This window comes from Astatotilapia calliptera, chromosome 7, assembly GCF_900246225.1.
Source record: "Astatotilapia calliptera chromosome 7, fAstCal1.2, whole genome shotgun sequence".
Lineage (NCBI taxonomy): Eukaryota > Metazoa > Chordata > Actinopteri > Cichliformes > Cichlidae > Astatotilapia > Astatotilapia calliptera.
Window position 1 is genome coordinate 68315303 of NC_039308.1, and position 72089 is coordinate 68387391.

The 72089-nt window shown below is 42.1% G+C and overlaps 1 protein-coding gene across 2 annotated transcripts; it reads right to left on the reverse strand.

Moving 5' to 3' along the window:
* Window positions 1-12676: 12676 nt before the first annotated feature.
* Window positions 12677-51978, reverse strand: siah1 (siah E3 ubiquitin protein ligase 1). 2 transcript variants are annotated; one of them, XM_026176824.1, is made up of 6 exons: window positions 51814-51978; window positions 31169-31225; window positions 31055-31067; window positions 15333-15514; window positions 14861-15157; window positions 12677-13503 (listed from the first exon to the last, which is right to left on the reverse strand). In XM_026176824.1, exons 4-6 carry the CDS (start codon window positions 15510-15512, stop codon window positions 13132-13134), a joined length of 849 nt encoding a protein of 282 aa, XP_026032609.1. In that variant the 5' UTR covers window positions 15513-15514; window positions 31055-31067; window positions 31169-31225; window positions 51814-51978; the 3' UTR covers window positions 12677-13131. The 2 variants fall into 2 exon arrangements, with proteins under 2 accessions (XP_026032609.1, XP_026032608.1); XM_026176823.1 differs by lacking the exon at window positions 31055-31067.
* Between the last annotated feature and the right edge of the window lie 20111 nt (window positions 51979-72089).

Below are 72089 nucleotides of genomic sequence, written 5' to 3' on the forward strand. Positions count from 1 at the left end.
TTTTGCTCTGGTTTACATCCCAAAATCCTCTAGTCTTATAGTATACGACAGCGGATCACTTGTAAACATCGGTGCCAAGGTTGCACATCTAATCTTGGACACTTTTAAACCTGACCCTTCCTGGCCGCCAGAGATTCTACGCGGCGCGGAGAACAACAAAGGACGGGCCGCTCATCCGAGGCACAGAACAAAGAAGCGCCGGGGAAAACGCGCTGGTATTAGGAACAGACTGAGACAGCAGGCGCATCGCGCACCACTGCCCAGTATCCTACTGGCCAATGTACAATCCATGGAGAACAAGCTCGATGACCTAAGAGCAAGGGTCACCTTCAAAGTCAAGTCAAAGTCAAAGTCAACTTTATTTGTCGATTCTGCCACATGTACAGGACATACAGAGAATAGAAATTGCGTTGCTCTCAATCCCTAGATAAATAGCAAATGAACATTTAAATATATTTAAATATAAAAGTGATTAAAAATGCAAGTAAAATAATTAAAAAGTAAAAATTTTAATAAATACAATTTTACATATAACAAGAAAGCTATACAATATACAATATAATGGGTAAGTGACATTGAGTGTGAACCAGGCAGAGTAGTGCAAATAGGCAAATAGTGCAAATGGAGATTTAGTAGTGTACGGTAAGAGAAAGTGTAACAACAAAGTCTTATGAGGTAATGGCAGTCCAATGCTCCACAAAGTGACTGGTAACTGGTGCAGGCCAGTGAGTGAGTCAGAGAGTGTGTGTGTTTGTGTGTGTGTGACAGAGTTCAGTGAGACCGTGGAGGAGAGAGGGGAGAGGGGGCAGAATCGGGAGGGAGTTAAGCTTCCTGACAGCCTGATGGATGAAGCTGTCCTTCAGCCTGCTGGTCCTGGCCTGGAGACTCCGCAGTCTCCTCCCCGACGGCAGCAGCTTGAAGAAGCTTTGCATTGGGTGCGTGGGATCAGCCGCTATGCAAAGGGCTTTTTTAGTGAGACGGGTGCTGTAAATGTCCTGGAGGGAGGGGAGAGAGACACCAATGATCCTCTCTGCAGCTCTCACCTTCCAACGTGACATGAGGGACTGCAACATTCTGTGCTTCACGGAGACATGGCTGACCCCCACCGTGCCGGACCAGGCCGTAACTCCGTCGGATTCATTCTTTGTGCTCCGCGCGGACAGAACGGCAGAGTCGAACAAAACCAAAGGTGGGGGAGTGTGTTTCATGATAAACAAAGTGGTGTGATGCCAGGAGCATTTCTACTCTCTCCAGCGGCTGCTCGCCACATCTGGAGTTCCTGAGCATTAAGTGCCGCCCTTTCTATCTGCCCCGTGAGTTCACCTCAGTCATCGCCACGGCGGTCTACATCCCACCCCAAGCGGACACAGGTATGGCTTTGTCCGAATTACATGATGTGCTGAGCTCGCTTCAAAACAAGGACCCGGGAGCAGCCCTCATTGTAGCAGGAGACTTTAACAAAGCGAACCTCAGACAAGTCATGCCAAACTTTTACCAGCATGTCTCGTGTCCAACGAGAGGGGATCGGATTTTGGATCACTGCTACACGCCATACAAGCAGGGCTACAAAGCTGTCTCACACCCGGCTTTTGGGAAGTCTGACCACAACGCCATCTTCCTCATTCCCCAGTATAAACAAAGCATACGGAGGGAAGACGTGACCAAGAGGGAGGTAAAACGGTGGACTGCCCAATCAGAAGCTACGCTACAGGACGCACTCAACGACGTGGACTGGGACATGTTCAGAGCATGCGCAGTCGACATCAACGAGTTTACGGAAGTAGCAGTATGCTTTGTCAATGTCACTACCCGATCCGTACCGGAAACCCGATCGGTACCCCGCATGCGCAAATCTTACGTCACTTCCTCTCTTTGCGACATGCAATATATTTGAATGATGCGGTTAGCGCCCAGTTAGCTCCTAGCATTTCTCAACAGCTCTGCCTTCTGAGGGGGAGAGAAAGATGGCGGAATAAGCGGTTGTACAATCTGCGGGTCTGATTAAGAAACGTGATTTTGATGTCCTGTAAAATACTTTACTGACAAACTGTTACTCCAAAGGAAGTAGAACGCAAGCGAAACCCCCTGGAAGTTACTTTGACAGACCTTCAGGCAGACACAAAGATAAACTTAGAGCGATAAAAATGGCTAACCCCAAGCTAACAGGTAGCCTCTCCGACCATGATTACAACCTTGCTGCTATGCGAGAAGCATGTGAGGATGAAGATATAGAAGAGATGGAACTTCAGAAAGAGATCGGAAGACCCATAGGTGACCACACTCCGTTACCAAGTCCCAATCCCAAAAAAATGAAAAGCAAAATAACTGAGAAGCAGGTGAGCATCAAGAATGTATATGAAGTTTTACTTGGCTTCACAAAGAGATGCGAGGAAAGGTTTGATTCGCTTGAAAAGAAGTTGGAAGCCTTCGAACAACGCATTGAAGTAAATACACAGGCGACCCAAAAAAACAGAGAGGAAATTGACAAGCTGACGACGAAGGTGGAGTCGCTGGTGAAGGAAAACAAAGAATTAAAGGAGAGCTGTCGGGAGAGTGCACGTTACCGCAGAAGATGGGACCTCAGAATTTTGGGTCTGACAGAGAAGGACAACGAGAATACACGTGAAACAGTGATCGGCATTCTAACAAGAATGGTTCCTGTATCAGTGGAAAAACTGCAGCTCATGGTTGATACAGTACACCGACTGGGGAAGAAAGACAATGCAGTGAGCAACAAGGTGCCAAGACCAATCATCATACAGTTCAGCATGAGGACAGCAAGGGATGAAGTATGGAGGAAATCCAAAGAGGCCAGGGTCTGCAAAGAACTGAACATAAAATTTAAAGAAGACTTCTCCAAAGAAGACCGTGAAGCTCGGATCAAGCTGTGGCCCAAGGTGCAGGAAGCTCGAAACAACGGCAAAAGAGCATTCCTAAAGGAGGGTTATGCAATAATAGACGGTAAAAGGATCGATCTGTGAGATGCACTTGAAGAAGTCACTACAAGTTAACCATAAAATGTGGGTATGTATGTGTGTATATATATGTTTATATATACATATCTGTTAAAAATACACAAATAAAAAATAGGAGAGGGTCAAAAAGCAAAGCCGTAGTTAAACGTGGGCTATCCAGAGCTAAAATTGCCGCATATATAAAGAGGTAGTACTGTGATAGGGTCGGAGTACTGTTATGATTACATAGGTAGGACACTAGGCTTATTCCTGCTTCAAGCACTTTTTTTTTTTTCTTCTAGTAAGTGCCAAGGAAGCCGTTACTGTTCTTGTTTTGTATTTTGTTCTTGCGTTTTGTTTTTGTTTTTTCTTTATCTTATAGATGGCTGTTTTATTAAGTTCCTTAAATGTTCGAGGCTTAAAAAAACAATGTCAAACGTAAGGCCATGTTCTTATTCTGCAAGGAACTTAAGGCAAACATTTTGTTTTTACAAGAAACACATTCTGGTAAGGAAGAGGAAACATTTTGGAAACATCAATGGGGAGATAGTATTCTTTATTCACATGGTACTACTCACTCAGCAGGAGTTATGATCTTATTCAACAAATTTGCAGGGAGAGTTATTGATCATAAAAGCGACGGAATGGGGCATTGGATCATGGTGTTGGTAGAAGTCTGTGAACAGAAAATTATTCTTATTAACGTGTATGGATACAATAACAGGTCGCTAAATAGAAATATGATGTCTAACTTAAGTAAATTAATTGCAAAGTGGAGTACTACATATGGTTCTACCCAGGTGATAACTGGAGGCGATTTTAACCTGGCTCCTAACTCATGGCTTGACAGACAACCACAAAGAGGAAATCAACCAGAACACGATAGCATTATTTGTGACTTTTGTACGACAACCAATATGATCGATTATTGGAGGATGACAAACCCAAATACGAAGAAATATACTTGGTTTAGTCCATCAAATAAAAACGTATGTTCAAGATTAGATTATTGGCTTGTCTCCCAAACAGTATCATCATATGTTACGAAATGTGAGACCCAGTCAACCCCACTTACTGATCATTGTCTGATAAGTCTCTTATTATCTCTACGTAAACAACAAAGATCTGACAACATATGGAAATTTAACAATAGTTTATTACAAAACGAAGACTTCTGTAAACAAGTTAAAGAACTTAAATCAGAAATTAACAATATGAGCATGACTAATGTCAGTAAATGGGAATGGTTTAAATATAGTGTGAAACAATTAGCTATAGAAACGGGAAAGAAAGTGTCTGCCCTACGCGTATGTGAACAGAAAAATCTAATTGAACAAATTCATTTATTATGTGGTAAACCCTGTATGACTGCGGAAGAGTCAGAACGCTTACAAACTTTACAAAATAAGCTAGATGAGGTGTACTTGATTAAAGCTAAAGGAGCATATGTAAGGTCTAGAGCCAAGTGGATTGAGCATGGAGAAAAAAATTCATCTTATTTCTATAGTCTAGTTGGGGCGATCGTGGCTCAAGAGTTGGGAGTTTGCCTTGTAATCGGAAGGTTGCCGGTTCGAGCCCCGGCTTGGACAGTCTCGGTCGTTGTGTCCTTGGGCAAGACACTTCACCCGTTGCCTACTGGTGGTGGTCAGAGGGCCCGGTGGCGCCAGTGTCCGGCAGCCTCGCCTCTGTCAGTGCGCCCCAGGGTGGCTGTGGCTACAATGTAGCTGCCATCACCAGTGTGTGAATGTGTGCGTGAATGGGTGGATGACTGGATATGTAAAGCGCTTTGGGGTCCTTAGGGACTAGTAAAGCGCTATATAAATACAGGCCATTTACCATTTACCATAGAGAAGTGTAGACAAACAAAGAAAAAAAATAACTAAATTGAGTAAGGATGGTACTATAATTGAGGAACCAAACAAAATAAGTGAGGAAATTAACATGTTCTATAGTAATCTGTATAAATCAAGAACTGAAAAAGAAAATGCAGATATGTTTTTGATATGATTAAAGATCAGGTTAAAAAATTGGAAGAGGATGATAAAACATGGTTAGAAGAAGATTTGAATATATCCGAATTAGATACAGCTCTAAAACAAATGAAAAATGGAAAATCGCCTGGAATTGATGGTTTAACGATTGAATTTTATAAAACCTTTTGGCAAGACATTAAAGATTTGTTATTTAATGGCTTTTTGGATTGTTTAAAAAATGAAGAACTATCCCCAACAATGAAAACAGGATTAATAACCTTATTACCCAAACCAAACAAAGATTTACAAATGCTAGACAATTGGAGACCCATAACACTTTTATGTAACGACTACAAATTATTAGCCTTAGTATATGCGAATAGGCTTAAAAGCGTCTTAACCAAATTGATTGATGAGTGCCAATCAGCGTTTATTAAAGGAAGGCAGATTCATAATAACATAAGATTAATATTAGATATGATTGACTATCGATCCTTTATTAATTCAGAAAGTTTAATACTATTTATTGACTTTTTTAAGGCATTTGATTCAATAGACCATAATTTTTTATTTAGATCTTTAGAACTTTTTGGATTTGGAAACAAATTTTGCAAAGTGATCAAACTGTTCTACAAGCAAATTTATAGTTATGTTTCACTCAATCCAGGCATAACATCTAGGATAGACATATTCTGTGGAATTCGACAGGGTTGCCCAATTTCTCCAAAATTATTTATTCTTTGCACTCAATTAATGGCTTACCTCATTGTGAACCATTCAGACATCGAAGGAATAAACATTTTTGATATTGAACTGAAAATAAGTCAGTTTGCAGACGACACAGTAATATTTTTAAAGGATAAATCAATACTCGAGAAAGCATTGAATGTCATTTCAATTTTTTCTAAAGCTTCAGGCTTGTGTCTGAACCTAAATGGTAAATGGACTAGTTCTTATATAGCGCTTTTCCACTCTTCTGAGCACTCAAAGCACTTTACACAACTTGTGCATTCACCCATTCGCACAAGCACAACTGACATTCACACACATTCATACTCCAATGGATGCATCGGAGAGCAATTTCGGGTTAGTATCTTGCCCAAGGATATTTGGCATGCAGACTAGGGGAAGCCGGGAATCGAACCACCAACCTTCCGATCAGTAGATGACCTGCTCTACCACCTGAGCTACAGCCTCCCAGAAGTGTGAACTTTTGCCACTTTATGATTGTTTGGAAAATAGCATGAGGACGATTCCAGTGAAAAATGAAGTTAAGTATCTAGGCATCTATTTAGACAAAGACATCAACACTAGAGAATCAAAAAACCTAAAAGACAAAATTGATGGCATGTCCAAAACACTAAATCATTGGTTGACGAGAGATATTACAATTTTTGGACGCAATCTATTATCCAAATCAGAGGGCGTCTCAAAGATGGTTTATCCAGCATACTCACTATACATTACCCCGAAAAGCATTAAAAAGATTAACTCTATAATCTATCAATTCATTTGGCGCAATAAAACACATTACATTAAAAAAATCACAACTTGTCAAAGATTACGCTAAAGGTGGTATAAAGTCAATTGATTTTCAATCAATGGTTGGAGTATTTAAAAGCCTTCCTCTTGAAACCTGACTCCATATGGTTCCATATCCCAAAAAATATTTTCAAAAAGGTGGGAGGGTTGGATTTTCTCCTGAAATGTGATTTTGATATATTGAAGTTGCCTGTGAAACTGTCAGAATATCATAAGCAGGTCTTGTCTTATTGGAAGATAGTGTTTGCCCATAACTTTTCACCACATTGCTCCACCTTGTGGAATAACAGAACAATTACAATTAATAAGAAGTCATTGTTTATTAAAGAGTGGTTTGAAAAAAAACATAATCTTTATAACAGACTTACTTGATGAAAGGGGTCAGTTTCTCTCAGTGGGTGTTTTTAATGCGAAGTTTAACATTCAGTGTTCCCTTAGAGAATATGACAAGGTTTGTAAGGCAATCCCCTTACCTCTGTTGAGTTTGATTCAAGGTTATTTGTATTACTCTAAGGCACAAATTAGTCTACCTTCTTTACATCTAAACCAGATTCCTTTGACGGATAAAAACTGTAATAATAAAACCATGAACAAGATATTTAAAAACAAATTATTTCACGACTTTAACAGTAACACAAAACTAAAAGGGAGTAATGTTAAAATAACGCACTTTTTAAAATGGCCTATCCCCCCCAAAGTCAAAGAAATGCAATTTAAAATAATTAATGGATATTACCCAGCAGCTGAAATGCTTAAAAAAAGGTTTGGGTTTGAGGTAGAGCCATGTGGATTTTGTTCACAAAATGCGGAAAGTATTGATCATTTGTTTTTTTCCTGCTCAGTAACAACTGACTTTTGGCAAGATCTAGTAGACTGGTTGAGTATAAGAATAGATGGGATGACCCCACTGACTCTAACACAAGTTTTATATAATAATGGTGATCCATCTAAGGAACTGTCCATGCTACACAAGGTGGTGATAATTATGGGCAAATACCACATACACAAATGCAAATGGAAAAGTAAAAGACCTTCCCTAACTGTATTGAAAATTGAATTAAAATCTTTCTTGTCATCTTTAGAATTACTGAGGGATTCATGTAAAGAGGCTGCTTTGATATGCGACAATGGGACTCAATCTCTATCCTTTTAATGATTGTGTTTTTGGTGTACTAAGTAAGCCACATGTATGTTAAAGTGTTCGCAGAAAGGAAACTGTTATATGTCATAAAAATGGCCTTCATATATTTATGTATATGTATATATGTGTTTTTTTTTTTGTTTTGTTTTGTTTTGTTTGTTTTGTTTTTTTCCGTTTGATTTCTTATTCAACCTTTTCAAGATGTTGTTGCACAAATGTTGTCTCCCAACGAGAGATTGTAATATGTGCATAAAAAAAAAAAAAAAAAAAACAGCTCTGCCTTCTTTTCGACTGCCCGGGACATTTAAACAATGGATAATCCGTATACAAAGAAATTCATGCTTTTCTCCTCAACAGAGAGCGTCCCCCGATTGAGCAACAGCGCCGTAAAATAAGAAGAATGGCGCCTAATTACAGAGTTAATAATGCAGACTTTGTAATATCTCACGTGTAGATTCATCAGCCAGATGAAGTGTTTACTGACAATTGACAGTGATGGCGCACATCATCATCACTATTCCAACAATCCTCTCCTCACAGACAAGCATAAACACACTCGACTATCGCTAAATCAGATTTAACACACGTTTGTAATGACGATAAATCAGTTTATAATAGGGTTTATTCGCTCGGTCAGCAGGTGGCGGTATCCTCGTACACTGGGGAGTAAACTGCCATTAAACGAACAGAAGAAGAAGAAAACATCTGCACATGCGCGGTACGGATCGGGTAGACCCGATTTGTACGGTCAGACTTTACACATGCGCAGTAAGGATCGGAGAGTCCTGATCCGTAACTTTCTTTTTATTTTTCGTTTTTGTCTACATTGTACTGAAATGCTTCATTATTGCAAACATTTTAAGATATACTTGTTATTCTTAACATCTTAACAGATACTCTGACCCATAACTATCGTAAAACGCTACGACCGGAAGTAGAAACCTTTCGCGCATGCGGGGTACCGATCGGGTTTCCGGTACGGATCGGGTAGTGACAGTTGTCAATATGCTAGCGGAGGAGATTATCCCCACTGCGAGAGTCACCACATTCCCAAACCAGAAACCGTGGATGGACAGATCGATCCGCACTGCAGTAAACGCCAGGACCGCCTCCTACAACGCGGGTCTCGCCACTGGCGATATGAGCGCCTACAAAGCGGCCTCATACGGCGTGCGGTGAGAGATGCCAAACGCAGGTACCGGGAACGTGTGGAGTCCCGCTTCCACCAGGGCGACACACGGAGTATGTGGCACGGACTACGCACCAACGAGCTGAATCGGTTCTACGCCCGTTTCGAGGTTAGCCAGGCGGCTAATGCTATCTACCGCCTGACTACCGAGGACAGTGACGTCATCAGCGAGAGACCGGTGACCAGCATCGCGGAGCATGACGTCCGAGCGGCACTGAGGAGAGTGAACACAAGGAAAGCGGCGGGGCCAGACGGCATCACCGGCCGTCTGCTGCGCTGACCAGCTAGCAGGTGTGTTCACTTACATCTTCAACGAGTCCGTGGCGAAGTCTGTGGTCCCCACATGCTTCAAAAGATCCACCATCATCCCTGTGCCCAAGAACAGCAACCCCTCATCCCTGAACGATTACCGGCCAGTTGCACTGACCTCGGTAGTAATGAAGGTGTTTGAGAGGCTGCTGAAGAACATCATCTCCTCCTCCATCCCAGACACCACAGATCCGCTGCAGTTCGCCTACAGATCCAACAGATCCACAGAGGATGCCATCGCCCACGTCCTACACACCACTCTCAGCCACGTGGACAAGAAACAGGGCAACTATGTGCGAATGCTGTTTGTTGATTACAGTTCAGCGTTTAACACAATAGTGCCCTGCAGACTGTTCACAAAGCTGAGGGATCTGGGACTTAACAGCCGTCTGTGTGCATGGCTGTTGGACTTCCTCACTGGCAGAACTCAGGTGGTGAGGGTGGGCAGGTGCTTCTCCAACAGCATCACCATCAACACAGGAGCACTTCAGGGATGTGTCCTCTCGCCACTGCTCTACTCCCTCTACACTTCAGACTGTGTGGCCACCCATGGCTCCAACACCATTGTGAAGTTTGCTGACGACACAGTGGTGTTGGGTGCCATCTCCAACAACGATGAGGCGGCCTACATGGATGAAGTGAAGAATCTGGCATCGTGGTGCCAGGACAACCACCTCCAGCTGAACGTCAGCAAGACCAAGGAGCTGGTGGTGGACTTCAGAAGGGGTCAGCACAGAGACTACAAGCCCATTATCATCAATGGAGCTCCAGTGGAGAGGGTGCAGTCCTTCAAGTATCTTGGTGTCCACATCTCCTCAGACCTGACATGGGCTGCCCACATTCAGGTCCAGACCAAAAAGGCTAGGCAGCGCCTGTATCACCTACGACAACTGAGGAAGTTCAGGGTCTCTCCAAAGATCCTCAGGATTTTCTATACAGGCGCTGTGGAGAGCATCCTCACACAGAACATGACATCGTGGTTTGGGAACAGCTGTGTGAAGGACCAAAAAGCTCTCCAGAGAGTGATCCGTACAGCAGAACGCTGCTGCAGGATTGCTCTCCCCCCGCTTCAGGACACCTACACCAGGAGATGCTGGACTAGAGCAGCGCAGATACTGAAGGACCCGTCCCATCCTGGCAACAAACTGTTCCAACTTCTGCAATCTGGTAGAAGGTTCCGCATCTTCCGGGCAAGGACAGAGAGACTCAAGAGGAGCTTCTATCCCCAAGCCATCCGTGCCCTAAACACACACACCCACCCTCTCACATCATCTATAATTGACTGAGACAGGACTCTCTTCCAGACACTCTAAACCAAGGCACAATGTACATTTCAATTATACACACACACACACACACACACACACACACACACACACACACACACACACACACACACACTTCTTCCTCTACACCCCCCCCAATTTTTGCACATGTCGAGGAGCGTGTCAGGCTACATTTCACTGTGTGTTATACTTGTATAACTATGCATGTGACAAATAAAGAACCTTGAACTTGAACTAGACATTGTATTTTATGTTGTTCATGTAAAACTGTTCCCTGTAGATCTGAAAAGTTTTTAAATGAACCGACTGTCGGGAAGATCAGCTTTTACTATTACAACGAATTTTATTCCATTTCATGATGGCCACAATCTTTTAAAAAAAAAAAAAAAAAAAAAAAAAAAAGTACTTCACCTACCCCCATCATGTTTTAGTGTTTGATCTTCTCCTAATCATAATTCCAATTTTGTTTTAAATGTTTTAAATCTTTTAAACTTGGCTCATTGCTTCATGCCGATATTGAAATATTTTTACCTGAACACCCTTCACAAATCTTAAGCTCAACAACAACCTGGAAAACTGGGAAAGAAAACAAAAGCTTCCAAAAATGCTGAAATGAAGGTTTACAACAGGAAGACCAATCTAATTTAAAAAATAAATAAATAAATAAAAGTCAAACAGGAGGAGCATCCACTGAACTGGATATGTTAGATGTAGAGTTCCTTACATTAATTTCTTTGCTTGTCAAAAACTGAGGTACTGTCAGTTTTACAGTCATCGTGTTGAATCCAAAAGCCTCAGAGAAAAAAATGGAAAAAAAAGGAAGAAAAAGCACAGAGTATGAAAAAGATAGATTTATTTAATGACAAATTAAAACAGAAGTGGAGGACTTCAGGGAGAGCAGCAACATTACTGAGACTCCACATGAGGAGAAATGGAGAGATGATTGGCTTGAACTCCCTCAATCCTTGAACAAAAAAAAAAAAAAAGGGCTCGAGGGGGAAGACTTACCACACAAATGAGAGGACAGCGGGACAAATAAATGAAGAGAAAATAAAATAAAGCAACCCAACTCTGGAAGAAAAGAAACCTTCAATAGAATGACAACTTGTTTTTTTTTTTTTCTTTAAACTACAAACACTGAAGTTTAGCCACAACTTTTACAATTGCCTTTTAATGTTTGTTTTTAAAATTCAATACAAAAACCGATAATTGTCATAATCTCCATGTAATAATAACAATAGCAACATTGTAACGGTAGAAACTGTCCCTCATTCCTTGTTGGGTGATCAGTCAATCGGTGAGGCAGACACGGGCAGACAGAGAAACGAGGCCGAGCACAAACGAAAGAGACGTGAGAAAATGAGCAGGTTTTCAGCAAAGACAGTGCACACGCGCGCACACAAAAAAACAAAACAAAAAAAAACCCACTAATAGTTCCAAAGAAATAGACTTGAGAAATAATTCTTCCAACTGAAATGCAGTGTTTAGGTTTTTTCCTCCTTGTTCTAAAAAACAAAAAGGACCCCTTTGTTCCTAGGTCAATTTATTACACCTGCACACAGAGCCTGTAATGCAAAGAGCAATGTGCGTTTGGCATGTCAGAAAGCCGTTGATGTGTCCACTTTGAAAATAAAACTCCAGGGCTGACGTAGCTGAGGGCCTTCTTACATCCAACCAGTATGACAGCAAAGTTTAATAATTGATGATGACAGTCAACAATTCAATAACAAGCATCCGGTGCTCAATCTTTAGCTTTGGGGGGAGGAACCGGTGTGGAGCAGAAGAAAGCAAAACGAGCTCGCGCAGCTGTAGTAATCCCGGGACCCTTTACACAGATCCAAGCTTCTTTTCCTGGACGTTACTTGGGGATTGGGGTGCTACAGCCATTCATGTCTGTGAGTGATGATCCCCAGTCACAGGCGAAGATACATTTTAGATAAAGATTTTTAGGGACTCAGGGTTCCAGTTTGAAATAGTCAATAGCAGCCACAGCCATAGCCCTGCGAGGGTGGGGAGCGTGGGAACCGTTCCAGTCCGAGTGAGGGAAAGTGTGGGGGGACTTGAGGGGTACTGAGGTGGATTACAAACAGGAAGTGCTAGCTGTCTTGCAAGCACTCCAGCACTGACCAGGAGTCCGTTTTGAACTATAGCTTGATCCTTCAAGTCAGGGACTGGAGCCCCTTCCACGTTCCGCTCGGGAAGAGCCGTAGTGTCTGAAATGTGTGTGTGTGTGTGTGTGTGTGTGTGTGTGTGTGTGTGTGTGTGTGTGTGTGTGTGTGTGTGTGTGTGTGTGTGTGTGTGAGTGAGTGAGTGAGAGAGAGAGAGAGAGAGTGCGATGAGAATGAGTTGTGAGAAATCACTCTAAGACAGGGACACGTGGCCAGGAAGGGAGTTTGACAGTTTGTGTCCGCGTTTACGACGAACAGAGGGCGAGGCCCCGCGTGGGTCTCACATAATGTGTTTCCAAGTCTATAGCCGTCACTACACAGTTATGCTATTTTGTTTCATTTCCTCCACTCATCCATCCAAACATTCAGCCATCCATTTCCCCCCCCCCCCCAGGCCTCCATGGCTGCCTAATTAGACAGTCCAAATCCATGTCTGAAGGAGTGAGGCAGAGAGGGGTGGGGCACTGTGAGGTCTAATAAAAAAAAGAAAACAAAGAAAAAAAAAAATGCCCCCTAACAATATGTAACTTGTTTGTTTTTTTTTTTAAATCCTCTTCTCTTCAAAGTTTTTAGCACATGGAGATGGTGACGTTGATTCCCAGGTTGCCGTTCTCAGCAAACAGTTGTGCGATGGATGTGTCGAACACCAGGCAGTCGCTGTTCATGATAGCTGTGGCGATGCCCTCGTGGATGGAGCGTGGCGTGGCCTCCCAGGTCAGACGACGCCGGTGCCCGTTGAGCTCCAGTCGGTAGGCGAAGTTCTCGGCCTGCTTGCGAGTCCCAATGAGCTGCACGATGGCAAAGAACTGCTGGTGTCCGTCGTACTTCTCCTGCTTCTCCAGCACAAGCATGAAGTGGAAGCCGAAGCACGACTGCATCATTACCCAGTCCACCGCACCAGGCAGGTTGATATCTGTGGCCAGGAACACGATGTCCTCCCCCTGGACGGAGACACAAACAGGGTTAATCATCTTTAGTTGTCAGCCTGAAGTTAACACCCAACGCTGCTCACATAAAGATCTTTTACATCATCATGATCTCAAAATAAATACATGTTATAAAACAAGCTGCAAAAGGAACAAGCCGTTTGTTGTTCTCATGTTAAACGCAATTTTCTGGAATAATCTGGCCAGTATTTGACAGGGAGTATGCTCTTGATACCAACCACACCGTTATGAGACCTCGACCACTGGAAAGTTCAAAGGTGTGCCAGACCGCGACTTTCGGACTCGGGAGACTGAGAAACACATTAAAGTTGACATAATGACTTATGCACTTGTCTTTTTGAAAGGGGTTGTGATTTGCACTTGTCATCCGGCTGTCTTGTTGCAGGCTGACTTTTAGCATAACAGTAAAGAACAAGCAGAGACAAGTCTCCATGCAACCCCCACCTTTTGCACAATGGACACGTCGACTCATTGTTAACATCAAACCATCTAAAATTCTCAAGACCAAGTAAGATATGAGCCACTGAGTAATCATTAGTGTTGTCTTGCAGTCCAATCTTACAGCTTTAAAAACAAATTTCTAAGACAATTACGCCAAAAGTCATCCCACGAATTAAAAGGCTAAACCACTTTCAACAAAAAAACAAAAAACAAAAGTACTGTAGTACTGCTGGCTGCAGTAGCATGCCAACTTTAATACGTCAGTGTTGCCAGATAAGATAACCACCATCATGGATGTTCTCGTTGTAGGGGCAAAGATCCTCCATGGTTTCAGAACAGATCATACAACTATATGTACAAGCCGCTCAGGCTTTGCATGACATCAGTGAGAGATGATTTCCTTATGTGGTGATCTCAGGCAGCTTCAGCTGTGAGCACAAAAGCTCACCTGTTGCCAGAGAAGCTCCGCCCACCTAGCAGTGGTGTAAACTACTGGAGTGTTCCTTCAATTTAAAAGTAATCATGATATTAAAATGAACAAATTCTGCAGGCTATAACAACTCATTTGTAAATTAACACACATTTACACAGTATGTTGTTTCCTTTGCTGTCCAGCAGAGGGCACACTCAAAATTCCCCATCAGCTTAGTGGGATGGAGTATGAAATGTTTTCCATGTTTCCACTTCATTTGAACAAACTCTACGCTGTTTATTCAGACTTTTATTTCTAGTTTATTTCTAAGAGTTTATTTCTAAGTCACAAACTTAATTGCAAACCCTGTACGATCCGTGTTTAAATAGCATCAATTCAGATAGTCTTCAAAGTGTCTCATCCTCACTTAGTAAAAATGGCACACACTTTTAGGAGCATGTTTTGTGGAAGAAACTGAGGAGCTGAGTAACTTCTAACCTGCAGTGTGGTGATGGACTTGTGCTGGTGCATCAGGTGAGGCATGACTGCATCCAATGATCCCTGCCACTTGCAAGAGGCGCCGGGGCAGGGGCAGGAATACGGCCGAAACTCGCAAAGCTCTTCGTGCTCGGTTTTGTCGGTATGAGGCAAGGTGACTTCGCAGCCTGATGAGGCATACTTGCAGGGGAAAAGGACAGAGTTGGCCACCTTCTCCATGGCCAGGTTCCTGATGGAACCCAGGGGACCTCGGCAGGTGGGGCAACAAGTGAGCTTAGGCCGGCAGTTGGAGCACACCTGGGGATGAAGAAAAATAACTTTTTTTTTTTTTTTTTTTTTATTTATATATACACAAGTATGTTCATGACAAGTTTACTAAAATGTTAATCTTCACAATTATGCTTCTGCAAGAAATTTTCCTAGCAACAACAACAAACAGTTCAGGTTCAGTTACAGGCTGGACTGTACACACCAGGTGTCCGGACTGGCACTGGAGGATTGGGGGGAGGACATAGTCGAAGCAGACAGGACACTCAAACAGGCTCGCCAGGTCACTGTTGGAGGCTGTGGTGCCTGAAAGGGTGGGCACACGCTGAGAAGGAGGGCACTTAGATGTTCCTGTGGGCAGCGCGGTGGCAGTCTGGCGACTCATTTCTGACAAGAGAGGAGGATGGTTATGATAAAGCCATAAGCACATCATATTTTACCATACCATTACCAAGCCTTAGTTAAAAGATAAGTATGACTAATTGTCTAGCCCTCCCTTTGTTGGCAGCTCTTACTCTACATCGGAGTCAAAACAGGTCACTGAGGTGGAAGAAACAGACAAGACAACGGACATGAAGGACAAACATCACTGTGTTGATGCTGGTTGCAGAGCATGCAATTTGTTTAAAAACATGTAAATGAAAATATACCAAAATTATAGGGGTGCAACGATACTCGTATGGATATTGAACCGTTCGATACAGTGCTTTCGGTTCGGTACGCACATGTACCAAACAATACAAAATTTTAAATTTTATCAACTTTCCTTCTGATGATGCTTTCTGTGTTGAGCGCTCAGTGGATCTGCGCTCGACAGTGCAGCCTAGGCGGAGTAGTCGAACGCAGATTCACTGAGCGCAAGGCAAGCTAGCGAGACAGAAGCTAAGCTCGTTGCAACATGGCAAACTGAACCTCCCCCACCCTCATTCAGATCTGGCGTTTGGAACTATTTTGGTTTTCATGTGACGTATAACCCTGAAGGTAAGCGCGTCATGGACTAAATCAATCAATCTTTATTTATAAAGCACTTTTCATACAAAAAATGTAGCACAAAGTTAAAAGCAGCCCACCCCACCCTCCAACTCACTCCCCACACTCTCATTAACATAAATGATGTGAATACACACATATATCTCCCCCCCCCACACACACACACACACACACACACACACACAAAGAGTAAAAATTGGGCTGGGTTCACATGAGCCAAGTGAGGAAACACTATAACAGGGAGCCGTCTGCACCGGGAGCCGGTCACAGACCGCAGCCTCCAGGCTGGGCACACAGCAGGAGGGAGGCAAAGAAGCCCCCCAGCCAGGCTGAGAGGACCCCCAGAGACCCAGCAGCCACGGTCGATCACAGCCCCGGTGCAGAGAGCCCCCTCCGAGGAAACACTGGAGATATGACACAATAGGATATATACAGGGTAAAATGATAAAATAAATAAGAACGGGATACAATATAAATATAAATAGAGTAAGAAGATTAAAAAAATGAATAAGAATAAAATCAATAAATATTAGGTAAAGCCTAAATTAATAATAAAATAACGGGATAGAATAAATAAGCATAAAATAAATAAACGCTAAGTAAAAGCTAAATTAAAAAGGTGGGTCTTGAGCCTGTTCTTGAAAACATGTACGTTCTCTGCGGCCCTGAGCTCCTCCGGCAGGCTGTTCCACAGACGAGGACCATACCACTGAAAAGCTGCCTCTCCGTGAGTATGTGTCCTGACTTTAGGGACAATCAAAAGGCCAGTACCAGAGGACCTCAGGGTCCGCGAGGGTTCATATGGTAAAGGCAGATCTGAGAGATAAGAAGGCCCAAGACCATTAAGACATTTAAAAACCAATAAAAGAACTTTAAAATCGATCCTGAAACACACGGGGAGCCAGTGCAGCGATTCTAAAACCGGTGTAATGTGGGCCCGCCCTCTGGTCTTCATCAGCACACGAGCTGCCGAGTTTTGCAAAAGTTGTAAAGTTGAAATATTCTTCTTAGGAAGACCAGAGAGCAGGGCAGTAATCAATGCGACTGGTAATAAAAGCATGCATCAACATCTCTGTGTTAGCCCGAGAGAGAATAGGGCGGACTCTGGCTATATTTTTTAGATGATAAAATCCAATTTTGGTCACATGTTTAACATGTGGGATAAAACCAAGCTCAGCGTCAAAAATAACACCCAGGTTTTTCACTTGTAGCGAAGGACATAGTGAAAATGCCTCTAATTTAGACAAGAGTTTCTCTCTCTGAGCCTCAGGACCGACGATTAAAACTTCGGTTTTGTCCTGGTTAAGCTGTAAAAAGTTTTCTGCCATCCAAGATCTTATATCTAAGACACAGTTAAAAAGGGCATCCATTGGTCTGGTGTCATCAGGAGACACGGAGATGTACAGCTGCGTGCCATCAGCGTAACTGTGGAAGTTCACTCCATGCCTCCTGATGACACCGTCAGCATATACAAATTAAAAAGTACAGGGCCTAGAACCGACTCTTGAGGCACACCACATGTCATTTTATGGATCTTAGAGGAACATGTATCCATACTCACCATAAAAGATCTGTCAGAGAGACAGGAAGTGAACCAGTTGTGTACAGCACCAGAGAGGCCCACCATGTGTTTCAGTCTGTTTAAAAGAACAGCGTGGTCTACTGTATCAAAGGCTGTGCTTAGATCCAGTAGCACCAGGACTGAGAGCTTTTGGGCGTCCCAGTTACATCGAAGATCATTTAAAACCTTTAGGAGAGCCGTCTCTGTGCTGTGGTTCACCCTAAATCCAGACTGGAATATCTCCAGGATCTGTCTATCATTTAGAAAATCATTAATCTGAGTAAAAACAAGTTTTTCTAAGATTTTACTTAAAAATGGTGAGTTGGATACAGGTCTGTAGTTATTAAAATCATTACAATCCAAATTGCTCTTCTTCAGAAGGGGTCTCACCACCGCCGTTTTAAAGGCAGCAGGGAAGACACCCAACTGAAGAGCGCAATTCATCACGTATAAAAGCTCAGCCTCAAAAAATCCATAAAGTGTTTTAAAGAGTGAAGAAGGGATTGGATCTAAAGGACATGTGGTGGGTCTCACTGTGGAGAAAACTTTCTGAAGGTTCTCAGCATTAACCAGGACAAAGCTGTCCAGTGTCTCCTCAGGTACAATCGAGCCCTCAGATGTCTTTACAAACATATCGCGATTAGATAAAATATCAGATCTGATGGCGCTGATTTTTCCCCTGAAGTGGTCTGCAAACTGCTCACAGAGCGAGTCTGTGGGGTTCTTTGGGAGCTGTTAAAATCAGGGTTAAATAAATGATCTATGGTGGAAAAGAGGACCTTGGGATTATTTTTGTTATTACTGATTATTTTGGCGAAGTATGAGTTTCTTGAATTCCTTAATGTATTATTGTACATTTTAAGTTGCTCGCAAAATATTTGATGGTTGATAGTATTTTTAATTTTTCCTCCATCTCCTTTCTGCTGCCCTGCAATTTCTTTTGAGTGTTTTGACTTCTTCGTTTCTCCAGGGTGATGCATGTTTTACGTTAATCTTTTTGGTGGTGAGTGGAGCAATGGAGTCAAGGCTTTTCTTCAGTTTGCTGTTGAAATGATTAAAAATCAAATTGCAGGGTGCAGGTAGAATCACAGGGGGGCATTCGTCTAAAACCCTGGTAAAATTTGCAGCCACTTCAGAGGTTAGATAGCGCCTCCTCACAGTTCGCACCGAGGTCTCCCGCTGAATAAAACCGGTGATGTTAAAAAAAAAAAAAAACCACACTGAGACAGCCAAGTCAACAACAGAGGACACGCTGGTGGACAGCCCATGGGTGATGACCAGGTCCAGAGTGTGTCCTCTGTTGTGAGTCGGCTGCGTGACATGCTGGGTAAAATCCAAACAGTGAAGAATGTTTAAGAATTCTTTTGATGCAGAGTCAGAAGGATTATCTATGTGCAGGTTAAAATCACCGGTTAAAATTATATTATATTTTGAATGTATGTTTGTTAAAAATTCTGAGAATTCCTTGATAAAAGCAGCGCTGTCTTTAGGTGGTCTATAAATTGTGACAGATAAAACTGGAGGGCTGCTGAAAACAATAACATGGAATTCAAAAGTGGTAAAATGATCAAATAAAATTTGTTTGGAGGTGAGTGTGTTGTTGGCTAAAGATGCAGTCCCACCACCTCTCTTACCACTTCTAATAGAAAAAGAGAAATTAAAATTTGGTGGGGAGGCCTCAGTGAGAACAACTGGTGCATCCGAACCCAGCCATGTTTCAGTTAAAAATAAACAGTCAAGTTTATTATCTAAAATTAAATCATTAATAATAAAAGACTTGTTCAACAGAGAGCGGACATTTAAAAGTGCCATACTGATTGAGACTGGTGGATTTTTGACAATAGAGTTGAATGGATGTTGATATTTAGGTTATTAATGTTTTTGGAGTTACTGGATTTATGATAATTCTGTTGCTCTGTTTGTGATTATGACGGGTATTGTGTTGACTGTGGGAAAGAGAGGTCCGAGTCCAAAGTTTTGTGTATTACTGTTAAAAGTGGAACAAATATAGGAGCTGGGACCAGGGGAACATCAGTCAGTGGCAGACAGATCAGCAGGTAATGTCAATTTGGGGTAGTGACAGGGCGATGTGCGGGAGTGCTGTACGCCAAATGCCAAATTGGTAGACAGCAAACGGCGTCCCCAGGCGTTGAGGTGGAGCCCGTCTGCCCCAAAAAGATGCCTCCTCTCCCAGAAGGCATCAAAATTGTTAAAAAAAAAAACCCACGCCGTGGGAGACACAGGCGGAGGAAAGCCAGGTGTTGAGGCTGAGCAGCCGGCTGAAACGGCCTATCCCTCTGCCACAGGTGGGGGTGGGCCCGGAGATAAAAGCATTCACCTGCAACTGACCAAGGAGGCTGAAGAGTTGGAGGAAGTCCAACTTCAGCAGCTCAGATTGCTGTTTGGGGATGTCATTGGTGCCGATGTGGATGATGAGCCGGTTAACCTGTGGGTGGGATGCCAGAATGTTGGGAATTCTGTCCACTATGTCAACAACAGTGGCTCCCGGGAACGACAGCGTGAGCGCCCCCCTCATCCACACGTTCCTGACGATGGAATCCCCGAGGACCAGTGTGGAGAGAGGAGGTGCCACCGGGGGCTGCTGGCCATCTGAGACGCCTGCGCCGCGGCACCGGGGGTGTTCAGATGGAGATGCGCCAGCCGGACTGCGTGAGTGACTCCCAGGTAGCCGCGCCGTGGGTCCTCTTCTCCGAGGAGCCAGGGTAAAGCACAGCTCTCCGCGGTGAGTTTGCACCACAGCGTCGGGTTGCCCACCGCGGCTCCGGGGGCGTAGTGGTGGAGATGGCGCAGACCTCAGCGACACAGCGGGATGGCGAGGGCTAGCGGTCAGAGGAGGAAAGTCCACAGGATCTAGGACATTAAATTTATTCTCCAGTACTACCGCGCCGGAGGGGTGAGGGTGCGAGAGACTGATCCTCCTGCCCCCTCTGCAGCCACCACGCGTCTCAACCACGGTCCATGGCGCTGGTTGGAGTGGAGTGGAGCTGACCAGAGCCTTGGGTCTGGCCCCTAGCTGAAACCAGGAGTTCTCGTCCTTGGCAGAAGCACCAGCGACTCAAATTGAGAGCCTGTGTTGACTGTTGGCGGGATCTTGGGACACAGCAGCTGGATGGTGCACTGTGTCGGCTAGCTCAGCGCTAGTAGCGGTGGTTTGAGCTTTGCCAAGGAGGATCGTGTCAAGTTCGCATTCAGCCCCCTGGATTTGGTATAGCGTGGATATCCTTTGCTCCAGCTTGATCACTTGTTGACTCAGGTTGATGCAGCTTTCACAGCTGGATGTTGAGGTAAGTGGTGCCATTCCGGAATCTCTTACCGGCGACAGCGTCAAAAACAAAAACAGAAACTACCACTTTAACTTACGTTAGCTAAAAAGTCAGTCGTGACGCAGCAAGAGAAGAGTTTCACTAAAAGTTCACTAAAATGACAGTGAACTTGGATGCCAGTGGATCTAAAAATAAACTCCAGTTTTTGCGCATTCACGCTCAACTAAAACAGTATGTCGGATGTGCCACCAATGCTCAATTACATGAGTGGGAACTACTGCGTTAGCACAGTTTGCTCGTTAACGTGTTGGCCGTCCAGCCCCACACACGGGGCGATCCGCGGTAGCTCGTTAACAGATTTGCCGTGTTGTGGTGTTAACGTCATTTCAGATTAACGCTGACAGCACTAGTGGGAACACAACGAATATGACTGCACATAGGGCTGCTCAATTAATCGAATTTTAATCACAATTACGATCTGGGCTTTCAACGATCATTAAAAATGACTGAGCCGATTATTAGCCCCTCCCTCATTTATCCGCGATACCTTAAAGGCCGGTCCGTGAAAATATTGTCTGGCATAAACCGGTCCGTGGCGCAAAAAAGGTTGGAGACCGCTGATTAAGAGGACCAGAGGGAAGCTCAGAAAGCTAAGCAGAAGTTATTTGGAGAGGAGAGTGACTGCTGTTGGTTGAAAAGAGAGGTTAAAAAAAAAAAAAAAAAAAAAAAAACCTTCAGTGGTGTTGCACACTATTTTATATTATTTTTTAAAGTCATTGTTAACCTTTAAAGCCGGTCAGAGCAGCACGCTCCGTGTTGTGTAACTATTTTTAAATCCCTGTAGAACCTGAACCGTGTAAGCTAGCGCAATAATTTGTTTTGCATATGAAACCGGAGGAGTTGTACTTACATCTGATGCCATCAGCTTGTCCTCGGTCACGGTTTCCTTCCACATAAAGCTTTGCAAAAACTGCATAAAAAGCACTTGCAGGAACAAAAACATAATATTCCAGAAACACGCTTTGCCGATCCGATCAGCTGTTCGTAACACTTCCCACAGTGAAACAGACGTCAGCGCGAACTATCGCATGTCCGCCATTTCCTGGCCGAAACCGGAAGTGACGTCATTTTCGCGGAAATTGTAGTTTTTTACTTGTAGGCCTTAAAAGCCTATACTGGTCATGTTTGACTTTTCTGAATAGTTTCTGGGATGCTTAGAACTCGAATTGCACTGCTGGAAATAGTTTATTTTGATGCACCTGCTGTTTTCTTTGCATCATAGGATTGTTTTTTCGTTTTTCCTGCAATATATGAAAATTGGTGTATCTCCAAAATAAAACTATGAAGACACTCAAAATAAGTTTCCTGTTATTGTAAACTATTTTTTGCAACTTTTTGTATTTAAAGTTTTGAGGGATAAACCTCTTAAATTTCTCCAAATAGAAATATATGTAAAAAAAAAACCCCAAAAACGATTTTCAATTTTTTTTGTAGTTTATTGCACTTTTTTGCAATTAATGTAGTTACTATGGACTTAATGCATACATATTATTAAAATATGGGCTATAACAGTTGTATAGCAACTTGAAATGCTCCCACAAATGGCACTACAACATGTAAAAATATAATATAAGTTCTGGCGGACTTTGTTCTATAGTCCGCCAGTCCAGTGTAGGTCTTAAAGGGTTAAATAAATATCGTCAAATAATCAAGATCTCAATTTCAGTGAAAATAATCGTGATTATCATTTTTGCCATAATCGAGCAGCCCCAACTGCACATTTACTCCAACAGCATCCTAGTGCAAAGACAAGTGGAAGCAGACAAAAACAACAAGCAGGCATGCTACAAACTTTACCCGAGTAATTTAGACAGCCGTTAGCACATGAGTCTCCTTATGGGGACCTGATATGTTTAATATGCTGCTGAGAATACAGCCCAGAAGAAGCGTATAGTAGAGCTTTTATTTTGGAAAGAGCCATTTCTCTGTAATAAACTCCCTTTTCCAAAGATGAGTGATTCCTCAATCAGATAGATTTTTTTTTCTTTTTTATTACTTTGTTTCAGCAACATTAAATTTAAAAACTGTACTTTTGAGGTAAAATATACATTTATAATTTTAATAAATGACAAATTAAAAAAGCATGAACATTTTTTGTATCGAAAAAACATCGAACCGTGACACCAAAGTATCAAACCGAACCGTGAATTTTGTGTATTGCTGCACCCCTACAAAATTAAAGCATTTTTCCCCCCTTTAACACTTTCTTTTACTGTAAAGTTATCAACATGCTATATGACTGTTATATACACCACAGCATATATGTTGACTGTTGAGTCAAGCTGCGAACGTTGTTCCCAAATTAAGACGTTTACTTTACTGTTATTCAAGGTATAGTTTTTGGTTTTGCTTTAGCGCCATAGTGTACAGTTTACACATTCACACATCACCTGAAATATTCATAGACTCAACACTGGGAGGAGTCAAATCTCTGGGAGGGATAAATCAGGAAGGGCATCTGGTTCTTTTTGTGTGTGTGGTGGGCTTCATGACAAACCTAATGACTGGTAAAATATCAAAAAGGGACGTGTGACGTCTAATTGTCACAGAAGACCTGTTAAATACTTCAGCTGATGATGCCCATGCTGTTGTGTCCTAGCAGGACTGATGCAGCTAAAGTGTTAGCTCCAACTGTTCATACACAGGTCAGAGCTATAAGGAAAAACTTAAATGCCGAAGCAAGACCACAAATTGCGCAGGCATTAAGCATTTTCATCAAACAGACAGCCACAGAAATCTCCATGTTCATTTGGCTTCATGTGCTTTAGTGCAGTTCAGCTGTCTCTGTTAGCAATTTATATCAATTTGCTTCACAACTACAGCCAAATTCACAAATCTTTTCTCATGTATGCAATTTCATTTCCTGCTGTCACACAACAGAATGGCAGAACAGCCCATAAACTACACAGGAGAAATGAAATGCATTCCCCAAGCTGCTTCTCTGCACCAACTGAGTCATTGTTTTTGTAGCTTTGCCTAACTCTTCATTCATACGGATTAAAGACAAAAACTGCGCTGAAAGTTCATGTAGTGCATGTAGAAGTAAAGTCATCACTCAGACCGAGCGTCTCCGTTAGGTCTGTATCAGCAGCTGTGGGGTCTTAGACAACATACTAAATATGCTGTGTGCCTTCTAGCCATCACTCAGTCCTCTACACCAGGCAGACCTTTAATGTTAATCAATACTTTATGATATGCATGTTCATAAGAGGATTGATCTAATGTGTATAGTTTGAGAATTGAAATGCATTACTATACAATTTATATAATAAATGAATAATATTTATATGTACAGCGCGTATGAATATCAATCATCTTTTGGCAATAGATTGATTCCCGTTTGTGTCCAGTCCAGCGTTAGACGGTTCTACTTAGGGCTGTTCGATATAACAATATATATCAGATGACGATATAAAAACGTCTGTCGTTTCATTTTACGCTGTCGTTTGTTTCCTGGTGTCGCAAAATAAACTGTTTACAGCAATATTTTTCATCGTTTTGGTGGTCACTGTAGTGGCTATATTAACTTATTAAAGTTCTCTTATATTTTATATAACCACACTACAGACGGACAAGCGCCTGTTTTTATGCGTTGTGCTTAGCAACAACAACAGTAACAGCATCACTTGTCCGCTTGTTTATGTTCCACATAAACCTTTCACAATAAAGCTCAAGATCCTGTTGAGACTTTTCAAAATAAACTGAATCACGTGAAAGAGCAGATTATTTACGGATGAAAAGCAAAAAAGAGCCGCCAGGTGCTAAAAAATAGACCTTAGACTCAAACGTTAGAACAGGCTTTTCCCCGCAGCACGCCGTGTAATAAATACTCAAAGAAAACGGCGCCCTTTACAACTTATGTCTAAAAATGTATCGTTTCATGTATCGGTTAAAACGCTCGACTCCAGCTACATGACGCGCAGCTGGAAACACTTCCCGCAAGACGAGCTGCCCGAGATTCACAGAATTTACAGAAAATGTTACGTTTGATTTATATCATTATCGGGACGATAGAATTCTCATATCGGGATATGAGATTTTGGTCATATCGCACAGCCCTAGTTTTCTACTGACCTGAATCATGTTTGTACGGTCTGGTTGCACAAAAGTAAACAAGCTGTGTGGAAATCAAAAGGATGCTGGAATGCAAACCTCTGGCTATAGCCCGATGGTGATGTAGTTGTTTTATATGGCCACTTCATTTATCAGTGTTTATAAACAAACATCTGTGAACAGGGGTCCGTTCTTCGTACCTCGCTTACTACATCCAAGATCAAATGACACATCCAAGATCAAATCATCGCGCCAACTTTGAGCTCGCTATTCCGGTTCTCCGAACACACCTGTTGTTGACGATTAGTATAGCTGGATGAAGTAATGTGAGATCACTGGGTGGCTTAACAGGGGCTACGCATCAATAGTAGAAACATTGATCTGCAACCCTTTGATTGGTCGGCGAAAATGTCGAAGGAGCGCGCTCAGTATTTTTCGGCAGCAGAGCAAGAACTCTTGATTGAAACTCCTGAAATCCCTCAGAGTTTAATTAAAACGCATGGGAACACTGCAAAGGCTGCAAAAGCAAGGAGAGAGGGCTGGCAGAAAGTTGCTGACAAATTAAACTCGTAAGTAATTTAATAATAATAATAATAATAATAATAATAATAATAATAATAATAATAATAGATTGGATTTCTATAGCGCTTTTCAAGGCACCCAAAGCGCTTTACAATGCCACTATCCAGTCACTCTCACATTCACACACTGGTGGAGGCAGCTACGGTTGTAGCCACAGCTGCCCTGGGGCAGACTGACAGAAGCGAGGCTGCCATATCGCGCCATCGGCCCCTCTGGCCAACACCAGTAGGCGGTAGGGTAAATCTATTATGTTATCATACATTATATCATATTACATTATATCCTCTTTCACATTAGAGCCACAACAGGACCCACTAGAACATGGGAACAAGTAAAAGTGAAATATAAGAATATTCTACAGAATGGTAATATTTATCACTCATATTGCTTTTAGTCTCTTGGAAAGAGACCCTGAAATAATCTGTTTGTTTATAACAGCAACCAAGAAAAGGGCAGAGCAAAAAAAGACAGGTGGTGGTCCTGCACCCCCTCGTCAACAAGTTGGTTAAGTAAATAATACCCTCACGGGAAAATCGATCTCTCTCTGAGCACACTGTCGCGCTGAGCTAAAGGATCCTGTCTATCCCGCAATATACGCTGGATTCTGAACACTCTCCTTATCAATCTTGCACCTTCCGCAATGGGTGGCTCGCGTATACGGACAGGACATGGCTGCGACAGGCTTCCCAAATCCACCTTCACTTTTATAGCCGTGGTCTCTCATCTTGATTACACGAAGTAATTTACTATTACTACTCTGAAATATGAATTACATCTGAAATAATCAAATACATGGAATAGAATGATTAATAGTACATTTCCCTTTTTTTAGGAAATGACCTGTATGTATCTGTATGAAATCAATAACAGAATCAAATACTGCATTAGCTTTAGTTACATTGATAATATTTATTTATGGAAAAACAGTGGTAAAATATCTGAGTGGCCGCGATCTAATCCTGTTTACATAAAGTGAGCCTGCTCCCAAGCAGGTTTACGCTTACTGATCTGTTGCTATGACAGCAAGTCCCAGATGAGCTTCGGAGAACAGAACGATCCAAGATCACGCGAAATCGTCAACAATCAAATCCAGCTAACTTACTTAGCGAGGTACGAAGAACGGACCCCAGAATAGGAAATCTTGTCCGGTTAGCGACACCAAAAATAAATAAATAAATAAAAAATAATAATAATAAAAATCAAGAGGAAACTCTGCTTCTTTCCTCCCGTTGCAGCTTGCATGATGATGTGCGGCTACATGCTGGGCTAATCCTCTCTCTCACAGCTAGGCCCAATCCAGCGCTTATTACACTCGCCATACACTTAATGTTTAATCTCCAGAATTACAAACACTTCATAGTTAAACAGTCTGTAGCACACAAACCGTGCCAATACCAGAGAGCTTCATTTCCTCACTGAAATCACGATAACCCACTTGGAGCAATCTCAGGAGACTCGTCATTCTACCACACTTCCTTATTTGTATGACTAATGCAAGCTTTTTGATTATATTTAGAGTGGATGGAATCTTAAGGGGTAATAAATTCATCTTTCTGTGAAAACCAAATCTTATGGTTTCTACCATGCTTTAAAAAAGCCTACAGTGCAGGAAGAGTATTCTTCAGTATTCTGTCACTGTGGTGTAAAACACTGTCATCACTGCAACGAGTCAGCTATGCAGATTTTCTGTCACTTTAATTAAATAACAACCAGACAGTAAAGTGGAGTGTGGCACTGATGTTTCCAATCGTGCTGTGTAGTTGCCTTGGTAACAGGTTTGTGGATAAGGATGAGATGGCCTGTGAGGCAAAGGAGAGAGGTGGCAGCCAAATGTGACTGGCAGGAAAACAATTGTGTTGAGGAAGAGGAGAATGCACGGAGGCTAATTTACGCAACTGGAAAAGGAAAAAAGAAAAAAGAAAAAAAAAAAGATTGCATCCATAATCCTAAACTTTGAGTTATGCTTCTCAAAACGTCATTGCTTTGTTACTCGGAAGCAGGAGGTGGATGGCATCAGCTGCCAGTGCTACAGCTGGCAGGCATGAATATGCAAAGTGCTGAGTACTTTCAATGTCATGGGAGGCTGTAGCTCAGGTGGTAGAGCAGGTCATCTACTGATCGGAAGGTTGGTGGTTCGATTCCCGGCTTCCCCTAGTCTGCATGCCAAATATCCTTGGGCAAGATACTAACCCGAAATTGCTCTCCGATGCATCCATCGGAGTATGAATGTGTGTGAATGTCAGTTGTGCTTGTGTGAATGGGTGAATGCACAAGTTGTGTAAAGCGCTTTGAGTGATCAGAAGAGTGGAAAAGCGCTATATAAGAACTAGTCCATTTACCATTTACCAATGTGGTTTAAGAAATGATGAAATCCTTGCGTTACTCGCCAACATGAATAGCACTTTGTTCGTGTTTACTATACACTGAAAGCTGACTGATGCTGTCCACTACACGATTTTGAGTGAGCTAGTGTCAGGGATATTTTTCCCCATTGGTGGAAACACGCTTCCATCTGAATGAATCAGACATAACCATTTGAGTAAGGAAGGAGGTGGTTTTAAAAAAAAAAAAAAAAAAAAAAAAAGAAGGTGGCGTGACGATAGACTGATGGGGTGACACCGCAATGAGGATGCAAGAAGAACAAGAGTGTGCAGGGGGGGGGGAAGATGAAAAGAAAAAAAAAAAAAAAAAAAAAAAAAAGGATGAAGAAGAATATTTCTCAGGTCACATTTTTCAGGTCAGTACAGTAATTTGGGTGGACTACATCATCTACTCCGCTCCTTTTTATAGCCCTACCTACCTACCTACCTACCTACAGACAGAGGCAGCACAGGGAGGGCCGGCACACAGGAATAATATGGAGAAGGGACTGTATGTGTGGGAGGTGAAGACAAGACGAGAATCGGCCAATGAGACACCACAGTGATATGTAGACAGACGAAACAGCTGGGAAATTAACACCACCAGAAAACTGCTGCCAAAGCTTAGGTGAATTGAGCAGTCATGATCAAACTTAGCACAAATTTAACAATTTCAAAAAGAGTAGAAGAAAACATACTCAGCTGCTGCTGTAGCTGAGTCAGAGGCCCTCATAGGTAGTCTTCTGAGGTCTTCCCAGGCAACTTACCTCCATTTAGCAAGTAAATTATGATGTTTGATAAAACATTTGGGTCCTTGTTTTTACAGAAGGGAAGCACTTCCTCTTTCCCTTTGATGGTGATTCAAAGAACTAGCAATAACCAGCAATTTTTGAAGACCTTTAGAAAAACCAAATAAATAAGACTGTCACTTTGAGACCATCCTCCACTAAGGCCGCCGCTGTACTGTGCTATTTTAGAGCCACATAAGTTTGAATACGCTCTCTTTGCACAAGCTCCAGCTCTCCAGAAAGTGTCACAAATTTCAGCTTTTTACACAATTTTTCTGAAAAACACGCAAACAGCACTAAAAACCCATGTTTTAGCAATAATAATTACTTCATTTCCTGCTGACATTTGCCAGATAATAGCGTAAACCTGTAGCCACGAGTGTTGAATGTGATGCTTTTATCTACGCCATCATTACTTGTGTAAGCATCCCTCTTATGTCTAGCTTAGTAGCTGGCAGTGCTACCAGTAGGCAGCACTGCCTTACCTGCTAGGGTAAATCTTGTCTGCATGCTCACATGCACACACTCATGCCATGTGCTGAGGTTAAAAAAATAAATAAATAAAAAATAAATACATAAAAACTGGATCTAATCAGACGCTCTATTAGCTAGTGCTCCCTGTGCCTGCCTGCCTGCCTGCCTCTAAACACATCTGCTGCGATGGAGATACTGCCTTAGCAGCTATTAATAGAACGTCTTTGCTAGCTAACATGCTAGCAACAGCACCAGGAACAGCGAGACCAAATTAGCTCAGGACTTTCTGCAAAGGCAAGACTGAAATATCCAGCATGTGTTAGCATCACCAGCTTAGCGCTTATGCTTGAAGACAATAGTTTCTTCATAACTGCAGAGTCATTTGTTGTAGATCTATTGAGACCTTTATAAAACTTGTTTACTTGTCAATAATTGGTGTCCACAAAAACACACCGAAATAAAACAGAGCCATATGAATGTAGTCTTAACATGATCATGACAATGTAGAATCTGTTCTGTTCAATCCAACAACTGTGCCATGCACCTCATGCGCTCATGTGAGAGTGGGGAAAGGGAAAAAAGGACAACCGTGAACTTACTACTTTGGTAAATGTGGAGGTCAGCTACCAGCTGTGTTTCTGTGAAAGGACGTCTGTGCGCTTAAGGCGTGGCTTCTGTGCTTCTGTCACACAAGAGTACACTGCAGCACCATCTTATTGAAGAAAACTGGCTGCATTACTGAACAGAACTAATGTATGGCTCAACATACTTTACTGAAATAGATCATCACTGGACCTCAACCAAGGGGCCATGAAAGGGGGAGAAGGGTTTTGTAGTCTAGCAGCTGAGAAGCAGCGCTGCCACACACACACACACACACACACACACACACACACACACACACACACACTACAAGTGCAGATATTGGGCTATTTTGTGTTGATAGTGGTAATATTATAGAGATTACTATTAACAACAGCTGGAATTTTAGCACAAAATGCCACCAACAAACCAGACTAAAGGATACCGAATTATTCTCCTTTGTAGTTTCCTGGCTTGAACAATACATATGATGAAACAATAAGTAGTTTGCGGCATATAAGGCTATAACAAGCTGCAGAGCTAAATGGAGTGTGGAGGGATAAACATAGCATCACTTGTTTAGCTGACACATGAGAGGCCAAGGGGGTGCTGCTCCCAAGAAAAAGGAAAAGAAAAGACAAGCAGCAAACTTTTGTTGTTAGCAGGTGGCTTAGAAATGACTTCTGCAGCCTGAATTTACTTTATCACCCCTCCAACCACGGAAATAAATAAATAAATAAATAAAAATAAATAAATATCGAAACACACTGTTGAGTAATTCAGGACGACTCTTCTCCTTTATAGCAAAATTATACATTTCCGAGAAGGGTGCAGCAAAAGGTGTGCGAAGAAGGTAAAAATCATGTGCGCAAAGAGACAGGAACAGTGAGTCAGCTAACCAGACAGAGAGAGATACTGCACTGTGTCGAGAGGGTGGACAGGAGGATGACAGAAAGAACAGACAAACAATGACTGTGCACACAGCCTGCTGTGTTCAGGAGAAGCACAAAAAGGGAAAAGCTATTCTGTTTAGAAAATAGGCGATCACACAGTAGTGTATGCACGTTTGACAAAAAGGTGAAATAAAAGTCATCTTGCATACCCCTCCATGTGTTACATTAGACAGTGTGTTAGGTGCTGTCCAAGTGAAGTAAATTAAGAGCACCAAATTCCCAAAACAGGAAACAACTCACCCCGTAGCTAGGACTACAAAAGGAATGAGGACAGATACGGTTAAAAAGCCTGCTGGAAACACTGGTATAAGCACTATAACTGTAGATGAACAGGGGGAAAACTAAAATACACACCTTCGTCCATAAGATTTCCAAATAAGGCTTTCGTCTCCTCTTGAAATGTGGGGACCTCTGGAAAAGAAAAGGGAGCAAAGTAAACAAACACAAGTTAGAAAAGCAAAGCTAGAGGGATACTGGTTCAGACCGATCCCACCGTAACAATGTTCCTACCATATAACAGGAATAATAACCATCAAGTAAAGTACACCAAATTACACACATTTATCACCAGCTAAACATGAAGCCTGGCTTTGTAATTTCTAACAATGTTAAATAACATGCTCAAGTCAGTCTGATAAGCTGGATTTCCATCATGACAGTCTAGTTTTTAAAATGGTGCCAGCTGGCTATAGGAGATCAGGAGGGGCACAGCAGATTTAGTGCACTTCCATGAACTACAACCAGCCTTTCAAGGCATTTAAGCCACTCACTGTGCTGCTAATGCACCATACATTAGCACGAGACTTTATACATTGAAAAAAAAAAAAAAAAAAAAAAAAAAAATTGATTCACACTGTGCCGTCTTGCCTAGGGCTGGGCGATATGACCCAAAATTCATATCTCGATATTTTTTTAGCTGGATGGCGATATAAGATATATATATCTCGATTTTTTTTTTAAAGCCATAAGTTAAGAACAAAAAGAGAGTTCTTAGTCACACTGTGTCCCAGATGTCACACGGGCACTTTTATTTACATACAGCGTAGATGTACATGAAGAAATTACTCAAAAATAAATTATCAGCATTTATTAAATAATCATGGTCCATAAATAAAAGAAAACAATGTTGTTTTTGTGCATAACAAAAAGCTCACAATTATGCAGTCAAAATGTAAACTAATAGACGCTGAGCATAATAACAAAGAGACAGATTTCACAGCTGCACCACGTCTCTGAACAGGTGCCATTTGTGGTCCTTATACACACACAGTACGTATCACTCCGCGAGGCTCCTCCTCGGTAGCCGTAATCCTCTGGCAATCCATCAAGTGGTGCAGCTCCGTAGCTTAGCAAAGTCATATTAAAACATTTTTTGACAGATTGCTGAGCGCTGTGTACCACATAAAATCGGTTCGCGGTCAGTAAGCACAACCAGAATTCATACATAAGGCGCACTGTCGATTTTTGAGAAAATGAAAGGATTTTAGGCCGTGCAGCCCCTCCGGGCTGCATGTCGTTAGCGCGGTTAGCTCGTTAGCGCGGTTAGCTCGCTAACACGTTGACGCTGTCCAGCCCCACGCACGGTAACTCGCTAACGGAGATTTTCCGCTTTCATCTTGTCATTGCCTGCAGGTGAAGCTATGGGGGAGGCGGAGTTGTGTTCAGTGAAGGAGAGGCGAGGCCGAGTAACGTTGCGTAGAGACAAAAGTGGACGAAAGAGAGGCAAACCTGCGGCTCCACAAGTATAATTATAACGTAACATAGACTATATCGATATAAACGATATTGTCACATCTTATATCTCGTATGAAAATATATCGATATTTTTAAAAAAAAACTCGATATATCGCCCAGCCCTAGTCTTGCCCTACTCCACAATGTCCCCAGTATTGTTCAGTCAGTGCCTGTGTTACAACTCTGACATGTAGCCATTGTGTCTGGGTCATAATAATGTGATCCTCTACAGAGGTGACTGCATGCGGGCTAAACTGTGCACATATGTACATTTCAAAACACAGCTGCCATCTGCCAGAGAAAATTTCATTCTGCCCTTAATATAGTGCACATTTGTCATTGTAATTCGGGGTGGGTGATATCGCCTCAAATTATCATGTCGATATGGCCAGAAATATCATGCCCATTTTACTTCAATATAGAATAATCCAGACAAAAAGCTGGTCACAACATTTTATTGATACTTTCAGCTTGCAGGCAGCACCATTTATAATTGCAACTAAATAAAAGATCATTTTCAATCCTTTTTAAATGAGTCAAATGAACACTACGGCATCACTGAGAGTTACAAACTGTCTAAATCCTTTCACCTTTAATAAAATGATCAATGTGGCCGCTTTACCAGGTGTAACAAATAGGTTTAACATCCAGGCATCCATGAAAACAGAGTTTATGAAGGTTAACAGAGTTAGAAGCAAGCAGGAAGTTGGCTTGCTAGTTTCCACCTAAACATGATATAGCATGTTCTGACTAAGGGGTTTCTGAAAAATTAAGACGTACAGCTCTGCTGTCACTTCCAACATAAATGAAGACAGAAAACTAAACAGCAGTGACGGTTGTAGGGTTACTGAAGTTGGGCTAGCTGGTATATAATAATGTGCTACGTGGTGGGTAGCTACACAGCTACAGTATATTAGCATGATATAAACACATTAGCAGTGAAGCTAACTTTTTTCCCCACTCCACCTTAATAAATGCAGTGTAGTTTGGACCCGGAAGCAGGGTTGATAAATCATCACTCAAAGATCGGATACTGAAGAGGCAATCTTTTGAAACAAGATGCCAGGAGAAGCAGTATTATATCTAGTGACGCAGCACAAAAGTAACCTAGGTGAAATTGTTTCTAGATACTTCAGGTAAAACATATTTGTTTAACAATAACTTCTGTGACTGTTGAGAATGCTCTGGAAGTTATTTTAAACTAAAATAAAGTTTGTACCTCAGATGTTGGGTCAAGCTATTCAAACCAGCTGCTTAACCACATCAGTAATTTGCATCCACTGTTTGTTATTCTTGTCATATGAAGCGCAGCTAGTGAGTACTCCTGCCACGCTGGGTGAGTCGTGTGTTTACATTTCGGTCCCAAGTCACCAGCTGCTAGCTTCTCGTCCTTTAAAGTCTGGCTGCACCTTCAGTGTATTTGTGCTGGCTAAAGGTGGAGAAACACTTGTCGTTTACACCTTTAACCTCCTAAGACCCGAACTCTTCCACGGCATGCATTTTAAATTTCTCTATGATATTTGGGCATATTGGGACCCGATGAATGTAAAAACAAAGAATTACCTGATTTTTGTTTCTAAGAAAAATGAGAGCCACATACAGTGGGGCAAAAAAGTATTTAGTCAGCCACCGATTGTGCAAGTTCCCCCACTTAAAATGAAGACAGAGGTCAGTAATTTGCACCAGAGGTACACTTCAACTGTGAGAGACAGAATGTGAAAAAAAAAAATAAAAATCCATGAATCCACATAGTAGGATTTGTAAAGAATTTATTCGTAAATCAGGGTGGAAAATAAGTATTTGGTCACCTCAAACAAGGAAAATCTCTGGCTCTCACAGACCTGTAACGTCTTCTGTAAGAAGCTTTTCTGTCCCCCACTCGTTACCTGTATGAATGGCACCTGTTTGAACTCATCATCTGTATAAAAGACACCTGTCCACAGCCTCAAACAGTCAGACTCCAAACTCCGCCATGGCCAAGACCAAAGAGCTTTCGAAGGACACCAGGAAAAGTATTGTAGACCTGCACCAGACTGGGAAGAGTGAATCTACAATAGGCAAGCAGCTTGGTGTGAAAAAATCAACTGTGGGAGCAATCATCAAAAAATGGAAGACATACAAGACCACTGATAATCTCCCTCGATCTGGGGCTCCACGCAAGATCTCATCCCGTGGGGTCAAAATGATCATGAGAACGGTGAGCAAAGATCCCAGAACCACACGGGGGGACCTGGTGAATGACCTGCAGAGAGCTGGGACCAAAGTAACAAAGGTCACCATCAGTAACACACTACAACGACAGGAATCAAATCCCGCAGTGCCAGACGTGTTCCGCTGCTGAAGCCAGTGCATGTCCAGGCCCGTCTGAAGTTTGCCAGAGAGCACATGGATGATACAGCAGAGGATTGGGAGAATGTCATGTGGTCAGATGAAACCAAAGTAGAACTTTTTGGTATAAACTCAACTCGTCGTGTTTGGAGGAAGAAGAATACTGAGTTGCATCCCAAGAACACCATACCTACTGTGAAGCATGGGGGTGGAAACATCATGCTATGGGGCTGTTTTTCTGCCAAGGGGACAGGACGACTGATCCGTGTTAAGGACAGAATGAATGGGGCCATGTATGGTGAGATTTTGAGCCAAAACCTCCTTCCATCAGTGAGAACTTTGAAGATGAAACGAGGCTGGGTCTTCCAACATGACAATGATCCAAAACACACCGCCCGGGCAACAAAGGAGTGGCTCCGTAAGAAGCATTTGAAAGTCCTGGAGTGGCCTAGCCAGTCTCCAGACCTCAACCCCATAGAAAATCTGTGGCGGGAGTTGAAAGTCCGTGTTGCTCGGCGACAGCCCCAAAACATCACTGCTCTCGAGAAGATCTGCATGGAGGAATGGGCCAAAATACCAGCTACTGTGTGTGCAAACCTGGTAAAGACCTATAGTAAACGTTTGACCTCTGTTATTGTAACATAACCTTTGTTGGCAAAGTATTGAGTTGTATTTTTGTTATTGACCAAATACTTATTTTCCACCCTGATTTACGAATAAATTCTTTACAAATCCTACCATGTGGATTCATGGATTTTTTTTTCACATTCTGTCTCTCACAGTTGAAGTGTACCTCTGGTGCAAATTACTGACCTCTGTCATCATTTTAAGTGGGGGAACTTGCACAATCGGTGGCTGACTAAATACTTTCTTGCCCCACTGTATGAGGATATTTGTTTCAAATTTCGATAGAACAGTGGGAGTATAATGTCCTCGTAAGTGGATATCAGGTCCTTGTAGTGCAAAATTGAGTACTTTGGTCTAAATAACCCAAAATGTGATGTCCACATATGTGGACGCAGGTCCTAGGAGGTTAATCTGGACAGTTTTCTTGTACATGTTGCAAAGTACTGTGTCCTTATTGGAGGTTGTTGAAGTAGCTCTCATCTTCAGTACTAAATGGTGACTCTTGCTCTCAGATATGCCTGGGCTCATCTCATTGTGTACAACAGGGAACAAACTCATGGTTGTTAGTAAATCTAGCCACTGTTAGTTTAATGGATGAGCACACTTCGAAAGCTTTCACCATGCTAAGAAAGAACAATCAATTTAGATAGATTTGTATTTCTACTTATAAAACACTTAACAAGGAACAAAGTCTCATCAACCATTTTAGATTAGAGTGCCTAATTCATTTCTGACTTTCTCAATGGATACCAGATTGACAGGATCTGATATAACGGAAATCACCATGTGGGCATCATGAAAACAACATTTCCTTTAGGTTAATCTGCAGCCTTTTAAAGCCATTTGCTTTAGACAAAACAAACACATACCTTGGAAAAAAAACAAACAAAAACAAAACTACATAGCACCTCAGGTACATGTGAAAACAGAAGGACACACAAAAAAAAAAAAGGGGGGGGGGGCACTAAGAGAAGCTAAGATATGCTGCACACTGAAGCCAGGAAAAGTTGAAGTATACGGAAAATAAGCACTCGGGGGAATACAAGAATGCAAAGAGATACAAGTGGGAAAAAGACACCATGAGTAGAGGGGGGGGCCAAAAACAAGCTAGGCTTCAACAAACATGCCGTTCTTTGTTCTTAAGTGGCCCACTCCAAGTTTTCATACACACTATAACAGTGTAATTCACAATGCACGCATGCGGTGCCTGCTGAAAGGCTCCTCTGTATTCACCCACAAAGAAACTATTCAGCACATTTTGTCACAACATACAGAACACTTTCACCAGCTACGCTCGAGCAACAGAAAGGCCAATCAATTTGTCAGCTTGATGCTAACAAAGCTACAACTAGAATTTACACTACTGTACAACATCTTACCCTGCAGATACACGGACAAATGCATTGAGCTGATGATGAGGGGAGGAGAGGGGGCTTTTTGTGTGCTTTACTGTTTTAAAGTGTAATACCTTTAGTCCTGTGCACACTCCTTGTGGCTACACATGAGAAGAGTCTGAGCAAGGAGTTCCAGGGTGGAGCTTGCAGCGATACACTAGCTGGCTTCGATTTCACTTGTACCACAGACATAGAGGTAAAGCATTTATACGCTCCCTTTGCGCCATATTTCTCTGGCCTTTTCCATGGAAACCACACAGTGTTACTGCTGCCCCAAACACACGACAAAACACAGGATCATGTTTCATCCTCCTGCTCACCCATTTGAGAAGAACAAGTTCATGAGGGTTGGGGTAAGCTGAAATGAAAGAACTGTGTCCAGAGAGGCAAACTGATCCTTAATAGCTGGTAAAATGAGTTCTCAGAGGAGATGGCACAACAGAGTGGCCAAGGCTGGAAAGAGAGAGGGAAAAACGAAACAAAAAAAGTAGGTCACCGATGTTTTCACTGCAATGCTTCGACACAAACCATCAGATTTGTTTTCTGTTAAAATTAAAACCTTGAAAATCAAGTCTGTAAGCAGTCTGTTGGTGTGTGGTCAGTCAGCCACTCCCTTGTTTCTCCCTAATCGGTCAATACAGGAACAGACAGCAAAGCAAGGCAGTTTAGCCAACTCACAGTAGAGTTTCTTCAACACTGGATAATTATCCTTTAGAAAGTTCCACCTTTGTTTCTCCTGGTGCCAAATTTTCAGGAACTGTTTGGCACTACACCACTGCAGCATCTAACAGGTACAAATGCATCCAACAACCACCTTGTGAAATTGTAGGTTTGCTGGGGGGGAGGAACATTTCCCACAGTCAAACAGGGGTGATTTTGATAGAAAAACAAATCCTGTCCAGTGTACTTGAGTTGGAAGGTAGAAAAAAATATATATAAAAGTTTGATAGGAAAAAGCTCTGCTTTTTTGGTTTCTTAAGATGATAAGACTTGCGAGAGAAGGAAAGTGTCCCAAATAAAGTCACTCCCTCACTGAGCGAAGTTCTCTCCGTCCAAGAGTGTGGTTGGTGTCGCTGCTGCTGGGTGCGTTTGTGAGAAAGACAGAGCAAAGCTAAGCCGGCATCCAATGTCAGTCCAAACAGCAGCCTCGCTCACACCCTCCCCGCTCTCCCCTGACACTCCCTACCCAAACACATAACCCTCTCTCCTCAAACAGCTGACACTTGACAAATTTTATTTGCACCTGAAAATATACATACAGAAAGTATACAGACAGTGTATGTACACGTCTGTATACTTTCTTGCATTTTTTCCTGCCTCAAGCTCGCGTATTTCGCTCCCCTTCTTAGGTGGACATTCCTTCTCTCGCTCTCCCACTTGTGTTTCTTTCTCTCTGCCCCCTCCGTTCCACTGCCTCTGTGGTTAAGCAAGTCTCAGATTTCAGCCTCATCTGGCTGCAGGCTGTACCACCAGCTGCCCTCACTGACACCATACCTCACTTTCTCACTGCCTTTTCTCTTCATTCTGTTCTATCGACTTTCACCCTCACATTGCTTGCCACAGTGCAGCAGGTCTGTGCATAGCATTAAGCACTCAAACACTAAATCAGCAGATTCAAACAAAATGATGGTCTCTGTAGCTTAAACAAGTCAAACAAGAAACTTTTTTAAATCCAGGTCTGTTAGTCAATTTTCTCCTCCTACAAACAGGACCACATTCCCTTTAAAAAAAAAAAAAAAAAAAAAAAAAAAAACCTAAATATTACTGTGAGCTGCAATCTGTCAGCAGGAGAGAAAGTGATAGCTAGCTTAGTGCACAGGGAAACACAGACCCGGTTCACATGCAGCACTCGAGTGCGTCTTGGTGATCTGATCCCATATGGACAGATCTAAACACAGATGTAACTGCCCCCAAACACGATGACTCACGGACTCTGCTTCTGGCCACCATCGTGGCCGACAATAATGCCAGCAATGACGTAGAACGACTGCTGTATAGTGTGTGCTGTGCCTGCAAGTACTGCCAAAGGTGCACGTCTATTTTTGAACTGCAAAATAAATCACAAATGATATTCGGGTTATGAAGAGATTCAAACTTTAATACCTTTTTATAAAACGAACTCTGCTTACAAGAAGACAGTATATGTGATGGATGATGCTTCTGTGTCTGAAAAGTGAAGCAGATGCACAACTTCCTTAAACCTGCGTTCTTTTTATATGTCCACCAACGGAGCAATAACTGCAATTGAAAAGAAACGTCCAGTACAAGTCTGAGAAAACAGCCCTTGCACGTGCCCTCAGTAAAGACTTTCCTGATCAATCTCTGTGCTCAGCCTCTCAAAAGTCCATTTTGCATGTGTATGGTCACTTAAGTTTCACAAAAGAGGATTATCCAGGGTACGCTCACTGTAACAATTTGTGACAAGTCTGAACCACATGCTTCTGGTTTCACAGTCACACCTACCTCATGCCGTCCCTTTCCCAGCCTGTATGTGGACACTAAGCCCTTTCTTCTATACTCTGTGTGACAATGGCAGATAGAATTTAAGGGCACATCTTTGACAGGTCGTGCCAATTCACTTGATTTTTAAGTTACTTGCATGGTAGTAAAACAAATCGGACTGTAAAAGGAAAGGACAGCGTCATTTCATATGGAAATGTGGGCTTGTGCTTTACTCTATCCTGTCTTACAACCCCTCACCAAGGCATGCCTTTCACATCTCCAACTCACTGATCTTGTTTCAGTTCATTGATATGCTATTGGCATGACAAAATGCAAAAATCTGCACTACTGAAGGATGTTTAAGGTGTAAATAGTTTCTCTTTCCATCCTCTCCTCTGTAGCCCCTGTGGATGTAGGGGATTACATGTTTGGGTCGCCAGTGATGAACTGCTGCCTGGTCCAGATGGCTCATTGTTGTATATATTGCCCTTGCCCCTTTTAATAACACAATTTGGGCATTGGCTACTGTCACTAGCTCTGTTTTACAGCCCACATTGTGCATGCGTGTTACAGCGGTCTCTCTTTGCGCCTGTATTTCTTCTACTGCTGCCAAGTTTCTGACTGTATTCGGTTCATATTGTCTGGCAATAATGCGAACAGATGTGGCGTAACCACTGAGAAAAGATTACAGCAGAGGCAGTACGGTAGCATGCCCCATGTCTCGCTCGTGGTTTAGTCAGTATAGTCAAGAAAAAGGGTGATTTTTTTGGGGGGGGGGGGGGGGGGCAGACGAGAAAATTAACACTCAAGTGTGATCAGTTCAGTGACATACTCAACAATAGGTACACTACACTGATCATCATAGAGAGGGGTGGTGAATAGAAAGGAAAATGCCTGTAAGTCCTTTAAAAATGCACTTATTTGAATTTTAGGTCTCTGAAATTGTTTACAAGATATTTGAATATGTCCTACAAGTTGCATTAATATTAGTCTTACTTCCATCTGGGTCTTGGGGAACAATATTAATCACTAATACACATTTTTCGACATCGCAAACTATCAAAAGGATGTCTGTCTAGTAGATAGCAATGTATTGTGAGGTAGCGCCATGCCCTCTTGGGTTTTAAATGCACCTTAGAACACACATGCATCAACACTACATATGAGCGGGCGGAGGGAGGTTTGGAGTCTTCACACACCCCCGTTCTCTGTTGCCTGCTGGAGCGGGGGTCTGGGAGGAAGAGTTGGCCGTCCGATTGGGGTCTGGAATGTGGGGCCTCCTTGCTGCTGCCACCGAGTCGGGGCGGTCTGCTTCTCTCCACCCCAGGGGAAAGGGTAACACTACCTGGGTCTGGGTGCAGTTTCCCCCTCCAGGGGCAAGGGTACCTAGACCTGCTTGGGTCTAGGTATGCTTGGGGAGTGTGATTGTGTGTACAGGGTTAACATGGCTACTACTTCAACTTTTAACTTTAAAAACCCATTTCTGCATACACTACTTTCATCTATGACAAGTGCAAAATCTGTGAGATCATGACACTGAAAGAACCTGGGGGGACCGTTTGTGGACATTCAGTCCCAGTTTTAAAACCTTTACACATCTGAGTAGCAAACTGCACCAGCATCCATTCTACCTACAAAACAGTCTAAAACTGGAGTTTGTGTCCAAAAAAAATTCAGACAAAAATGATTGCACTGATGAACACGCACAGAGCAAAGCAGGCAGTTGGCTAATGGTTCCTTTTAGCCTTTAAACAATGTTCACATAACTTAGTTGATTGTGTGTGCAATTGTTCTAAGATGCTCTCTTGCATAGGTGAACTAACAGCAGGCTGTCACTGTTCATTCCTCGGCTCTGATTTCATAAAAAACATATTTAAAGATTTGCAAGACCCTTTCCACTTCTGTTTACAAACATTGTATTGTCTCTACTGAATGTAAAATTCTCAGAGGTAAAACATTGGCAGACCAAAAGAAAACAGAAAAATGCCACCAAATACAAATTGAAATTACCGTAATTGTCGGGCTATAAGCCGCTACTTTTTGCACAAGCTTTGAACCCTGCGGCTTTTAGTCAGGTGCGACTTTTCTATGGATTGTCCATGATTTTTGTCATATCGTAAGACGATTTGTTTTGTTTGTTCCGCTGTTGTACGGCACTACGTTGCCTGGCGGAAGGGCATGTGATCAGACACACAGTATCTGGGTTCAAGAGTGGTATGTTGGTCACGTTTTCATCCGCCAGGCAACATAGTGCCGTACAAGTAGCGCGAAAAACAAACTTCAAATTAACGCTACGCGTTCAGCGGGAGTCGGGGATGACGAGCGGCGATAAACTTGCGAAAAGCAAGTTATGCTCAACTCCACCGGTGGAATCTGACAGCGTGGAAAAGTGTGAAAACATCCATGATCACCAACGGATTTCGAAGGGCTGGACTGCTGCATGATGGAGAGGAGGACACCGCCACGGCCCTTCTGAGGGTGTTTGACTCTAACACTGACAACGAGGATTTCTTTGGTTTTGTAAGTGACAACGAAGGAGAGAAGCTGAGAGTGGATGACGTAGCCATCCTGAGCCTGTTCGTATCCGACACTGGAGAAGAGAACTTTGGTGGTTTTAGTGCGCAGGAAGATGGTGGTAAATGACTTGACTTTTCTTCTTGTGAAAGCCGTGTCACTGCACCTGAGCCTAAAAGGTAGTCTGAATCTATTTTTCTGGTGTGTTGTAGGTTATTGTTATGTACTACATTTGTTACTCATTTATGAAGCACAGTACATGTTTCGTACTTGTAATTACCGCTACTTGTACATATACCTAAAAAGTTATGCAAATATGTACCCGTAACTTGTTTTTCACAATATTAATAAAAGTGATGTCTCCAAACAGCCATCTCTTTCCTGACAATTCCCTTTGTGCATATTCTCTTACATATGATAAGTCAACATTGAAACACCTGCGGCTTTTAGTCAGGTGCGGCTAATGTATGTACAAAACAGGATTTTCCCCTGATTTTAGCTTGTGCGGCTAATATTCAGGTGCGCTTTGTAGTCCGGGAAATACGGTAATTACACAGTAACATTAAGAAGACCCTCTTCATTACGATGCATTATACTTCAATACAAAGGGTCAATCGTTGTTCAAAGTGCACATCCGGACCAAATGTGCGTTTGGCATTTTGAAGGAGAAAGAATATCATGTTGCAACCACACTTTCACTTCAAAAACAAACTACACAGCAAGGCACTTCCACTTCAGTCTGTGAATGCTCACTAAAGAGACGACCTTTGGCATGTTATTTCGATCTTCATCTGCAAATTAAGTGCCACCTACTTCAAAGACAGGGCCAGTCTTAATATACATATTAAAAGGACACAATGTTTAAAAAAAAAACAAAAAAAAAAACCAACCACAACCTGAAGTAGAAGCACCACAAATAAACATGCAGGTGTATCTATGCATTTACTGAGGTACCATGCATGATCCTACAGCTCCTATGCTAGAACTTTAAAGCAGGCTCAATTCTCATTCAATCAAGGCAACAGGTTGCATATATGCATAAAACTGTAACCATTAATAATAATAATAATAATAATAATAATAATAATAATAATAATAACATCATCATCATCCACCAACTACAGTTTGATTTCATAGTGCTACAGAAATGGAATGGACTGATTTCAAAATCCAGACCCAGTCAACAGTTGGCTCTTTCCCATAGCAGGAAAAACAACTTGGGAACAATGCAGCCTAGCAGCTTGTTACCATGGAGAAGCCACACAGAACAGGGATATCAAGGTGGAGGCAAAACCAACCACACAGACAGACACAGACCCTATCTTGTGTGTTAGCACCTAATATAGAAATACACACAGAGATAAAACAAGCAGGGACTCCCTTTGGCATTAGTAGCAGATCTAGAATTACCTCACTGTTAGTGAGCCGATGACTCACTGCTCTCTTTCTCACATTCACACACCGCCAGTATTAGGTTGGACAAAAACAGCTGTCATGCTTATAATTTTTTCAACGCCAGCTGCTAAAGTTGTGCCAGCACAGTAGAAGATGCAAAGATCTCCTAAAAAGTTCAGTCACAGACTTGTCTTCACACACATCAACATTTATATTTAAAAAAAATAAAAATAAATCTGTTATTGTCAAATTTCACATGTAATTAGTCAACAAAAGGACAACTTGGTATACATCTCAAGTTCACCCTTGCTGTAAGACTGTCAAAGATAATATTTCTTAAAAATACATTTCTCGTCTCGTGTCATATTAGAGGTGGGCGATATAAACTAGAGATGGCACGATACCACTTTTTTATGTCCGATACCGATACCGATATCATAAATTTGGATATCTGCCGATACCGATATGAATCCGATATAGTGTTTTTTAATCAACAAAACTGTTTTTTAAAATATCTTGCTGCATTTTGCAAGTCTGCAAGTTCATACTCAAGTTTAAAACAACAACTACACTAAAGCTATTCTGTTATACCTGTATACAAAAAAAAATATTTCATAGTTCAGCAATACTGATCAATCTAATAAACTTAGACCTACACCATCCTCCCTATTCTGGTATTTTAAAGAGTACTTAGCGTAAATATTAAGCAACCTAACTAATAGGGTTCCAACTCCCAGCAACAACAAAAAGAAATAAATAAAAAATAGGGAACCACCCCTCACGCGCCACCTCATGATGCTTAATCGACGTAATCAACCTTAATTTGATGCAGTGTGAAAAAAAATGAACAGAAATCAATTATTTTTCAAGAAATATTAAATAGATTCAACATCTTTCTTCAACAAAATTGCAGACTGCACAGATGGTACCTTCCCAAAGTAAAAAGTACTATAGCTTACTAGGGTATATATTAGACTTAATAGTCACTATATACAGTAATTGACTTCTATTCATTTTACATCAAATTAAAACTTTGGGTGTCAGATAATTATTTATTAAAAGCTCGACATTTTAAATGAGAATAAGAAAGAAAAGTATGTCTTTGTGCCCCCTTTTCCCTGTTCATGCCCTATCGGCCCCCCTGGCTAAACTTTGCTAGATCCGCCCCTGCACAGTTACCAGCGTCAGCTACGTAGAAAAAGATCCTCGAGTAGAAAGTAATATTAAATACATTCTAACAACAGCTGATCAAGCTTAAATGTGCTGCTGTTGTTCAGCCGCTGGTTTCCTCTTTCTGGTGCAAAGTGGGCCAAAAACAAACAAGAGACACGGACTCGCGACAGAAAAGCCGATCAGCTGATCATTTAAGCAGTTTCACGATTGAAGTAGCAGCCGGAGAGCGAGAGGCAGTCGCTCCATATATCGCTTGTTAAGCTTAACGTGGGAATGCTTTACAAACATTCAGAGATGGACTTACACACTTGCTTTACTTCTCTCGGGGATAACTTTGTCGGAGATGAAATGCCAGGTTGCTAGCGAAGCTCCACATGCTATCCAGACCACCGACAGGTCCGGCATGCCACAGCTGCTCTATCACGTGATGCATACTGCTCCGACTGCTAACGTTCTGAGGTGAGTTACGGCGTGTTGCAAGTTTTGTGAGGTGCTTTCGTGATATTTAATGGATCGGATTACATTTTTTATTTTTCTCCGATATCCGATCCAGTAATTTAGGTCAGTATCGGACCGATACCGATACGTAATATCGGATCGGTCCATCTCTAATATAAACGATATAAATTTGGCCAACGATAGAGATTTTGACTATATCGCTCTATCGCAATAGCACATGTTGATGATGTCATCAAGCTCCGCCTGCCTGTTTTGGTCGAAAGCATCGCAGCGGCTAAAACCATTATCATCTGCAAATTCTGGCGGGCGACAGTCATAGCAAAGAGATGAAGCACTTTTGAAATATGGGGAAAGCCAAAAACTGCACTTCCTCCACTTCCGTAACATTGATTCATTAATGTTGAATTCTCTCGCAGCTGTTCTATTCCCATGTTGTTGCAGTATATAGAGATTGAAAATGTGACGTCATTCAGGGGTAAAACCGCAAAGGATTCTGGGAACTCGTGGCAAGAGGTACTAGCGCACGCAGGCTTTCAATTGAAATCAGTTACACAGCGATAAAAAGAAAACACAAAAAAAATGGCAAGAAGCTGTTGTATTATTAACTGCAATAGCCGGTCGCATGACAGCCACGGGAAGCCGAGGAGTAAAGAGATCGGTTGTTATCGGATTACGTCGTTGAAGAGAAATTGTTCGAGCCATGTTTCCGAAGTAACAAAGAGGCGACGGATGGCCTGGATTGCAGCTATTCAAAGACCAAATATAACGTCCTAGAACACTCCAGCTCACAGGTTAGTCTGCTCCAAAGCATTTCCACAAAGGTCAGTGTTTTGTAGTAGTTAATATGTCATTTTTCATAACATAATTGGTGATATAGGTTACAAGCAAGTCTGGCGCTGAACAGAAATTGTCGCTCCTGTGTTTATTGTGCATAAATAGTGAATTGTCCCGACACAATATTGTGTTTCGCTTCTGTTATTACCATGGTACATTGACAAAAACATACTTTTATTCACAGGATAAAACAGTTGTTTTGTATCACTAATTGACCAGTGCGATTACAACATACAATATTATTGTCACTGCTACATTTCTGTAATGTGAACCAGAAATTATTTCCACTACTAATTAATTACCTTTGAGTAGAGCTGGGCGATAGAACGATAACGATATGTATCGCGATATAACTTTTACTCGATAGAGAAATTAAGCTATCGCGATAGACCTCGCCGCTCTTGTCCTCAAAAAAAAAAAAAAAAACAAAAAAAGGTCAGCCAATCCAAATTAAGTAGCGCAGAGCCGAACCAATCACAGCCGCAGCGTCACGTCGCGTGACTTGTTACGTACAGCACAAGTGCCAAGCCGCACGTGTGTTTGTTTGGGAAGCAGCCAGCGCGTAATGGAGGAAATGAGTGTGCCGACTAGAAAAATCAACCGAGCATGACCGAAGAGAAAACAGATGATGGTTCCAATGCCGGAGAGATTGTCAAACGGAAGAGCCATAGAAGTTCCGTAGTGTGAAGGTATTTCGGCTATTTCAAGTCAAAAAACAGAGTAGCGTGCACTGTAAATTGTGCCGAAAGCAAGTCTGGAAATACAATAAACTGGTGCATGCGTCACACTGTGCGCTAGGGCTGAACGATTATGGAAAATAATCTAATTGCGATTTTTTGCCCCAATATTGCGATTGCGATGCGATATGCGATTATTTTTTAAGGTCTTTGTCTTCTGTATTATTAAACAAAGACAAGCAATACATCATATAGTATGGCCAATACTATATTACATTAATTTTAAACTGTTCTTTCCTGGAAGACAGACCTCTGTTATGATGACATGAGGTGATGCATGAATTGATGACTGACATTTTTATTTAACTTCTTCAATCACAACAGTATATTTGAACATACACAATAGTTTATTTTTAGCTTACAAACATCTGAGCATAAAGTGCTGACAAGGAACCCTGGTGTAAACATTAAAATGAAAGTCAGTACAATGTGCAGATTGCAGAAATATACATAAAAAAAATCAGTGGCTTTACCACACTCAGTTTTTCGACATCTGTGAACTACTAGACAGTCATTCAATTAAAAAATAATATTAAATAAATCAAACTAATAAATAAAAAATACACACATCTTACTGATCTCTGCAGTCAGTAACATTACACATAAAGTGCAAACATAATAGCAATTGTATAAACACACACACACAAACACGCCTTTAAAATTTAAAAGGCGTGAAATTGGACGGTCTAGTTCTGATTAGCGTCACCGCTGTCTCGGTGGAGTTTAATAAACTCGGCCGTCTGCTTCTTGCTATCTAAAATATAACCAGACACTGGTGTAAATTCTCGACTGTCTCATACTTCTGTTTAATAAGTTTTCTGTTTGACGTTTAGTCAGCTGTGTGAAAACCAAGGAGGAACCCACCCGGGGGATTAATAAAGTTTTATTTTATCTAATCTAATAACTTTAATCTCAGCCAAACCGATTTACTCACGAACAAACAAAACACTGAAAAAAGCCCAACAATAACATTTTTAGGTTGTCTAAGTGACTTATATATTACGTTTAACCCGAGCAGCGAAACTCCGCGGTGATCTGAAAATGATGTGCCGGGAGTTGTGCCGTTCTCGACCGCATCAGTAACCCTCGAGCTCCCGGCTAGCTGTCGAGCTGGTGGGTAGCAGACGCCTCTGAAAACGTCGAAGCACTTTTGCAAATATGGGATATCTTGATAAACCGAGCAGATATTTGATGTTTACACAACTACTTTCTCGCCTGAAAATATGTTAAAAGTTTATTTTGTGACCCAGAAAGATTAGTATGAGTAATTTTAAAACTTAGTAGCGGCCGCCATTGTTGGAAACTGGAGTTTGGCTGGGCCGCGCTATGAATTCTGGGATATGGTAGTAATTTGGACAGCCTTCGGCGCGTCGCTGTGACGTAATCGGTCTACAAATGCGGCCTCAGGAGGATGCAGCCCATGAATTTGGACATGTCCAGAGTATAATCGCAGCCTTTGCGGTTAGAAAATTGCACTTGATCATGTCGCGATATTATCGCAAATGCGATATATCGTTCAGCCCTACTGTGCGCCACGTTATTGTTTCGGTGAAATGAATTTCTACAATACTGTTACTGTTAATTCTACTCTCTGCAGTGTTTAAATGCTTACATATACACACAGTTACTGTCCCTCCACACATACGACTGTTCTGCTTCTATGCCCCAGCTTTGTTTACTTTTTCCCACCGAGGCTTCTAGACTTCTGATTGGCCAACATTTCGGCACGGTTAGGAATCTAGCGCCCCCTGCTGCTTTGGCATGTTCATAGCAGCGTTTTCCTTCATTTCTGCCTTTATGTGTGGACGGGATTATTTTTTAAAACGAAAACTGAAAATCTCCAATTTCAAAAATACCCGTGTACGCGTGGACGTAGCCTCAGTCTCTGACTGGAAGCGCTAATTCGTCATTTGGCTTTTGTCAGACTAAAGTAACTGTTAAAACTGTTTGAAAAGCTCAGCTATACAACAAGGAGAGATTGAGAATTTCCTTTTAGTTCTCAGTTTATTTGATATTGACAAAAGTTAGTCAGTTTTGTCTGTTCTTCTGTAAAACAAACTAAGATTTTTATTTTTAGAATTAATATTTTGTTTCTAAGTGGAATTGACAATTTAGTAGTCTTAAACGCTTTAAGTTTCAAAATAGAACAAACGAATTTTAGGCAATATCGCCAGCCCTAAGTCATATGACACTATGCATGCATGCACAAGCACACAGGTAGTCAGGTGACAGCAGGAGCAGCAACAGAAGTAGACAGGCAGCTCTGATGGACCAAATGAATTTTGAATTTCAAATACAAGACGAGTCAGCTAAGCTTTCAAGAAAAAGGGTGGAATGTGATGCTAATTAAACCAACTGGCCAAGAACTAACAGCAAAAAGGGTCTACTGCTGGAAAGAGAAGAGGCACATCAAATGCACACCACCGTTTGAGGTTCAAGCACAGTGTTTCCCAAAAAGACGACACCATGGGGAACCAGGGTCAGTCTTCCCAAGCACAGGAAGCATCATAACATAATACAGCTGACAACAGCATGAAAGCAAAATGAGGTCTGCACACACTTATGTTATTTGGGAAACACTGCAAGTAAAAGTACTGAGGTAAGGCAGTCAGCAGCAATTGACCTTTCAAGTATACTGAGTGCAGGAACGTGCTGGCAAACATACCTGGGAGTGTTACCCGAGGAAAGTCTGTGGGAAACTAGAATTCGCAGTGAAGACAGGTTTAACCATCAGAACAAGCAGTATGTGCCCGTTCAACATTGCCCGTGAGCACACATACGTGGTTACGTTATCCTCAGTTCAGAAGTCAAATACAAAAGACAACTGGCAGAATTAAAAAGGTAATCATTTCTTATGTTGAGCTGAAGCTGAGGGTTGCACACAACGACAATCATCTTCATGTTTGATTACCCAACGTATTGTGGTGGAAACCTGGCACTGCCGTGTCTAAGATGAGTACAATAAAACAAAGCACCAGCATTTGAGAAATTTCTGAGCCAACAAGCAGAACCCTCGCTGGGTAAGCTAAGACAATAGGCTGCAGGTTGTTTCTTTGGTCATCAAAAAAAAATAATCCCATAGAGTTTGTAGTCCTTTTCCTCAACAAGCGTGTGTGCATGCGAGGCGGGAGGGATTGGCCGGACATCCACTTCTGTCACCGTTTTAACAATGGCTGGTTGCTGCATAGTGGTCAAATGGTTCAGACATTTCCTGCCTTTAACTCCAAGTGCTATTCCACTGAGAGCAAATACTGCATTAGAGATTTGATAAAAAATATTTAACAACATTTTACATTGGTCAGAATAAACAAACCCATTCCAGATGGAACCTCTTAAATACAGTCTGTAAAATGAAAGATGAAAAAGCAAGCTTTTATTTTCTTGCATTTTAATGAGCTTTGGGATTTCACAAGGATGAGTCTTTCCTATCAATGACATAAATCCTTTGATCCTGGCATCTGTCAGCTTTCATCCACATATGAAAACCACCCTGGGGGCTACAATACCAAGTGACTAAGCCTCTCTGAAAGCTATGGAAAACCCTTGGGTCAAAACAAGTTCATCTCTACTGCTGCATTACAGACAACCAACACTTAACTGTGGCAGTCAGCAGAAACCAAGAAGGATCATACATACACGTGTACATGCTGTGTTTCTTTTCCCTGCCAAATGCAGTTAGATGGACTAAAGACATGTTATAGCTGGACAAACTTTATCAACCAGTTAAAACAGCGCAGTGCATACATATGGGTGTGTAAGGTCTCTGAAAGAAAAAGGTTCTCTGATTTTGTGGTCTGCAGCAAAATGAGAAAAATTTCAGTGTGTAAAGAAGTGTTTTTAAGGTACAATGCAGAACTTGTATCTAGCATCTAAGTGCAGCCCAATAACTGGTTTTCAAGGAGAGGGGAGATTAATTATAGTGAACTGAAATCAACCACATCCTGACAGAAGATATTTAAATACAAGTTGCAATTATTAAAACCTGTATTGCAATTCCCAATTACAGTGTAACAGACTCCCACCTCCCAATCAATACCCTGTATCTCTCATGTTTATAACATGCTGAAAAGACCATATTTTTCCAACTGTAGGGCAGATCATGTACTTCCAATAATTTGCATCTCAAGATAATGAGACACTACACCTGACCAGACCGACATCTGCCGTGTAATCTTACTGTAAAATCTCAAATACTGTTTCAAGCATGACACACAAGTCCAGCACTTCGGAGGTTGGAGGCCTGTTTAGAGAGTATTTAATTTGTCAAAAGCTGAAAGAATTAAACAGTCACATTGGGGGGGTTTTTTGGTAATACAATCCCAGAGTTTTACAACTAGTGCATCCCTTTGTCTAGGTTCATTTAATTTGTACATTTATTTACGTTTTATTTGGTCTTACTCTGTGAGGAGCTATGGGCTGCACGTCTGTATGCAAAGTGCTACATAAACAGTGGTATGGCTTTATTATTTGATTGACCTCGGCTTAGATCCATCCAGCCTGAGCAGAGGTTTTGTAAAGTAGGGCAACAACTGTGATCAATATGGAGGTTGCTTTTTTAAGCCAACTTCAGCGAAAGGTCATATTGTGATACCACTGTGCATCTGTCCACAGCCCTAATTCATAACTCATCTACAGGTGTCCACGTAAACGACTACGTGATCGCTCAACTACTGCTCATGCAATGCAAACTGCAGTGAACATGTAACGATGGCGATTAGAGCCCTTTAATAATCAATAACGACCAGGAGCTGACATTAGTCTTATAATAGACAAGTCAAACACGCCGACTCCGACTGTAACCTTTACTTGGAGTAAACATTAGTCATCACTTCCTCTACAGCCGTTATGCCAGCAACAGTGCTACACAAAACAATGCCACGACGAGTTTCTGTTGACCTGGTCTAACCTACTTTGAAAGCAAAATGGCCTTGTCTTTGCAAGGCAGACAACGGCGTATCCTAGCAAACAGTTTCCACTGCAGGCACACAAGGCCTCGTCTTGCCGTAAAGCAGTATCCCACAGCTTACTAGCTAGCTGAGTCGGTGAGTTTGTTAGCTTAGCTGGTGTGTGAACATGCTAAGAAACGGTACCCTTCCATTTCCCCCCACTCACACCAGTTAGTAAACGTTAACAACAACGTTTAGTCGCTACGCGTGTCAACCCGTTAACCACTGCAGGCAAGAGGCGTTTAAAAGATCAGCAAACAAGCCGGACAGTAGGCTAGCTAACCGCCAGCATTATTAGCACTGCGCTAACGAAGGAAGCTAGCGTCTGCTCTGCTAGTCAACGGGGCTGTTGTTTTCACCGACACACACTCCACTCGAAAATCTGATGTTTCACTGTCTGCGGCACACCCGCTTACCTCGAAAGAATTATCCTTCAGTTCACCACGGAGAAACAGGTGAATGTGTGGCACCGGGACAGACACAGGATCCCTCTCTGTCGTCGTTTGCTCGATGTACACATTGGCTCAGCTCCTGGAACAGAGACGAGACGGCAGGCGTTAAGTACCAGCCGCTCAGAGCGCGCACAGTTAAGTTTGCCACGGGAGCGCGCCTTGCACGAATTGCAGGTTGCTCGAAATGGTTCAATTTTATAATAATAACAATAATGCGAAAATAAATATACGCATATATGATTGCATCCCACACAATTTACTGCATATCTTTTGAAGCTGTTTCACATTATGAAAATATTCTCACCGTTTACAAAGAATATTAACGCATGCTCACACTTGTACTATCGCCTTAAAATCAAGGCTCGTCTAGCAGGTTCTCACCTTAGTTTCACTTCATTATACTATTCGCCTGCATCTTGTATCTGTACTGGATTTGATCTCTTGCCTCTCCGCTATAATGTAAGTGAAGGAAACTGCACATATGCTTAAACCAACAAGTCCCACAGATAATCCTTAGAAATTGGACATTTAAATCAGCAGTTTTAATGAAAAAAATAGCAAAGGGTTTTAAAAAGAGACTTTGGACAGGTATAGCGAAGATTGAGGTCAATCTTGATGCTGGACACATGTAACTGGCTGGGATTAAGATTTAGAGGTCGTGTTGTTTCTTTCATAGCAATCTGGACATAAGGGAAGCCATCACCACGCCCCCCCCCCCCCCCCCTCACACACACACACACACAGCCATCTACCATCAGGAGGGATGAGGGGTAGGAGGGGGAGCTAAATAGTAATGTGAGGTGGGGGTGGGAGGAGCTGCTGCGCAGGCTGGGATTACAGAGAAGGATTGGTTATGCAAGTGTGTTGTCCCAGTAGGCAAGCTGCAGCAGGAGCAAACAGTAGGCTGAGAGACACTCAGACAGCAAGAATAGTAAGAGAAACAGCAGACCTTTGTAAATATAATCCTGCTGTCCTCCCGTAAACAGTGGCTATAAGCCTTCTACTGTAACCGGGCAGAGTGCAACACATTTTCTTTGTAAATACATGAAGTACACCATCATTGCATGCACACCAGAAACAACTTCTCACATTTAGGGTATCACATGTGCATTTAAATATAACAGCTTACTTTGGACACATATACATCACATGCGCACTTCTTCTCTAAACAAAAAACACAAAAGAGTATCTCTGCTTTTTTGGGTCAGTTACTGTAGAAACAGAACTCAAGAGAAAATACAGAGTACTGGAGAAATATAAAGAGGGTATGACATTTTTATAAGGACACAATAAAAGACAGTGGGATGTCAAATGTCTGAATTCGGTCAATTATGAGGATGTCCCTTTTTTCATCATTTAGCTAGGAAAAAACCAATCTACCAATTGTGAATGCACTGGAGGCACTCATTAAGCCCATTTCTTTATATTAATTAGAGGAATAGAGCAAGCAAATAAAAAGGAATGGAACTACAGAGAGCACCAAGGAGAATGTGGGAGAGGGGCTGGGGAAGGAAGACAAGAGGAAGTGGAGCAATCCAAACCCATGAGAATGTTAAGCTGTGCTGGTATGCTAGAGGAATTTGAATTTCTTGGCCGGACATAACAACATGCACAGTTTTTTTTTTTCCTTTAGCAAAGTGAGAAAGAGAAAAGGGTGGAGGGAAGACGCCAAAAAGAAATGTGGAAGGAAGAGATAGTTTGAAGAGGAGAGGCAGAAAATAGAGTTTAAGAGAAAGGGAGGAAGGAAGTTGTGAGACAAGGATAATGGATGTAATGCAAATGGGAGAAGAGTATGGAGAAAGAGGATGGGAATGGAGGGGTATGTGGGAACGGGGGGAGTGTTAAAAGAAACGAAGGAGGAAATGGGTGAGTGAGAGCTGGCAGAATCATCAGCACATTCCAGACATAATGTTGTTTGGCAGTAGATTGTTATGCTGAAATCAAAGCAAGTTAGTAGCTGTGCATTGGCCAAGATCCTCTCCGAAAAACTTGTTTGCTGCTGTCTGGAAGCCTGGTCAAGTGGAAAACCTTGACCGGGCTGTATGGGCAGAAATCTGTGCCATCAGAAACTGAATTTGAATAAGTTCAATTTGAATTTGAATTGCTCAGATTGAATCTGAATTGTAACTTGAATAAATGCTTTTGAAAACTGAATTTGAATTAGTCTAATTTGAAATTGAATTTATGATTTGAAAGTGATCATCACTAAATTGAAATTGAATTTTATATTTTGAAAATGAATTGTATTGCTTTGAAACTGCATTTTATCCTTTAAAAATTCAGCTCTCGAATAATTTCAGTCTCACTTCTCACCATTCAGTTTCAGTTCTACAATTCAATTTCAGTTCCAAAATTCAGTTTTTTGGAACTTACATCCGGTTCCGGTTCAAGCGCAGATTAATAGAACTACGTTTTACTAGCGGACCGAAAGTGTTACTGACGGGAATCTACAGCGTCTTGAGCTGAATTAAGACTTCAGAAGTCATTCGTCATGTCGAATGACCAGCGGATAAACTCTCAGGTTGGTAATAAATGTATTACATGTATAAGAACAAGCGTCATGTTAACAAATGATAGCCGTACAGTAACTGTTATGCTTATTGTAGCTGTTAGCTAAAAACGCTAATTTAGCGTAGTTTGCCCTGAATTCAGCTTTGACAACAAATATGATCGACTGTTTCTAGTAGAATTCCAAAGTTGTCATCTTGTACCCTCTCAGAGTACCCCCTCTGTATGCTTGCAGAGACCCCTACAGTAGGGAAACATTTAGCTTTATTTATGTCTTACACAGCATCCCAACTCTTTAGCTAACTTAATAACTTTAGCTAAAGTGAATAGTTAGTCTAATTCATTAGTGCAGCATTACTGGGTCACCTCTGTTTGAAGTGATATAATATGATATACAACTATCAGTGTTTAACTACCATAATAATTCTTAGGGTACTGAGTGCATGCTTAATTAGATTTTTTTTTAAAAAACATACTGCTCCATTACTATGTTTGACAGGCTGAAATTGTCGGGTCACCTCCTAAATCGACCATCTTTTACAGGTGTTTTGTGCCAGAAATGGAGTGTCCACTGAAGACTGAAGATACTGAATCTCTACGCCTTGCCATTGATCCCTCTTGTGCCTTCATCTAGACAAGAGACATTAACTTAACCACTCTCATATGCTCTGTACCTACATCACCTTCCCTGACAGTCGTAGCTTGGCTCATCTGAGGGTGAAATTATAAGAATGTGTTATTTTGCAAAGTGCTCTCTCGGGTTCCTAAATAAAATATGGCATTGAGGTCATTTCTTTTGAATTAATCCCTTCTTCTGAAATATAAGAACCTCTCCTGGTTTTAATGGCACTTTGGATTTCTTTACTTTCTGTTCCACTTCCAAACCCAAATGGATGCTGACAAGCTGCCACAGTAACATGGAAGAGGGAAAGACGTTGGAAAGGACTACTACAAATAAACCTAATGCCTAACAATGAAAAGTGTAAAATAAGAACAATAATGATAATAAAGATAAAAGATGAAGTAACAAGTTTTTAGTTTTTTTGTTTATTCCAAATGATCATCCAGATGTCTGTGACGTGATGACAAACACCATAATGGAAGGCCTTAGTTATCACATGCTTAAACTCATATATTTTTGCATATGCTGAACAGGCAGTCAGACATGCTGTAACTGTGTGGTAGAAAACAGCATGAACACCATACGGCAGGGGTCTCAAACTCCAGTCCTCGAGGGCATGGAAAAGTTGCATGACACTTTGACCCTTGAGGACTGGAGTTTGAGACCCCTGTCATATGGAATATGACAGGTGTGGTTGAACTGCATGAAGACTGAAGTTTCTCTTCTCTTCTGGCAGGACAGGAATGTGGCCTTGTCCTTTGAGCCACTGTAAGGATGTACTTAGAGTAGAACTGGACTGTCACCGGCCTCAGGCTCTTCACCCTTTTCAAAGACAAAGCAGTCATTTAGATAAAATATTAGGTATTGTTTACCTGTAAATGCACAAAGAGAATTTAGAAATGTAATTATTGTCAAGAGTGAACAAGCACTGATAGTGTAATCTACAGCTGTGGCCAAACGTTTAGAGAATGAGAAGTGTTGTTTGCTTATTTACAAAGTTTGCTGTTTCAGTGATAGTTGTATATCATATTATATCACTTCAAACAGAGGTGACCCAGTAATGCTGCACTAATGAATTAGACTAACTATTCATGTTAGCTAAAGTTATTAAGTTAGCTAAAGAGTTGGGATCCTGTGTAAGACATAAATAAAGCTCAAATACAAAGGTTTGGGCACCGTTTTGCATGTTTCCCTACTGTAGGGGTCTCTGCAAGCATACAGAGGGGGTACTCTGAGAGGGTCCAACATGACAACTCTGGAATTCTACTAGAAACAGTCGATCATATTTGTTGTCAAAGCTGAATTCAGGGCAAACTACGCTAAATTAGCGTTTTTAGCTAACAGCTACAATAAGCATAACAGTTACTGTACGGCTATCATTTGTTAACATGACGCTTGTTCTTATACATGTAATACATTTATTACCAACCTGAGAGTTTATCCGCTGGTCATTCGACATGACGAATGACTTCTGAAGTCTTAATTCAGCTCAAGACGCTGTAGATTCCCGTCAGTAACACTTTCGGTCCGCTAGTAAAACGTATTTCTATTAATCTGTGCTTGAACCGGAACCGGATGTAAGTTCCAAAAAACTGAATTTTGGAACTGAAATTGAATTGTAGAACTGAAACTGAATGGTGAGAAGTGAGACTGAAATTATTCGAGAGCTGAATTTTTAAAGGATAAAATGCAGTTTCAAAGCAAATCAATTCATTTTCAAAATATAAAATGCAATTTCAATTTAGTGATGATCATTTTCAAACCATAAATTCAATTTCAAATTAGACTAATTCAAATTCAGTTTTCAAAAGCATTTATGCAAGTTACAATTCAGATTCAATCTGAGCAATTCAAATTCAAATTGAACTTATTCAAATTCAGTTTCTGATGGCACAGATTTCTGCCCATAGGGCTGGAGTTAAACTCCCATCCTCTAAATTCCAGCTCATGCTGGAATGAGCAAACTAGAAAGTGCAAATACACTGCATATACTGGAAGCACGGATGGTGTTTGAAGCATTGTCTCTTTGATGCTGCTGCTACCCTCGTGCCACCTGTGGTACAAGAACTTTCTCTCTCATCTTCGTCTGAAGATTTAATTGTTTACAATATACCTTCCATGCCTGCTTGTCTAGTTAAACCACTGAAAGGACATCTGGGAGAAATACACGTATTTGTTGGCTTGGCAGGACTTGGATAAGAAGATTAATACCACTCTTACGTCTGTATGGTAAATGTGAAGGGGTGGTGGTTAGAGGTGATGTTGGTTCACAGCAAGGGCATTATAGGATTGAATCTGCCAGCCAGATGGGGCCTTCCTGTGTTGGAGTTTGTATGTTCTTGCTGTTAAAGGACTCAGGTTTCCTCCCACAATCCATAGGCATGCATGTTAGGTTGAGTAGTGATATAAAATTGGGCATAGATATGGATCATAGTGTAAATGAATGTAAAATGTTGAGCTAACAGCAGGCTGAACGTCAAAAAACTCGAAACTCAATTTCAGGTTTGTTTGTTTTGTTTTTTTACTCTCAGCTCTGTGTGATGTCTTTACAAGAGGATAGACTTAATTTAGCCATCTCAGGCACACACCTCTGCAGCCCTCAGCATCCCAAGCCATGTGCTGGTTAAACTTTCTGTGGATTTGCTAATGTTCAAAATGTATCATAAGAAATGTATGTTGCATGTGTATTGATAAGTGAACTGTGACACAGTGAATATTCTATTCTATTCTGAAATCCGACTGTTAAATTATGGTCTACGGGCAAAGATCAAAGCTCAGCTGCAGCACAAATAGCATTGTCTGAGTATTCATAACCATAACTACAGGGTTGTGCATGACATACTGAAGAACAAGAAGTGAGGCAATTAAGGACAGAGTCTGACTCAGAAAAACAAGGAAACAGTGGCACAAACAGGATTATGCATTTGAATGACTTTATTAAGGATAGAAAAACCACAAGTCTATAATGGAAACTTGTATTTCCCCATTTATTGTTCAAGATGACAGTATAAAGTGCAATCACAGTCTGCCCACAAAGAGTCGGCTGCTTTTGTTAACGGAGCATCAGATAGTTTACCAGTTTGGTGACAAAATAAAATGTGAAAAATAAAATGCAATGCACGAGACGAGAAAAGATTTTATTTCATCAAGATGTTTTTTCTTTTTTGTCCTCTTCTGCTTAACACTTGGCAGCAGTCGGCAGTTGTAGAAGCAGCCTACAGCCCTTTGACATTGTTTTAAAATAATATTACATTCCACCGGCTTATAGTTTCAGCATTTTTTTAAACAGGTAAGTGGATTTGCTTATGCACAGGTCTGTTAAGGACCTCAGGCTGACACCTGGACTTTTGACTGGATCATTGCAACACCTTGATTCTTTTCTTTTTCAGCCATTGTGCTTTAGATTTACTGCTGTGCTTGGGATCATTGTCCTGTTACATGACCCAATTTCAGCGAAGCTTTAGCTGTTGGATGGATGGTCACACATCTGACTCTAGAATACTTCAGTACACAGAGGAGTTCATGGGCAATCCAATGACTGCAAGGTGCCACACCATGCTTCACAGCTGGTATGAGGTGTTTCTGCTGATAGGTTGTGTTTGGTTTTCTTCAAATGTGCTGCTGTGCATTTTGGCCACATATCTCCCCTTTAGTCCCGTCTGTCCAGGGGACATAGTTCCTGAAGTCTTGTAGTGTCTTTGCAAATCTAAGTTGTGCTGGCATGTTTTTTTAAGAGACAAGACCCTTCCAAATAAACAGTCAACCCATCCAAACGAGTCACACGGTCAGAAGACAATCAAACCTGTTTGAAATCCTGGTCACCCCTCGTGAGGGTATCGCACTGTTGAAGCAGTGTCATGAGTACTTAATGCAACCTCTCACACATGCATGTGCAAACACAGAAATGGAAGCGAAAAAGATGGAGTAGCATGGCAGTGCAGCAGTGTGGTCTGGAGTAAGCGATGGAGGCCCAACTTGTAGAACTTTGGCAAGCTTGTCCGAGCCTTTTCGGTGTGGTCTCACAAAATTATCACGACTGCAACAACTGTGAAAAGAGTTGGATGGACATTGCTGCTTAATTATGTTTTTCATTAGCAATATAGCAAAGTTGATGGTGGTTGTGGGTGTGTGTCTGTGTGAGTGAAAGACAGAGAGGGAGAGCGAGACACAGATTTTGTGATATATATTAGCTATATAATGTAAGCTTTGGTAAATGGCCTGTATTTGTATAGCGCTTTACTAGTCCCTAAGGACCCCAAAGCGCTTTACACATCCAGTCATGCACACATTCACACACTGGTGATGGCAAGCTACATGTAGCCACAGCTGCCCTGGGGTGCACTGACAGAAGCGAGGCTGCTGAACACTGGCGCCACCAGGCCCTCTGACCACCACCCGTTGCCTACTGGTGAAGTGTTGCCCAAGGACACAACGACCGAGACTGTCCAAGCCGGGGCTCGAACTGGCAACCTTCCGATTACAAGGCGAACTCCCAAGTCTTGAGCCACAATTGCCCAACATTTGTAAGCACGGTGTGAGCGCTCAGGTCGCATCAGAGCATCGGGTCGTATAATGTGGGAACATGCATCGTGACCTACAAACTTTAACCCCTGCGATTCAGTCGTACACTTTGAGCAAGAGCTGAATAACACAATTGAAAAAGATCACACAGTGTATACCCAAATTTAGAAAGGAAAGAAATACTCAATTAAAACTAACTTCTAGAGTGTAGAATTTGTTGTGTTTCAATTGCTAAAAATTCACTGGGGGATAAAAATATTTGTTGTTTCCTGTAATCTAGAGTTCCTAGGGTCAAAATCATCATGGATTACTGGGAAATTGCTGGGCAACAGCCAAATATTTTACATGAAAAGACCTCTTGTGGCTACAAGAGTCACCCCTCATCCCAAATTAGATTGGCGGGCTTGTGGGGAATTGTCTTGTTGCTATTTTTGGGGGCTAAAACATACTTTTGTGAACCATCCACTTCACAGTGAGTTTGAGTTGTTGCCTTCCGGCTGCCGTTTTAGAGTACCTCCGAGGAGGACTAAAAGACTCCAGGTCTCTTTTATCCCTACTGCGTCTTGTCTCCTTAATTGCAAATAATTGTCCTTGAATTTTCTATCATTATTATTGTTATTATTGTTTTATAGTATTGTTCTGTTTGTTCTTATCCTCCTGCTGCTAAACTAATTTCCCCTTGTGGGACAATAAAGAAATTGAATTGAATTGAATTGAATTTTATAGTAGAAACACCGGCATTTTCAACCGCAGTCAAGGAATAATTTCTGGGCAGGCTGTCATTGCTGGCAAGTAACCTGAAACGCAAGCCCCATGCATTTGCATAATGACAACAAGGTTGCAAGAAGTATGTGTGTTGCTTATGTAATGTGGCACCTGGCCTGTGTTCCACGACTCTTACTTGTGTCTGTGGGAAGTGGGCCAGACTAATTAACAAATAAAATAAGAGACACACTGATAATATGCATCTACAAGAAGCAGCGTTGACTTTCAGTAAGTAACCTGGTCTGATCCATCCATCTCATCTTATAAATCTCATCTCAGCATGTGTGTATTGTATTCGCTCTTCTATGTGTGTATATAAGGCCAGGACATTATTTTGGGTAAACAATGAAATCACATGCCTGGGGTTTTTACCCAAGACCACGTGTCTGCTCAGCTGGGACCAGGTTGAAGCCATAAACATTTGCATGAAACCAAAGTGATGGAACAAAATGTTCTGTACATGGTAAATTTAACCTTTAACCCAATATGCAAGTACAATCTTTAACGTTTGCAAGGCTTCCCCCTTTCAGCCCTGGTTCATCAGAGCAGGGTGGAGCTCCTACTCTACAGATGTTTAAAAAAAAGGTTGAAGGGTTCCCTGCCTGAACAGGTGCAAAAAACCTAACAGGAGAAATATTGAAATATTTTGAAATATCAAAATGTGTTTTGGTATTAATCTGCACTCTGCTTATACTTTTACACTGTTTTAACTGTACCGAAGGAAAAGATTGGTCTGTCTCAAACAGTTTATAACCTCATCTTTCTTTTTCAAAAATCTCAGAGTTAACTTCCTTGGTTACCCAAGTGTCGTGTACACGAATATATTTTTTAATCAAATGTCGGTCCTGTTTTTGTAATAAATAAAGTTCAGAGTATATACTTTGATATATAAACATTGATTATCTAGTGCTGGAAAACATTGTGTACTGGTTCATGTGGGTTAATATTTGACGTAAATTAATATCCACCTAAAGATTGTTGCACCTCCTATGGTAATGTCATCTTCTACAGGATAAAGTGCTCCAACCGACTGTATGAACTGCTAAGCATCCATGGGTTCCACTAGAAAGTGTCCCCACCATGCAAACCACCCAAAGGATCCTGGTGCCAGACACCAGAGGACACCCTAAGATGTCCTGTGTTCATGCCCCGGTCTGTCAGATCTACTTTGGTGACTTGAGGTGGAAGCTATGCAAAATGAGGCATTTGTTTTTAAAATTTGTGTGTGATTAGCATAATTACATACAGCCTGGGCTTGGGCAAAAATAAAAAAAAACTACACCCTGTATACTATGGAACGCCAGGACTGCCATAATGAATTAATTAAATACACCATTAAATAATTAATTAAATGTGGCAATAATTAATTAAAATCGGAAATAATTAATTACATAAATATTTACGACACATGAAATTAATTCATTATTGACATATTTAATTAATTAATGACACATTTAATTAATTATTTATTTATTTCACATTTTAATTAATTATTGCCACATTTAAATAATTATTTAATGGTGTATTTAATTAATTCATTTTGGCACAGTTGACTCCTTCAGGTCTCACCATGAAATCATTTTATCTGTCAACCTCACCCATCAAACTCAGGGGGCGAGGTTAACGCTGATCGAGTCAAAACCATTGCTTTGGCCTGGTGGCCATTGTTTTTAGCACACAACAACCGGCATGTGGAAACTAACAGAACTGAACTTTGAAAAACCCTGTTTGTGTGTCACCAAATACCGTTTTAATATTTTTTTAGCTGAGAATGTAGTGGTTTAATCTTCATGTGTCTGGTCGGTTTGTCACGATACAGCCTCTTTGCAAAAGTGCTTCGATGATTTCGGAGATGTCTGCCCAGTCTTACGGCAAAGCATGGGATAGACCCGCTCGCCTCGCAAGCAATCGAGCTGTTATTACCACCGACAAAGCGCAGGCCCCGGTACACAGCTGTAATAACCCCCGCTGACTTCTTTTACTGAGGTTTTATTTATCAGGGTTTTATTTCCTGATGTTCTTATGTGTCCTACGTGTTTCCGTCGCCAATTCTGAATTATAACTAACATTAAAAACATGTTTAAGGAGGAGAGAGAGCAAATAAATTCCATTAACAGCTGATCTTTGGGTTTTTGTTCAGTAATCAGCGTGACCTGTGTATAAACACATAAAAGAAATAACGTTGGTGTTTCCGTCATGTAGTAATTGCTGGCTTTAACTGTACAAAGGTTGTTCGACACTGTGAAACACATACAGACTTCATGATGTTCGGCTAATATATATATATATTTTTTGAAAATATTTTTATTGGCAGGTAGCTCCATGCCCTCTTGGGTTTTAATTGCACCTTAGAACACACATGCATCAACACTACATATGAGCGGGTGGAGGGAGGTTTGGAGTCTTCTCTCACCCCCATTCTCTGCGGCCTGCTGGAGCGGGGGGGGCTAGGAGGAGTTGGCCGTCCGACTGCGGTCTGGAGTGTGGGGCCTCCCTGTTGCTACGGAGTCAAGGCGGTCTGCCTCCCCCCACCGCAGGGAAAAGGGTAACACCACCTGGGTCTGGGTGCAGTTCCCCCCTCCAGGGGCAAGGGTACCTAGACCCGGTTCGTAGAGTATGCTTGGGGAGTGTGATCGTGTGTACAGCGTCTCTTTATGTCTGTCTCCACGTTGGTTGAGTGTGGAGTAAGTGCATATGAGAGCATGAGGGTGGGAATGGATGTTTGTGTCTGTGTGTGCCTGTATGTCTGTGTCTATATGTCAGGTTGGGTATCAGACGCCACCTCTCTGGGGACATCTCAGGCCCTCCAAGGTTTGGAGGCCTATCTCCACCCACCACCACTTCCCCTGCCAGTGGCGGACTCCCTCAGGTATCGGTGCGTTGGTGGTTCTTTGTGTCTGGGGATGGGCGTCCGGGTACACACCGGCTCACTCCTTGGCGGCCGCTTATCGGGGCCTGGAGCCTGGGGCTCGCTCGGGCCACTTCGGAGGTGGGGTGCCCCCGGCCTCTCGGCCTGGGGCTCGGTCACTCAGGCACAGCTGGCTGCTGGCGGAGCTCAAGGGCGCGTCACTGCAACTCCCCCTGGCTTCTGCTCCGCGGCTGCTGAGTGAGCCCTCATCTGGGACTCTCCTCAGCTCTTACTGGGACAGTGGCGCGGCTGCCCCTCTGTTGGTCTTCCTTGGTCTCTTGTGTTCTGGGGGCCTCTGGATGTCTGGAGTTTTGATCTCCTCCATACCTGCTTCATACCCTGGAGGACGGGACTGTGGCTCCCCACACTCCCTAGCAGATCGTTACATGGAGAAACCTTTGGAATACAAGCATGCTGATCCACACAGGTATGCACACAGGTGTACACACAGATATTCACAGACGCGGACTACAGCTTTCTTGGCTGCTGCCTCAAAGCACATTGTGCGCTGTCTATCTTGCGTGCTGCACAATATCGTTTATTATTTAGTATCTACTGATATCTACTGCTAGCTAGTTTATTGTGATGGTGCTGTTTTTTTTATTATGTTGCTCTTTGTTGTTTGCTTTCTCTTCTGTTTTTTTTCTCCATACAGGTGATCCAGGTGTTTTGTTTGGTTTTTTTTTTGGTTTTTTTTTCTTTCTTCCCCCCCTTCTCACCGTCTCTTCTCCCCTTTGGTTTTCTTTCTCTCCCTCTCTTTCTTTCATTCTTTCTCCCTGTCCTATCCTCCAGTCATGTCTGTCCCATTTGTAGCAATAAAATAAATTCATAATTATAATAAAGGTCAATCAAATGGACCAATATGGCAAGGCCATGATGATCCGCTTGGTAAAATAAATCCGCTTGGCATCTTTCTTGGCCTTAAGACAACAATTCTGATGGCTAAAGATCCAAACGGGACACAAAAAGAAAAAAAAGAATATATTTTTATTGAAAAAAGAAAACAACAGTAGTTGCAGTTACCGAAATACAATCAACCTTTCTTCATTTTCCTAAGTAAACAAACATACACACACATATATATATATACATATATACACACACACATACACATATATATACACACACATACATATACATATACATATATATATATATGTATATATACATATACATATATACATACATACATGTATATGTATATACATATATATGTATATACACATATATATATACGTATATATACATATATATGTATATACACATATATATATATACATATATATGTATATACACATATATATATACATATATATGTATATACCATATATACCAGTGGCTGGACAAAGCTGGACTGAAAGACAGCACAGAGGCACTAATCATGGCAGCACAAGAACAAGCTCTGAGTACAAGATCCATAGAGGCTGGGGTCTATCACACCAGGCAAGACCCCAGGTGCAGGCTGTGTAAAGATGCCCCAGAGACAATCCAGCACATAACAGCAGGGTGCAAGATGCTAGCAGGCAAGGCATACATGGAACGCCATAACCAAGTGGCCGGCATAGTGTACAGGAACATCTGTGCCGAGTATAACCTGGAAGTCCCGAGGTCAAAGTGGGAGATGCCCCCAAGGGTGGTGGAGAATGACCGAGCTAAGATCCTGTGGGACTTCCAGATACAGACGGACAAAATGGTGGTGGCTAACCAACCGGACATAGTGGTGGTAGACAAACAGAAGAAGACGGCCCTAGTGATCGATGTAGCGGTTCCGAATGACAGCAATATCAGGAAGAAGGAACACGAGAAGCTGGAGAAATACCAAGGGCTCAGAGAAGAGCTCGAGAGGATGTGGAGGGTGAAGGTAACGGTGGTCCCCGTGGTAATCGGAGCACTAGGTGCGGTGACTCCCAAGCTAGGTGAGTGGCTCCAGCAGATCCCGGGAATAACATCGGAGATCTCTGTCCAGAAGAGCGCAGTCCTGGGAACAGCTAAGATACTGCGCAGGACCCTCAAGCTCCCAGGCCTCTGGTAGAGGACCCGAGCTTGAAGGATAAACCGCCCGCAGGGGCGTGCTGGGTGGTGGGTATACATATATATACATATACATATATATACATATACATATATATACATACATATACATATATATATATATATATATATATATATATATATATATATATATAGATACACACACACACATATATAAAAACACCCAGCACGCCCCTGCGGGCGGTTTATCCTTCAAGCTCGGGTCCTCTACCAGAGGCCTGGGAGCTTGAGGGTCCTGCGCAGTATCTTAGCTGTTCCCAGGACTGCGCTCTTCTGGACAGAGATCTCCGATGTTATTCCCGGGATCTGCTGGAGCCACTCGCCTAGCTTGGGAGTCACCGCACCTAGTGCTCCGATTACCACGGGGACCACCGTTACCTTCACCCTCCACATCCTCTCGAGCTCTTCTCTGAGCCCTTGGTATTTCTCCAGCTTCTCGTGTTCCTTCTTCCTGATATTGCTGTCATTCGGAACCGCTACATCGATCACTACGGCCGTCTTCTTCTGTTTGTCTACCACCACTATGTCCGGTTGGTTAGCCACCACCATTTTGTCCGTCTGTATCTGGAAGTCCCACAGGATCTTAGCTCGGTCATTCTCCACCACCCTTGGGGGCATCTCCCACTTTGACCTCGGGACTTCCAGGTTATACTCGGCACAGATGTTCCTGTACACTATGCCGGCCACTTGGTTATGGCGTTCCATGTATGCCTTGCCTGCTAGCATCTTGCACCCTGCTGTTATGTGCTGGATTGTCTCTGGGGCATCTTTACACAGCCTGCACCTGGGGTCTTGCCTGGTGTGATAGACCCCAGCCTCTATGGATCTTGTGCTCAGAGCTTGTTCTTGTGCTGCCATGATTAGTGCCTCTGTGCTGTCTTTCAGTCCAGCTTTGTCCATCCACTGGTAGGATTTGTGGATATCAGCCACCTCCTCTATCTGCCGGTGGTACATACCGTGCAGGGCCCTGTACTTCCATGATGGTTCCTCGTCTCCCTCCTCTTTCTTGGGTTTCTGCTGCCTGAGGTATTCACTGAGCACTCGGTCAGTTGGGGCCATCTTCCCAATGTATTCTTGGATGTTCGTTGTCTCATCCTGGACTGTGGTGCTGACACTCACCAGTCCCCGGCCCCCTTCCTTCCGCTTAGCGTACAGCCTCAGGGTGCTGGACTTGGGGTGAAACCCTCCATGCATGGTAAGGAGCTTTCTTGTCTTTATGTCAGTGGCTTCTATCTCCTCCTTTGGCCAGCCTATTACCCCAGCAGGGTACCTGATCACGGGCAGGGGATCACGGGCAGGGCGTACGTGTTGATGGCCCGGATCTTGTTCTTACCATTCAGCTGACTCCTCAGGACTTGCCTGACCCTCTGCAGGTACTTGGTGGTTGCAGCTTTTCTAGCGGCCTCTTCATGGTTCCCATTCGCCTGCGGGATCCCCAAGTACTTGTAACTGTCCTCTATGTCTGCAATGTTGCCTTCTGGTAGTTCAATCCCCTCAGTTCTGACTACCTTCCCTCTCTTTGTTACCATCCGACTACACTTCTCCAGTCCGAACGACATTCCAATGTCATTGCTGTATAGCCTGGTAGTGTGGATCAGTGAATCGATGTCTCGTTCACTCTTGGCATACAGCTTGATGTCATCCATGTACAGGAGGTGGCTGACAACTGCTCCGTTCCGTAGTCGGTATCCGTAGCCAGTCTTGTTAATGATCTCACTGAGGGGGTTCAGGCCTATGCAGAACAGCAGTGGGGACAGAGCATCTCCTTGGTAGATCCCGCACTTGATGGTGACTTGTGCTATGGGCTTGGAGTTGGCCTCTAGTGTTGTACGCCACATCCCCATTGAGTTCCTGATGAAGGCTCTTAGGGTCCCATTGATCTTGTACAATTCTAGGCATTCCAGTATCCAGCTGTGGGGCATTGAGTCACAGGCCTTCTTGTAATCAATCCAGGCAGTGCACAGGTTGGTCAGTCTGGTCTTGCAGTCTCGGCTGATTGTTCTGTTTACCAGTAGCTGGTGTTTTGCGCCTCTGGTATTCTTGCCAATTCCTTTCTGTCCCGCTCATGTATTGACCCATGTGCCTGTTCATCTTAGCCGATATGATGCCTGACAGGAGCTTCCATGTAGTACTGAGGCAGGTTATTGGTCGGTAGTTGGAGGGGACTGGTCCCTTCTTGGGGTCCTTGGGGATCAGGACCGTCCGGCCTTCAGTTAGCCATTCCGGGTGTCTCTCGTTAACTAGCAGCTGGTTCATTTGTGCTGCCAGACGCTCGTGGAGTGCAGTTAGCTTCTTCAGCCAGTAGGCGTGAACTATGTCGGGCCCTGGTGCTGTCCAACTCTTCATACTGGAGACCCTTTCTTGGATATCTGCCACTGTGATGGTTACTGGACCCTGTTCAGGGAGGTCGCTGTGGTCTGCCCTCAGATCCTCCAGCCACTGAGCATTGCCGTTATGGGTTGCATCCTTCTCCCATATGCTCTTCCAGTATTGCTCCGTCTCCAGCCTTGGTGGTGCTATATATATATATATATATATATATATATATATATATATATATATATATATACAGTGGGGCAAAAAAGTATTTAGTCAGCCACCGATTCTGCAAGTTCCCCCACTTAAAATGATGACAGAGGTCAGTAATTTGCACCAGAGGTACACTTCAACTGTGAGAGACAGAATGTGAAAAAAAGAAATCCATGAATTCACATGGTAGGATTTGTAAAGAATTTATACGTAAATTAGGGTGGAAAATAAGTATAGGGTTAGGGGTTAGGAGAAGGTAAGATGGGGTAGGGGAATTGATTCCTCCTACGAGGGTAGAAGGAAGGTGCACGGGCCATCCCACGGGAGAACCCCCGATCCCTGTCTGGGTTCTCAAGGAAGAGACGTTGGCGTCGTCTTCCGTAGCGGACGACTTGCCACTCGTCCGCCATGACGAGTGGTTTTTAATTTACTATTGTAAATATAAATGAAATAAAACAAAATTGTTTTTAAACAACTAAAAGAGAGCCCAAAGGCTTCAAAATCCCTTAAAATAAAACACCGTAAATTCGGTTCCAAACAACTAAAAGAGAGCCCAAAGGCTTCAAAATCCCTGAAACTAAAATACCGTAAATTCGGTCCCAAACAACGAAAAGAGAGCCCGAAGGCTTAAAAATCCCTTAAAAGAAACCCGGGTATTCGGATGTTTAATATAAACAAAAATAAAAAATTCTGCAAACAACTAAAAGAGAGCACAGGGGCTTGAAAATCCCTAAAAACAAAAAACCGTGTTTTCCGGTTGAAAAAAATCAAACGTGCCTCAGGCAACGTTTCGACCTTAAAAGGTCTTCCTCAGGCCTGTGAGGCACGAAAGAAAACAAAACCAACAAAAATCCAAGCGCTCAAAACAATGGCTGGCTGCTGGAGATGTGCACTGTTTGGCTGTCGAAAGCAGAATGAGCTCTCTCTCCTGCCTGCGCTCCTTTTAAACCCTCTGGTCTGTAGTGCGTTTTAAACCGTTCTTTTTAAATGTCTTTCTAGTTTCCCTGTATCCTTTTAAAATTAGGGCTTGACATTGTACTACAATGAATTACACAACATGAACTGAAATTATACACTATTTAAATTTATTTATTTATTTATTTATTAGCATGAGTACTTATTTAATATTTGAGTGTATAATTTTATATTTATACTTTGACCGTACAACAATGAATTTACTGTCATTAGTTCAACCCCTTTACATAAGATTAAAATATTTAAATATTCCAACCTGAAATTAGGGTTGGACATAAAGCCAATTGGGGTTATTAGGGGAAAGGGGAAAGGTTAGGGAGAGGAAAAGTGTTCCGGTCCCCGAAGGGACGCTGAGGTGCACGGTCCTTCCCCTGGGCCCTCCTGCTACTCCACTGCCTGTTACGGCCACCAGGCGCTAGACGCCGTCCCCGGTACCGTACAGGGATCCAATCCTGGTCCTCATCCAGGCAGACCATTTTGTGTTGTCGTATTGTGTTGTTAGTTTTGTTTTGTCTGTGATGAAGCCTTTGTTATCTAATAATAAAGTTTTGTGTGGATGATGCAGCCTTTGGTATTATAGTTTAATAAAATTGTTTGTTTGTTATTTATGAATGTAGGTATAAATGATAACGTATCTAATTTGTAGTGCAAAAAAGGAAAATGAAAAAAGAAAAAACTGTTTTTTTTAATGTAAAATAAAATAAAATAAAAAAATTAATAAATTCAAAATAGGCCCAATGGTAGTGTGCCCGGGGCAACGTTTCGACCCCACAGGGTCTTCTTCAGGCCAGGGCACATGCGGTACAAACAGAAAAAGTGGCTGCTGTGAATAATCTGGAGATGTTGCTCCTTTGGCTGTCAGGGAAAGAATGAGGGTGTTCTGCACTCCTCTCCTTATATAGCCTCTGACGAACTAAACTAAAAATGCAGTTTTCAATGAACTGACGTTTTAAAGTTATGCAGCCTTGCCTACAATAATGAAAAAATAGAGAAAATAGAAAATATGTATATAGTCAAATAATACAAAATTGTTTTTAACGTTTTTTAATCCTTTTTTAACCACACTGAATGTTTTAGATAAAACTGTGTTTTAAATTGTTTTTAGTATTTTATGAAATGATTTTAAATATTTTTTTGGTATTTTTTTGATGGTTTTTTAATTTTTTTGTTGCTTATTCATTTTTGGTGCTTTTATTTATAATTTTTAAACATGGATTTTGCATGTTTTAAAGCTAAAACAATGCTTAGGGTTAGGGTGTTGAAAAAAGATCAGGGAACCAGCAATCGCCGGTTCCTTGAGATGCACTCTCCACCGTGGGACAGGATAGTGGTACCCCTGCCCCAGTTCAAAAAATTGCCCATCTTGGGTTTATGCGCATCTACTGAGCTCTTCGCGACGTTTCGGCGTATATTCGCCTTCCTCAGGCCGAGCTCAGTGTGTCTGGTGTTGTGTGCTGTCTTGGCTTTTATACTGTTGCTTTGCTCCTCCCACTTCTTGGGTTCTCTCTTTTTCTTTTTACGTGCTTTCTTTCTGTTTCCTTTTTTCTTTGTTTCTCTTTGTCTTTCACTTCTTTTTCTCTATTTGTTTTCCCTTTCTTGGGTTCTCTCTTTTTCTTTCTACGTGACTTGCTTGTCTTTTCACTTTGCTTTCTTTCTGTGTTTCCTTTTTTCTTTGTTTCTCTTTATCTTTCACTTCTTTTTTTCTCTATTTGTTTTCCCTTTCTTGGGTTTTCTCTTTTTCTTTTTACGTGACTCACTTGTCTTTTCACTTTGCTTTCTTTCATATCTTTGTTTGTCCCACTGTTGTTCTCTTTGTTTACACTTGTTTTTCTCTTTTTCTTTCAACACTTTGTTTATATTTGTTTCTTAATGGCACCCCAAAGGCAATCGAGCACCAATGCGCAGGCCATCCTTGCTCCCGGCTCAAGGAACCATGTCCCCAACTTGGTGCCCTGAGAAGGGATTGTTTTAGCATCCTGGGCATGAGGCTTTCAGATGGGGAGGGAGGGGAGGAGGGAGGGAGGGAGGGAGAGCGAGAGAAAGGGGTAAGAGAGAGGGAGAGAGGGGAGGGGGGGTGGTTTAAGAGAGAGGGAGAGAGGGGAGGGGGGGGAAAGTTTTTTGGGGTCAAGGGTCAAACCAATATAGGGTTCAAAGTGGTTAGGGTCAGGATTGAACTCAGGGCTGGGCATCAAGGATAAGGTTAAATCCAGCGCAGGGTTAGAACTGGTTAGGCTTAGGATAAACCTCATGGTCAGGGTGCTTCAGCAAATATATACAGAGACAGGTGGAATGATGGTAACAGCGATGATGATGATGAATATGACAAGCATGGCAACAAGCATAGCAACAACAAGACACTAATAAACGACAATTATGTACATTGTGTGGACTTTATGTCCCTTTAAAAACTTTTTTCATTTAACCCCTTAGGGTGTACAGTGTCTAATTTGGCAATCCAGCCTCTTTCAGCCTTCCTCCTCTGCTGAGCTGTCCATCTGGGGTTTGCCTGTATCACTGTTGCTCTGACAGATTTCCAGCCATGTGACAGGAAGTGTTTCACCAAATATGTGTGTGTGTTCTTTTTCCTTAACACATTATACCTGTGCTGGGTGAATCTGGTCAGAAGTGTGTTGCCTGTCTCACCAACATATTGGATGCCACATTCGCTGCAAGTAATCACATAAACACAGTTCTTGGAGCGTGGAGAACCGTTACACTGTGAGTGGAATACATTTCCATTTGAGAAGCTGCGCAACCATGTTTGGTGCTTAAAAAATTGCCCTTGGTCTCTGAGTTTGGGCTCAGAGAGAGGTGAAAGTTTTGCCTTAATGAGGAAATCCCTCAGGTTTTTATTCCTCCTAAAGGCCGCTATCACCTTATGATCACCCAGTAATTGGGTTTTCTGTACAAGATCCTGAAAGTTGTTCTTAATCACTCTGATTAGTTTGCACGTTGATGGGGCATATGTCAAAATAACTGGTAGAATGGGGGTTAAATCAATGGGTTTAGTCTGTAGGAATGATTTAAAGCATTTCCTAAGGAAAGAGCAACAGTACCCTCTAGTGGCGAGAGCAGCAAATAGAATTTTGGTCGCTGCTCTGAAATCAATCCGCTGGGTGCAAATTCTGTGAAACCGCAATAATTGGGACTTAATTAGACCAGCAAAGGTATGTTTCGGGTGGAAGCTTGTTTTAAACAACAATGCATGTGTGTCCGTAGGTTTGAAAAATACTTTGATGTCCAATTTGTGGGTCTGTGAAAAATTTGGGCCTTTAAAAGTGGTTGTGTCCAAGAAGTCAATTGTGGAGTTGCTAATTGTGGATTTAAGTTTAATTGAGTCATTGTGATCATTCAGGGTGC

Excerpts from the sequence above, each read along its gene's own strand:
- siah1 (XM_026176823.1), bottom strand. Across the intron at positions 15,158-15,332 it reads AGTGCCAGTCCGGACACCTG|GTGTGCTCCAACTGCCGGCC; the intron begins GTGTGTACAGTC and ends CTTCATCCCCAG. Across the intron at positions 13,504-14,860 it reads AGTCCATCACCACACTGCAG|GGGGAGGACATCGTGTTCCT; the intron begins GTTAGAAGTTAC and ends GTCTCCGTCCAG.